We start from the raw sequence: 72,089 nt of genomic DNA on the forward strand, positions 1-72,089 counted from the left end.
CTGTTGGAATTGCTGGGTTAGAGGGTGTGCACTTGGACCTTTCAGTGGGTACTGCTGCATTGGGACAGTCTCTTATTCTCAAGTGCTTGTGTTCTCCACTACCCTTGGTTGTTTCTTTATAATAAACTTGCTGAATTCAAAAGTAATTGTTGGGGTGGGGGAGGGGATGGACCCAGAATTGGCTTCAAGCACTGCCATGTGCTCAGCGTTCTGCACTAACTGCTCTAATGGCCTTTCCATATAAAGGTTCTGCCAGGCCCTTGATGGAGCAAATAAATTAGTGTATAACTGGTAGCATGCGTTTGCCAAAGTCATGACAGGTGTGATCTGGTGCTCTAGCACAGCATGGCCTTCCTTACATGGAGAACACGTGCCTGCAGCCTTAACATACTGGCCGCTGGTTAGAGAGGGCATGGCTAGTGTAAAGGTCCTACCAATTCTAGTAGGTGCATTTCCTCACAAATTCTGGAGGAAAAGTTGCCTGGTTCTTCTGTACCACAGACACCCTTCTCGTTACGGAAACCATCAGCCTAGCTGCTTTATCTGATGCAAGTGAGCAGGTGCCAGTGGTAGCACAGGCTCATTGACATACCATGTCTTTGATCTCTGTCCTAGGGGTTGGCCCTCGAGGCAGCACCTGCAGTAACGCTGCAGGCCGTAAACCCCATGTGTGCTAGTGTCATGATGTTTGTTCCCAGGTTATGTTGGCGCTGCTACCGTGGGTGCTGCTGCGTGGTGGTTCATTGCTGCCGAGGGTGGTCCGAGAGTGTCCTTCTACCAGCTGGTACGTAGCCACCTTTCTTTGTGTACCTTAGATGCAAGGTGGTGTAAGTCTTCACGAACAGTTGTCCTTGAGCTTTCTATGGTTTGGATGTCAGTCAAATAATCTTAATACTCTTTAACAATAAGCAGTGGCATCTAAGGTTATTCTGAAGGACCAGGGCTTCTCTGGGAAATGCGGTGAGATTTTGTGTGGGTCTGTGTTCTGGGTTTGGTGTGGAATTGGTGTGTGGACTTTGTAAATGTCCTTGGCTGATCAGGAACTTGATTGGGCTTTTGTTGCAGAGCCATTTCCTACAGTGTAAAGAGGACAACCCGGACTTTGAAGGAGTAGATTGTACCGTCTTTGAATCCCCATACCCAATGACAATGGCGCTCTCTGTTCTAGTAACCATAGAGATGTGCAACGCCCTCAACAGGTCAGTGAGTCTTCTCAGCATGCTGGGGCAAGAGCCTGACAGCCAGGGTGCTGGGGGATTGTGTGTGTTTCATGGTTGATTGAGAATCACAGGAAAGCTCCGCCCTCCCCAAAAGGAAGAACAAGCAGCACCGGTTTTAAGAGCTTAAGTCATCATCACCTCCAGGAAGTAGTGGGAGTGCTTAGCCACATGTTCTTCAAGAGACAGCAGAGGCCAAAAATAGGGACTTCTGCACCCCTGTGTGCCAGTGCCCACAGGGAAGGAGCTCTTGCCCTTTAGCATTGAGACAAACAGTATCACCTAATTAAGCCAGTGACAAAAATGGAAATTTCAAAATAGCCTAAGTGTCAAGGGCAATTGAGAGCAGGTTTGAACACACTAAAATGGGATTGCTGTGCTGAAGCCTAGATTTAAATTGGAAGTCTGTCCTACATCTGAACATTCTTCCTTAACTTTGCCACTGTAGAAACTTAATAGAATTAGGTCAGTAGGTAATAGGCAGTGCCAAGTTAGCCGTCACCTTATTGAAGTGTGGTTCTGAACAGTCTCTGTCGGTGATGTCATATGCCTTTGCCCTTTCAGCAGGCACATTTCACCCACCTACCTCTTCCTTGTTCTGCAGCTTGTCTGAAAACCAGTCCCTGCTGAGGATGCCCCCTTGGGAGAACATTTGGCTCGTGGGCTCCATCTGCCTGTCCATGTCACTCCATTTCTTAATCCTCTACGTGGAACCCTTGCCAGTAAGCAGTCGGGGGAGCCTGGGCTGGGGCCTGGCTGCCTGTCCAGCAAGTCAGGGAGCTTGATGAGGTTTCTTTGTGTTTCAGCTTATCTTCCAGATCACACCACTGAATTTGACCCAGTGGCTGATGGTGCTGAAAATCTCCTTGCCTGTGATTCTAATGGATGAGACCCTCAAGTTTGTGGCCCGCAACTACCTAGAACCTGGTAAAGAGTGTGTGCAGCCTGCCACCAAATCCTGCTCGTTCTCAGCATGCACCGATGGGATCTCCTGGCCCTTTGTGCTGCTCATAATGCCCCTGGTGATCTGGGTCTATAGCACAGACACTAACTTTAGTGATATGTTCTGGTCTTGACTGACAGTTTTGCATAAAGGTGATGTTTAACTTAATCAATTAATTTTTTTATTGTTTAAAGCAACTGTCTATTTCTGCTGAATTTTCACATGAACATACTGGCTGGTGAAGGAGGTTTCATACTCTAGATTTTGTTTTGCTTTTTCTGACTCCAGTGGGGCAAGATTTTCCTTTTTTATACACATAATTAAAGTGTCCATTGACATGTACAGAGAACTAACACTATTTTATGCAAATATTTTTTTGTAGATGAAAAAGCATGTACAGTGTTCTGTTTAATACTCATCCTTGTATAAAAAAATAGTTGAGCCAGCAGACATTGTCAGCAAATTAATTGGCAGCAGATTTTAGGAAATGAATGTGTGTGGTTTTTTTCTAAAACTAAATAGCATGTATTGTGTCTTTTGCATGAGCATCTGGATTTAATCTGAGATCACAGTCTGATTTTTATTCATAAGCCAATTTTTCTGCACTGAGCAGAGTACTGCTACCTCAGTCAGTATTTTTTTTTGGTTTGCCCCCCCCCCCCCCCCCACCCCGCTCGGCTGCTTCTCCTGTAGGGTTTTGATGGTTCTGTTTACATCAGTCTTAACAAGAGGTATGCTTGTTCTCGCTTGTGCAGAAAACATTGTTCCAGATTCAATCGACCAGGTTCATGTCCCCTCACATAGTTTTTAAGGTTATTTATTTAAATGTCTAATGTATTTTATTGTAACAGACATTGTTTTGCCAACATTGCCTATTTCAGTGGCACTTCACAATCTAGTTTAAAAAGAAAAATAAAACATTTTAAATGGACAGAGAAAAATAACTGTCTTGTTTTTAACTCTTAAGTGGCTTAGTTTGAACTAACAGATGTCCAACTTTCTCTTAAGTTCTTAGTTTTACTTTTAGTTTTACTGTGCTTGAGGGGAAGAAGGATCCTGTTCTGCTGCATAGGTGGTTGTAGGAATTTTATTTTTAGTGTATAGGCACTTTAATTGTTATCTGTGATACATTTTTATGCAAGTTTCTGCTGGCCTGTTTTAGCCTGGTGTAGAGGACATAAGGGCAAGTGTGTATGTGTGTGTATGTGTTTTGTAAAATCTGTAAATAGCACATGACCAAATGAACATATTGTATAGAACTATTTTTATTTGAATGTGGCACTAACCACCACCATCGTTACTATGATAAATGTTTGCGCATGTTCGAGATCAGTCTTAACCAACAGTGTGTAAGTCATTAACAGTCCTAACTGTGGTGTTTTCCTCCAATGCCTTCCAACATCCATCAACTAACGTGAGTATTCCCTGAAATTTGGATGCTTTAGCCTAAAGGTTACTGCCACTAAATGAGCTGGCTATATGACACTAATGAGTAAGCCCCTTATGTCAGGCACCCTGAGAGCAGCAGGCATACGACTTTATGTGGCGCCTGTGGGCTGGGGTAGCTGTTCTCGACGCCACCCACTGCCTAGGATAACAGCACAGCCACATGTCAGTTGGGGAGGGCCTGGGGGAAGAGAAGGTAGTTCTGCTTTGGTCAGACTGACAGGTGCCTTCACAAATGCCAAGATGAGGATTCACAAAAAACTTGTCATGGTTCCTTTGATCTTTGTTAGCTGCAAGGACTTGTCCCAGAATCTTGCTACCTGGTTCAATAAAAAGCAAAAAGTGAGTGAAGCAAGTAACCAATAAACTCATGCATCATTTGTTGCATTACTTTTTTCTTTTTATGGCTGCGCTGCGCGGCTCGTGGGATCTTAGTTCCCTGACCAGGGACTGAACTCGGGCCCCGGCAGTGAGAGCACTGAGTCCTAGCCACTGGGCTGCCAGGGAATTCCCTGGTTCATTTTAAATAGGCCACCTTTTTCCACTTTCTGGGTCATACTCTTTGTGGCTGAGATTTAACTGTGCTTTAATGTACCCTGGAGAGAAAAGATACTGGCCATAGTTCTGCTCAGCTAGCAAACAACCAGCCCCATCATTAGCCAGGGTGAAGCAGGGCCTAGGCAGCAGCTCGTATTCAGGGTGGTAGCTCCCTGCACGTGAAGCCCCGAGAGTTCTTGTAGGTACTTGGGCCCTAGCTGGATACAGCGCCAGCTGGAAGACATGATGTAAATGCTGAGCGTCTGGGGAAAGGTTAACAGGTATCAAGCAGGACAAGGTGCTGCGAAGTTAAGAGGTCTCCATGTAAGGGGGTAGAAAGGGCACATGGAGGCGGATTCTTAATTAAGAGTCCTGGCCTGGCTCATGGAGGCCTCTCAGAGGAGGAGGAGCTGGTTTGGTTGGCAGAGAACGTAGGGGATACATTTTGCCAATTTTAGTGTTATGGGATGTGTAGAAACAGGTTGAGCAGATCAAATGCAAGGAGTGTGTCTCGGCTGCAAACCAAACCAGGGTGTCTGAGCTTGTTGGGTGGGGTGCCATTCAGTGGTCAACTTTTCCTGACTCAGTTCCTTGATTATTATTGGCCCTTGCAAAGTAAGTTGAATGGTATGGAAGGCTATTACCTTGTGCTTTCTCAGCTTCAGGCCTGTCCAGCCCACAGAGGTGGTTTAGGCACCCATTTCCCTCAACTCAGACAGCTGGGAGTGGGAAAGACCCAGTGGTGCAGAGTCCTTTTGTCTGCTCTGTTTCAGGCTTCGCCGCCAAAAAACATCTGATTGGCACCTCCTCAGTAGTTAGTGCTGCTGTGGGCACATCCCTGGCCTCTGTCCTATAGGGAGCAGCAGGTACCCAGCCCCATCCTCACCAAGTACCCGCAGGAAGGCACCGTTGGCCTCTCTGCTTCTGCTGCTATCAGTAGCTGGATAGGAGGCAGCATCCTCAGACCCATCATGTTAGTAAGCTCTCAGGCAGCTCTTGCCTGAAACTTGCTCCAGGTTCTTTCTCAACGGGCAAGTGGGCTGAAGGCCCATCCCATCAGTGTTCTGTTTTTTTGCCACCCCGTGCCCAGACTGACCTCTTTAGTAGAGCTTTACCCTTTGCCCAGGAGATGGCAGTCTTACACGTTTCCTAAGTGGGGTACTGTGCCCGCAGCTCATTCTGCATCTGTACAGTGCAGGTGACACGTTGGGGAGGGAGAGCTGCAGGAGCTCAGAGACAAGCAGGGCAACTGCCACCTTCCCTCACAAGCAGCGGCTGCCACATTACCTTCAAACTGGGGCCTCAGGCCCCTGGATGTCTGTGTGGTGGTCAGACCTCAGGAATATCCAAGACCACAAGCATTATTAGCTCAGTGTCTACCAAGCCTGTTGTGTCTGCAGGGCGGAGGCACCAAATTGTGTCAAAACCACCACCCTGCACGTGAGGGTAATCTGCAGCCTTTTTTCTTGAAAGGGAACAGTGATAAGCAGTTCCCCTTCTACGACTGGATGCAGCCCAGAGGCTGGCCCCCGGGAAAGGAAGGAGAGAGGCTTGGCGCTGATTACCACGCTGCTCACTCTGCTTCGCCTTCCTTACCCTCTGCACTGCTAACTGAGGACTTCTTAACTTTTGTTATACCTGAAGCGATTAAGTGCCTGGTGGGATCCTCTGTAGCCAGGTGACGTGAGGGGCCTGTGTTGCTGAGCCAGTGCTTCTGGATGCTACCCTGTGTAGGCAACCCCTCAGGGACAGTTGATCAGAAATGCTAGTCTTAAAATCTTAAAAGATCAAACCGAATATTCCTTTTCATCTGTCACTATTAATCTTAAATTAGTTATTCTAACATTTCCTCCCCATATTTCATAAAGCTGATTTCCTCTCTCTTTCCTTTTCAGCAATACTGGAGTAACCGCTTCCTAAACCATTTTGCAGAAATTTAAGGGTGTTCAGTTGCGTGCATGTGCGTTTTTTAGCAACACATCTACCAGCCCTCTGCATGATTGATGTTGGGGGGGAAAAGAAAATTAGAAAGAACTCCCCAACTCATTGTGTGTTATGTGGACGAAACGTGTATTACCAGTGGGGTTTTTAGCTTTTAAATCAAAATAATTACAAATGTACAGTTTAGCTTAATGAATCAGAAAGCCTCTCCAGAGAAATTTGGTTTCTTTGCTGCAAGAAGAATGAGGTTCTGAAACCTTATCCAAGAGCTTAGAAGCCATCAGCCAAGTCGCCATATTTCTCTGTGCAAAATGTCATAGCTTAAATAAATGTACAATATTCAGTTGTAATGCATGCCTTCAGTTGTAAGTAGCCAGATTTCTCTATGGTGTCATTGAAACATGCTACTTTTTAATTGGCCCTGTACAGTTTGCTTATTTATAAATTTATTGAAAACACTACAGGTGTTGAATGGTTAAAAATGTAGGCTTCCAGTTCGTAACTTCGGTTATATTTTGAGTGTGCAGCTATTTTGCACTGTATTAGATGTAACTTATTTAATGAAATCAGAAGCAGTAGACAGATGTTGGTGCAATACGAATATTGTGATGCATTTATATCAATAAAATGCTAAACGTCAATTTATCAACGCATGTTTGACTTAGACTGTAAATAGAAAGCAGTTTGTTTCTGTGCTGGCAACAGGCATTGCACAGACATGGTTTCAGGTAAATAAATCTATTCTACGATAAGTTCACAGTGTGGTGTTGACTGTTCTCCTGCAGGAGGGGTGGGTGATGTGCACTGAGGACCTCCAGCCCTGCACCCTGAGCAGTTGTGCCCTTAGGTAGATAAAAGGGACAGAAAGTTCCTGTTGACATTCTGCATAGGAGAGCAGAGTGGTAGGTGGTCTGGTTGTGTGACATGAGATCTATAAAATATTCCTGCCCTGGTTCCACTGTCTCCCCTCAAGTATGAGAAAAAGAGTGTGTCATGAGTGGGGTTTTCAGAGATAACATGATTTAAAAGTTGTCAGCAGCTTGGAGACTATAGTGATGGAGAGATACTTGTAATACTACTCAGATGCAAAACGTAAATCCCACTGTTAACAGACACAGAAAAGAGCTGAGTAAACCAACTATACTCCAATTTAAAAAAAAAGAGAAAGGAGGTCCCCTCCAAAAAGGAACTGAAATCTATATACGTGGGGAAAATATCTGATAAATTTTAACATCCATTCTGTAAAGGATAAAAAAAAACTTTTGAGTACCCATAATTCCCATTTTTTGACATAATGAAAAATAAGCCAGAAGTATTGAATTCCAGAATTAGACTCACCATCCACTATTGCCCACTTTAGCACTGTTCTGGAGAGTCACTGTAGTCAGACAAGAGAAGGGAAAATGCCTAGGAGTGAACAGAAAGGAGCAATGGTCATACTGGATCAATAAGAACACCTTATTTTTATGAACGTTTAATAATTCAGGGGAGATTAACATCTTAGTATGAATGATACACGTCATACATTATTAATAATATATGAAGGGGCTTCCCTGGTGGCGCAGTGGTTGGGAGTCCACCTGCCGATGCAGGGGACGCGGGTTCGTGCCCCAGTCCGGGAAGATCCCACGTGCCGCGGAGCGGCTGGGCCCGTGAGCCATGGCCGCTGAGCCTGCGTGTCCGGAGCCTGTGCTCTGCAACGGGAGAGGCCACAGCAGTGAGAGGCCCACGTACTGCAAAAAAACAATAATAATAATAATATACGAAAATACCAAGTGTTTTAATCAGACTGATTCTAATAAAAATGAAAATGCAAGAGTAGCAAGGAAGGGTATAAACCTCAGGTATAAAACCTATAGTCATTAAATGTATTATCTAAGAAAGGTGGCATTTTAGCTTAGTAGGTAAAAGTTGGGTTATCCATTATGTCACTGGTTATTCTGAAAAAAAATATGGCTGTATCCCTCACACCCAATCAACTGCAAATGGATCAGAAGGTTTGAAAAATGAAGTTATACCCCAAAAGAAAAATGGCTAAATGATATAAACAAAATTTGTAAATATAAGATGTTCAATCTCACTAGCAAATTAAATTCACAATGAGATACCATTTCATGCCCATCAATTAACAAAAAAACGGGTCTTCTAATACCAAGGATGTGGACAATGGGCCATCCTTACATTGTAGAGCAATTGAGTATCATCATCTGGTACATTTACAGATGCTCTTAACATACAACCTGGTAGATCCTTACCTTCTTAGGGAATTCCTCACAAGTGCTGGAAGAGCAATACCAGGATGTTTACAAAAGAAAAGCACCAACCTAAATGACCAACAACAGGAAAATGGGTAAGTATATTTAAGGCATGTTGAAGTCACTCTGCATCAGTGAAAATGAATAAACAAACCAGGCATCAGCAGATAAACCTCCCTGCACTGTGCCACCAAGTGTGATGTATATCAAGTTTAAAATACACAAAATAAGACCATATCATAGCCTTTTTTTTTTTCTTGGCTGCACTGCACAGCATGCAGGATCTAGTTCCCCGACCAGGGGTCCAACCTGTGGTGTGCCCCCTGCAGTGGAAGTGCAGAGTCTTAACCACTGGACGGCCAGGAAACTCCATGACCATATCATACTCTTTAACCTGGCCCTAGGGCCAGTGCCTGTCTGTGCTAAGGCATGTGCACTGGCTTCCTTGATGAGAAAGTCCAGCTCACAGAAAGTCAGCTAAACAGCCATGTGGTGGATTCACAGTACAAGCTCCTCACCTCTGTGGACTAGGAGCAGACATAAATAACGAGTTCACAGACACCAGCCACAGGGATAGTAAGTGAGTAGGTGGATAGTGGTTAGTTCCAAGAGGGAGGGAGAGCAGAGTTTCGCTTCTGTAAGTAATGCTTGGGTGCCATGTATGTACGGGTTCATTATGCCCTTTGCAAATCTGAGATTTTTTTTTTTAAACCATAAGCTGAGAAGACTTTCTAAGCATGACACAAAATCCCAGGAGAGTGATAAGCTGATTACATAAAAATGTAAAATTTTTGGAATACCATATACCTCTCTGGAGTTAGTAAATTAGATGTGCTACGCATATAACAAAGAGCATATTCTTTAAACATACTAGCAAAGATAAAAGTTTAATGATCTCTCGTTTGCAGCTGGCATGAGGAAACAGCTCATGCTGATGGTGAAAATATAAATTGGCCCAATCTCTAGAGGGCAATCTGACAATATCTATGACATTTTTAAATATCCATCCCCTTTGATCAAGCACTTAACTTTGGTGAAATCCCCCCACATGTTTACAAAGCCAAACATAATGCTGCTGCACTGCTGTTAGCAAAAGATTGGAAATAACCTGTATGCCCATCAATAAACAAGCTAGCTGCTAAATAAGCTAAGAACATTCTTACCATGGAGTATTAATGCAGCCTTCAGAAAACCCAAGGTTAGATCTATGAGCCAGCAAGCAATGACGTCCAATACACATTTACTGCCCAGTGAAATATTCAAGTGCAGGTCCATCCATGTTGTCATAAAGGGCAAAATTTCATCATGGCTGAGTAATATTCCATTGCTATGTTCCACATCTTTATCCATTCATCTACTGATGGGCACTTGGGTTGCTTCCATGTCTTGGCTATTGTAAATAATGCTGCAATGAACATAGGGGTGCATGTATCTTTTCTAAAATACGCAGGAGTGGAATTACTAGATCACATGGTAGCTCTTTTTTTTTTGAAGAACCTCCATACTGTTTAGTGGCCATGCCAATTTACTTTCCCACCAGCAGTGCAGGAGGGCTCCCTTTTCTCCACACCCTCCCCAACACTTGTGATTTGTTGTCATTTTGATAAGTCATTCTGACAGGTGGGAGGTAATACAGCTAACTGTGGTTCTGGTTTGCATTTCCCCGACTATGATGTTGAGCATCCTTTTACGTACCTGTTGGCCATCTGTATGTCTTTGGAAAACTGTATTCAGATCGTATGCCCATTTTTTCATCAGGTTTTTTGATGCTGAGTTGTATATTTTGGATATTAACCCCTTGTCATATGTATCATTTGCAAATATCTTCTCCCATTTAGTAGGTGGCCTTTTCATTTTGTTGATAGTTTGCTGTGCAAAAGCTTTTTAGTTTGATGTAGTCACATTTGTTTGTTTTTGCTTTGTTTCCCTTGCTTGAGGAGACAGATCCAAAAAAATATTACTAAGACCGATGTCAGAGAGCATACTGCCTATGTTTTCTCCTAGAAGTTTTATGGTTTCAGGTCTTACATTTAAGTCTTTAATCCATTTTGACTTTATTTTTGTGCATGGTGTGAGAGTAGTCCAGTTTGATTCTTTTGCATGTAGCTGTCCAGTTTTCCCAAAACTATTTACTGAAGAGACTGTCTTTTCCCCATTGTGTATTCTTGCCTCCTTTGTCATAATTAATTGCACATATAATCGTGGGCTCATTTGGGCTATTTTTTTCCATTGATCTATACGTCTGGTTTTTTTGTGCTAGTACCATGCTATTTTGATGACTAGCTTTGTAGTATAGTTTGAAGTCAGGGAACATACTTCAGCTTTTTTGTTCTTTCTCAAAATTGTTTTGGCTATTTAGGGTCTTTTGTGTTTCCATACAAATTTTAGTTATTTGCTCTAGATGTGTGAAAAATGCCACTGGTATTTTGATAGGGATTGCACTGAATCTGCCTGGGATAGTATGGTCATTTTAACAATATTCTTACAATACATTAGTATGATATATCTTTCTTCTGTTTCTGTCTTCTTCAGCTTCTTTCGTGAATGTCTTATAGTTTTCAGAGTACAGGCCTTTTACCTCCTTAGATTCATTCCTAGGTTTTTTTTTTTTTTTTTTTTACACAGGATCCTCGCAGACCAGGGCACGAACCTGTGTCCCCTAGCATTGGCAGGCGGACTCTCAACCACTGCGCCACCAGGGAAGCCCTACTCTTTTTGACCTGATTATAAATGGGGTTGTTTTCTTAATTTCTTTTTCTGATACTTCATTGTTAGTGTATAGAAATTCAACAGGTTTCTGTATATTAATTTTGTATCCTGCAACATTACCAAATTCATTGATGAGCTCTAATAATTTTTTGGTGGCATTCTGTGGATTTTCTATGTATAGTATGTCACCTGCAAACAATAAATTTATTATTTTTTTATTTTGGCTGCGTTGGGTTTTTGTTGCTGTGCGCGGGCTTTCTCTGGTTGCAGCAAGCATATGGCCTGTACTATGTTGAAGTATGTTCCTCTGTATGTACTTTGTTGAGTTTTTGTCATAAATGGATGTTGAATCTTGTCAAAAGCTTTTTCTCCATCTATTTATATGATCATCTGGCTTTTATTCTTCAGTTTGTTAATGTGGTATATAACACTCATTTGCAGATATTGAACTACCCTTGCATCCGAGATAAATCCCACTTGATCATGGCATATGATCCTTTTTATGTCTTGTTGAATTTGGTTTGCTAATATTTTCTTGAGGATTTGCATCTGTGTTCAGCAGTGATACTAGCCTCTAATTTTCTTCTTCTGTGATATCTCTGTCTGGTTTTGGTATCAGAGTGATTCTGGCATTGTAGAATGAGTTTGAAAACATTCCTTCCTCTGCAATTTCTTGAAATAGTTGAGAAAGGTGTTAATTCTTTTCTGAATGTACAGAATTCATCTGTGAAGCCATCTGGTCCTACACTTTTGTTTGGGGGAAGTTGTTTTATTGCTGATTGAACTTCATTAATGGTAACTGGTCTGTTTATATATTTTCTATTTCCTCCTGGTTCAGTCTTGGGAAAGTGTACATTTCTAGGACTTTGTTCATTTCTTCTAGGTTGTCCATTTTATTGGCATGTAGTGATTTGTAGTAGTCTCTTATGATCTTTTGTATTTCTGGGGTGTGGGTTGTGACTTCTCCTTTTTCTTTTTTTTTTTTTTAATTTATTTATTTTGGGCTGCATTGGGTCTTCGTTGCTGCAGGCAGGCTTTCTCTAGTTGTGGCGAGCAGGGGCTACTCTTTGTTGCGGTGCGTGTGCTTCTCATTGTGGTGGCTTCTCTTGTTGCGGAGCACGGGCTCTAGGCGCACAGGCTTCAGTAGTTGTGGCACGAAGGCTCAGTAGTTGTGGTTTGTGGGATTTAGATCACAGGCTCAGCAGTTGTGGCGCACAGGCTTAGTTGCTCCACAGCATGTGGGATCTTCCCAGACCAGGGCTCGAACCCAAGTCCTCTGCATTAGTAGGTGGATTCTTAACCCTTGCGCCGCCAGGGAAGCCCTTCATTTCTGATTTTATTGATTTGGGCCCTCTCTCTTTTTCTTGATGAGTCTGGCTAAAGGTTTATCAATTTTGTTTATTTTTTCAAAGAATCAGCTCTTAGTTTTTTTGATCCTTCCTATTGTTTTCTTAGTCTTTATTTCTGCTCTAATCTTTATGATTTCTTTCTTTCTACTAACTTTGGGTTTTGTTTGTTCTTCTTTTTCTAGTTCTTTTAGATGTAAAGTTAAGTTGTTTGAGATTTTGCATGTTTCCTGAGCTAGGCTTGGATCACTATAAATTTCCCTCTTAGGACTGCTTTTGCTGCATCCCACAGATTTTGAATCGTTCTGTTTTTGCTTTTATTTGTCTTCAAGTATTTTTAAAATTTCTTCTTTGATTTCTTCAGTGATCCACTGCTTGTTTAGTAGCATATTCCCCACAAGGAAAGAGAACAAAAGAAGAAAGGGAGAAAAAGTAACTACAAAAACAACCCCCAAAACAATTAACAAAATGGCAATAAGTGGGTGGCACAGTGATTAAGAATCCGCCTGCCAATGCAGGGGACCCAGGTTCGAGCCCTGATTCGGGAAGATCCCACATGCCGCAGAGCAACTAAGCTAGTGCGCCACAACTACTGAGCCTGTGCTCTAGAGCCCGCGAGCCACAACTACTGAAGCCCGCGCACCTAGAGCCTGTGTTCCGCAACAAGAGAAGCCACCGCAATGAGAAGCCCGCGCGCCACAATGAAGAGTAGCCCCCACTCACCACAACTAGAGAAAGCCCGCACACAGCAACAAAGACCTGATGGCTGCATCAGGCTGCATAAATAAATAAATTTATTTTTTTAATGGCAATAAGTACATACGTATCAATAATTACTTTAAATGTAAATGGACTAAATGCTCCAAGACATAGAGTGACTGAATGGATACAAAAAGAAGACCCATATATATGCTGCCTTCAAAAGACTCATTTCAGATCAAAAGGCATACTGAAAGTGAGAGGATGGAAAAAGGCATTCTATGCAAAGGGAAATGAAAAGAAAGCTAGAGTAGCAATACTTGTGTCAGACAAAGTAGATTTTGAAACAAAGACTTTAACAGGAGGCAAAGGACATTACATAGTGATCAAGGGATCAATCCAAAGACGTAACAACTGTATATATATATTCACCCAACATAGGAGCACCTAAATACATAAAGCAAATATTAACAGACATAAAGGGAGAAACTGACAGTAACACAATATTAGTACGGGACTTTAACACACCACTTGGATCGATGGACATACCATCCAGACAGAAAACACTGGCCTTGAATGACACATTAGAACAAATGGAATATATATATAAAACATCCCATCCAAAAGCAGCAGAATACACATTCTTTTCAAGTACCTATGGAACATTCTCCAGGATAGAGTCATAAACCGGGGTTGGTAAATTTAAGAAAATTGAAATCATAGCAAGCATCTTTTCTGACCACAATGCTATGATACTAGAAATCAAGTATAAGAAAAAAAACAGAAAACAAAAAAACCCTGCAAACACGCAAACATGTAGAGGCCAAATAATATTCTACCATTTCTTTTAAAAAACAAGAGGAAGTTTTCAGTAATGATGGTTGCTGAGAATAAGTGAAAATGCTGTGATATAGATGGCAGATGGTGGTAGCCAGTTTTCTCACTGTTGGAGTAGGAGGTTACAGAAAAGCAAGGGAAGACAGCTAGAATGATCCATGTGGTAGTGAATTACAGTTGGAAACACCAGGATAAATTATGTTTAGCTTAATACCGATACAGAAAATTCCATATAGAAATATTTCTAGTTATGTGTATAATACATGTATTACACTGTCAACTGAGTGGGCCAAGAAGCAAGGACAGACACTCCAGTGGCGATGAGCACACTTAGCTCCCAGTTTAGGTTTCTGATGCCATTCTCCAATTAAAGGAATCAAGTCTCCTTAGAGAAATGGCTGATTCTAGGACTGAGGCAGAAAATGTACAAATGCCTGGAGAACACTAGTGCCAGAAAGTAAGGAAGTGCTCAAACACAAAAACAATGATCAAGGAGACGAAGTTATGTCAAAGGGACACAGGAGCCAAGTGAAGAAGCTTTGAATGGCCAAAGCTGGAACAATTAGAGCAATGAAATAAAGTAGTATTGAATTATAATCCAAAGTATAAAATAAATACCCATGAGTTCATATTGATATAAATAAATGGGAGAAAACAGAAATCTCCCTTGTAGAAGAAATCCAAGTAATTTCTATAGGCACTCTGCCATTACGGAGGTGAAGTTCTTTAAGCCTAAGCTTAAATCACATAGTGACTTCCAAAGAGTACATATGGGGACGTCCCTGGTGGTGCAGTGGTTAAAAATCCGCCTGCCAAATGCAGGGGATGCACGTTCGATCCCTGGTCCAGGAAGATGCCACATGCCGTGGTGCAACTAAGCCCGTGCGCCACAACTACTGAGCCCACATGTTGCAGCTACTGAAGCCCAAGCATCTAGAACCCATGCTCCGCAACAAGAGAAGCCACCACAATGAGAAGCCCGCACATCGCAATGGAGAGCAGCCCCCCACTCACCACAACTAGAGAAAGCCTGTGTGCAGCAACAAAGGCCCAATGCAGCCCCCCACCCCCCCCAAAAAAGAGTACATATAATGTAGACAGGGGGAAAAGTGACTCAGAGTAGAGAAACCTGACAGACCCTACCCTCAGCTAAGTGATGTCATCCTGAGAGCATGTACCTTTGATATGAAGTGAAGATGACATTTTACCTGTGGTCTTCCTCTCAAAACATATAACCTCAGTCTAATCAAAGGAAAAACATCTGACAAATCCCAAAAGACATTCTGCAAAATCCCTGACCAATGGTCCTTAAAACTGTTGAGGTCATCAAAAAGAAGGAAAGTCTGAGAAACTTTCACAGCCAAGAGAAGCCTAAGAACACATAATGACTAAATGCAATATGGTATCCTGAATGGGATCCTGGAATAGAAATAGGAAAAAACTAACAAAATCTGAATAAATTATGGACTTTAGTTAATAATAATGTATAAGTATCATTAAAAATGTACCATATTGTTAAAAAATGTTAATAACAGGGGAATCTGGGTCTGGGGTATATGAGAACCCTCTGTACTATCTGCTTAATTTTTCCATAAGTCTAAAAGCACTCACTCTCTCTCTCTCTCTCTCTCTCTCTCTCTCTCTCTCTCTCTCTATATATATATATATATATATGACTCAGAGCCATAAAAAAGAATGAAATCTTGTCATTTGCAATAACATGGATGGATACATACCACATCTCCTTTATCCATTCTTCCACTGTAAAGCTGGTTTCATGATTTTGTGTGTGCCCTTTAAAAGCACCCACTGACCTTTGAAGCCAAATGTTTTGGGGACTCATTTTCCTAGTGTGATGTCCCTGGGCTAGGGAGCCCAATGTGGGGCTCAGACCCCTTTACTCCTTGGGGAGAACCTCTCTAATTGTAATTATCCTCCCATTTGTGGTTCGCCTACCTGGGGGTATAGGTCTTGACTATACTGCGTCTCCACCCTTCCTACTTGTCTCATGGTTCCTTCATTTTATCTTTAGTTGCAGAAGATCTTTTCTGCTAGTCTTCATGTCATTCTCATCAATAGTTGCTGTGTATAAACAGTTGTAGTTTTGGTGTGCCCATGGAAGGAGATGAGCTCAGGGTCTTCTTATTCCACCATCTCGGCCACTCACCAAAATTTTTTAAAAATCCTCATAGAAGCATCAAAGAACTATAAGGTGGTCCAGAATTTCCAGGCAAAAATCTAAGAGAAAGCAAGAGAGATCATCAGAATACCCACTAGGAGAGGTCAACTTCTCTCCTAGTGGCATCTACCTATCCAAATAAACTAAGCTGTGAAAGCAAGCAGGGGTTTTGAGGGCTCACAGAGTAAAAAAGGCAAAGTCAAATCCAGGGCCCACCAAAAGTGGGAAGTCTCAAAGGACATTAAGCTGTGACCCCTGAAGGGCTAACACCTCAAGGTACAAGCAAACCTTCCCCAAAACTCAAAGAACTCTAGGCAGCATTGCCTTGGTGGTGAGCAGAACCAGGAAATCTGCAGCCCAAACTCTATCCTAGTGGTGAGCTATGAAACCTCAAGGCATGAATTTAAAGTCACTGATAGTACTCCTAAGCGCCAAGCAGAAATAAATGTAAATCCTGTCTGGGGGGAAGGCACCTTCATTTTACGTCATAGGAGAACCACACAATTATTTTTCAAAGCAGCACACAGTAGAAGACAACCAAGTACATAAGAAAACAAGGTGCCATTGAGTGAGAGCCTACAGAAACACACATTACAGATTCATACAGACTTCACATATGGGAAGTATTAGATATAAAACATTCATACTGGGACTTCCTTGGTGGTCCAGTGGTAAAGAATCCACCTTCCAATGCAGTGGACGCGGGTTGGATCCCTGGTCAGGGAACTAAGGTCCCACATGCCGCGGGGCAACTAAGCCTGCACGCCACAACTACTAAGCTTCCGCACCTCAACTAGAGAGCCTGCATACTGCAAACTACAGAGCCCATGGGCTCTGGAACCCGAGCACCACAACTACAGAGCCCACATGCCCTTGAGCCTGTGCGCCACAACTAGAGAAGAGAAAACCTGCACATCACAATTAGAGAGAAGCTCGTGCACTGCAACGAAAGATCCCGTGTGCCACAGCTAAGACCCGATGCAGCCAAAAATAAATAAATAAATAAAATCTTTTTAAAAAATAAATAAAAGAACACATTCATGCTTACTTTGCTTAAAGAAAAATAGATGAAAATCTGCAGGACACAGGAATTATTAAAAGTGAACATAGGGGGACTTCCCTGGCAGTCCAGTGGTTGAGATTTCACCTTCCAATGCAGGGGGTGCAGGTTTGATCCCTGGTTGGGGAGCTAAGATCCCACATGCCTCATGGCCAAAAAACAAAACATAACACAGAAGCAACATTGTTAACAAATTCAATAAAGACTTTAAAAAATGGTCCATATCAAAAAAAATCTTTAAAGAAAAAAGAAGTTAACATAGGGACTTTCCTGGCGGTCCAGTGGTTAAGACTCCATGCTTCCACTGCAGGGGGCACAGGTTCGATCCCTGGTCTGGGAACTAAGATCCCACATGCTGCAGTGCAGCCAAAAAAAAAAAGGGAACATATCAGAGAGGGAAGTTAAATGGAACCCTAGAAATGAAAAGTACAAGAACCAAAACTAAAAACTTAATGGATGGATGGACGTGGTATCAAAGTAGACACTGCAAAATAACCAATGAAGTGGAAGACAGATGAAAAGAAAATACAGCAGAATGCAGCAGAGAAAGGAAAAAAAAGCTCAAAAATACAGAAGAAAGGTAAAAATACCTGGAAGATAGACTGAGAAAGGTGACAAAGTCAAATATACATTTTATCATAGTTTCAGAAGACAAGAGTATGAGAGAAGTATTATTTGAAGAGGAAATGGCTGAGAATTTTCTAGAAGTGATAATCCAGATGCAAGAATCCCAACAAATCACAGAAAGTGTAAATAACAAGAAATCCGGCCCTAGAAATAGTATAGTGACCTGCAGAGAAGCCAAGACAGAGAAAATCTTAAAAGCAACAGAGGGCAAAAAAAAAAAAAAAGGCACTACCTTTAAAGAGTGACAGCCTACTGCTGACTTCACAACAGTTAGTGGAGGCCAGAAAACAGTGAGATGACAGCTTCATGTGCTGAAATTACTGGCAACCTAGAATTCTAAACCTGGAGAAAATATACAGTAATTAAAGAATCAAAGTCAAATATTTTCAGACAAACAAAAACAGAATTCTTCACCAGCAGACTCACACTAAGGGAAACTCTAGATGGGGGGTAGGGGTAAGCAATCTAAGTGATATGCAGGCCTCTGTCACCCAGGAGCATGGTAAAGTCACTGGCTAGCTCCAGACATAGATACACTGGTAAGTATGTTGCTACTTCCTAGGGTAAACACTAAATGACAGAAATAGAGGCAAGACTAACAAATCAACAGAAGGACAAAAATGAAAGAAATCTAAAAAGATTAAAAAAATAAAAAGGATAGAAAGGATAACAGAAGACGATAGAACCAACCCCAAATATAATCAATAGTAACATTATAAGAACATACTAAATATGTTATTCCTGTTGCTGTTTTTGAGAGAGTGATTTCTGCATGACCCAGATATTTCTATTTTGAAAAGCAATCCGTGCTTCTAACTTGATTCCAGCAGCAGGAAGAGATACAAACATGTCCAGCAGTCAGCTAGGAAGTGCTGGAGGAGCTGAAATTGGCTGCTTTTTCGTCAAAATTTGTAGAAATTATAAAATACATTTTGTAAGTTAAACTTACTTAGAATCAAAATGGTTTTAATTCAGGACTAGAAGTGTACAAAGTTTAACATTTTTATGTCTTTGATATTTATACATCATGACCTATTAAGAAAGATTTCTCTGAATACAAAAAGTTTACTTTTTAAATAAACTCTGCCGACGAACAGTGCAGGTACAAAACGGGGGGTGGTATAGTATATATACAAACATGCAATTTCAAATTATTTCTGAAAAACTACACACAAAACTAGTAATTATGATTGCTTCTGAGGAGGAAATTAGGAGAAGAAAGAAGACGAGGAAGTTTCACCTTATGCCCTTTTGAAAATTGTGAATCTAACTTTAGAAAATATATTAGACCATCTGATACTAACAATTTAATGGAAGTGCAAAGAGCTAAGAATAGCCAGAACACGTCTAAGAATAAGATCAAGGGGTCTTGCCCTTCCAAATATCAATAAATTTTATAAAGCTACAGTAAAATTAAGACAATGAGGTATAGGTGCTGGGATAGAAAAACTGACCAACGGTATGGAAAAGAGAGCTTAGAAACAGAGTTGCTCATTTCGAACACCTGATTTGTAACCCAGCTGGCATTAATCAGTGGAAAAAGCAGGTAATTTTTTAATACCTGGTGGTTATGCATGTTTAAACCTAAATTTTTAAGAATCAATAAAATTGGATCCCTACCTCGCACCGTACATATAAGAGAATAAATTTTTGACTCTGAGATAAGGAAAGATTTCATAAGAATTAAAAAATACAACCATAGGGAATTCCCTGGTGGCCCAGTGGTTAGGATTCTGGGCTTTCACTGCCGTGGCCCAGGTTCAATCCCTGGTTGGGGAACTGAGATCCCACAAGCTACACGGTGTGGCCAAAAAACAACAGGAAAGAAGGAGGGAGGGAGGAGGGAAAGAATGAAGGAAATACAACCATAAAGAAAAAGACTGGTAAATTCAAGTACATTAAAATTAAGACCCTCTGTTAATCAAAAGATACTATTGGGGCTTCCCTGGTGGCGCAGTGGTTAAGAATCTGCCTGCCAATGCAGGGGACACAGGTTTGAGCCCTGGTCTGGGAAGATCCAACATGCCGCGGAGCAACTAAGCCCGTGTGCCACAACTACTGAGCCTGTGCTCTAGAGCCTGCAAGCCACAACTACTGAAGCCTATGTGCCACAACTACTGAAGCCTGCGCGCCTACAGCCTGTGATCCGCAACGAGAAGCCACTGCAATGAGAAAGCCTCACACTGCAACGAAGAGTAGCCCCCACTCGCCACAACTAGAGAAAGTCCGTGCACAGCAATGAAGACCCAACGCAGCCAAAAAATAAGTCTTAAAAAAAAAAAGATACTATTAAAGAGAGTAAAGGGGACTTCCCTGGTGGTCCAGTGGTTAAGAATCCGCCTTCCAATGCAGGGGACGCAGGTTTGATCCCTGGTCAGGGAACTAAGATCCCCCATGCTGCAGGGCAACTAAGCCCACATACCACAACTACAGAGCCCACGCACCACGCACCACAAGAGAGCATGCACGCTGCAACTAGACAGAAGCCCGCACGCCACAACAAAAGATCCCGTGTGCCTCAACTAAGACCCAACACAGCCAAAAATAAATAAATATTTCCAAAAAATAAAGAAGGCTGGAGATAGCATAGCTCTGACTTCCAAAGATGAAAAAACAAAAAGGTGAATGTTAAAAAAGAGAATGAAAAGGCAAGTCACAAACTGGAAGAAGGTATCTGCAACTCGTATTCTGAATTACATCCAGAATATATAAAGAACTTCTGTGAATTAACAAGAAAAATAAAGAACACAATAGAAAAATGGGCAAAAAATTTTTTCACAGAAGAGGAAGCACAATTCCTAGATATATGAAATGATGTTCAATCTTGTTACAAAAACAGAAACTTGTAAATTAAAATCACTATGTCATCCCACATCCAGGAGAAAATTAAGGTTTGACAATACCAAATGGCAGTGAGGAAATGGGACAAAGGACTGCAGGTGTGCATGTATATTTGTACAACTTCTTTGGAAAACAGTTTGACAATATCTGGTAAAACTGAACACGTGCATACCTTACACCCATCAGTTCCACCTCTGAGTGTAACCCTACACAAGCCTGTGCTTACACACAGAAGTCACATATGAAAACATACATAGCAGCACTGTTTGAAAAAACTAGAAACAACTAAAATGTCTGTCACTGGCAGAATTAATAAGATGGGGGTGTTGGATACACCCAGTGGAATATTATATAGCAATGAAAAATGAATGTAGTATCCTACGAATGCCTGACCACTCCTCACCAAATTTTCAAGGAAAGTTATCAAAAAAAAAAAAGGATAGTCTGAAAAACTTTCACAGCCAAGAGGAACCTAAGGAGACATGATGATGTCTAAATGTAATGTGCTACCCTGGATGGAACCCTGGAACCAAAAAAGGACATAAGGTAAAAACTAAAGGAAACTTGAATAAACTATGGACTTTTGTTAATAATAATGTGTCAGTCTTCATTCACTGTAATAAACATGCCATACTAATGTAAGATGTTAGCAGGGAAAACTGTGTGCAAGGTATATGGGTATTCTCTGTACTATCTACTCAATTTTTCTATAAATCTAAAACTGTTCTAAAAATAATGTCTATCAATTAAAAATGAAGCTATATGAGTATTAATATGAATCAATATTTAAAATAATGTTAAGTAAGGGTATCATGGAAAAATATAGACATGATTCTATTTACATTAAGTTCAAGAACAGCAAATAAATGTGTTATTTAGGATAAAAACATGGCAAAACTGAAAATAAAATGGAAAAACAATATTACAGGTGAGAAAAATGAGCTATCTGTTGAAGGTTCACTTGAACTTCCAGGGTCAGAAAGTAAAGGAAGTATATAAAAACAAGATTCAAAATAGTGGTTACCTCTGGCTGGGGTAGTGGGGAAAGGCAGGCAGAAGGAGGGAGGGAATGGGATGTTATCAGTTTTGAGCACAACGGGTCTTCTGGGATTGTGAAAATGTTCTATTTCTTGTCCTGGATAAAGTGTACATGTGTGTTTCTACATATTTTCATATACTTCTATATATATGCTATATTTTACAAATTTTACATTTTTATTTAAAAAGGAAAAACTTATCTGTCCCCTAGGCAGGCTCTGGCCCTAGTGCCCTGGCACAATTATTCTTCAGGGGAGGCGGTTCTCCTATATTTGGTTAGGGGTCTTCACATGGCCTTGTCCTCTGAGGTGGCTCCCTCTGGCCTCCCCTAAGCTGACAGAAGCTGTCTTTCTGGTCAACACGGCTGGTTAGAGTAGCTCCAGATGGGGACTGTGCATAGGGGTCATCTCTGTCCCTTCCCGTCAAACACCATCAAGCTCAGCAAAGCAGCAGCATGGGACTGGGGAGCCTTAGGGGCCTGTGGGGCTTTGGAGATCAGCTTGTTTCAGCCCATCAAGGATGGGGCTTCAGTCTGGGCACCACCCAGGCGGGAGGGCAGAGGCCTCTCTCAAAAAAGATTCCTGCTTGCTACCATTCCCTCTCAATTCCTGGACAAAATCCCCACTGCCCCAGGGGCCTGACAAGGGAGATGGGCCGGTGGGTAGAGTGGACTGAAGTCATAAGTGGAAAATGATCCAAAAATTAAAAATAATTTCTCTGGGCCACAGACCCATGTAGGACTAAACCTGGCACTGAGAGGGGCTCAGGGCAAATCTGTTCATCCAGCACCAAAGGGGGCCAGAGGGCAAGGCTCATGTCCACAAGGATGCTGACCCCAAAAGGACCAAGGTTTAGCCTTGGGAGGCCATTGCCCTCCCACACGACCCACCCAAAGGCTCCAATGCTGACAGCCCTGCCACAAAGCCCCACACATTGGACGACCCAGAGAGGGGTCCCGACTCCCCAAGTTCTCTTCCAAAAGAAGATGGAGGCACAGAGAGGTTAAGGGCCACGTAGCCAGTGACAGGCCATTGACCTGAGCCTTCTACCTGGTGGTAGGGACAGGCCCTCCCTTTGAGAGGCTCAGCCCTCGTAGCGGGGAGGGTGGAATTCCTCCAAGGAGGGACTGAAAGGAGGATGGAGGCTCAGAGAGGACACAAGTAGCCCGCAATCACCACTGACACACACACACACACACACACACACAGAGCCAGCAAGGGCTGTCCCATGGGGGAAGAGGTCCCCAAATCCCAAAGGCCTGAGAAAGCAAAGGTAGAGGCCTCAGCAGACCTCACCAAAGTCCACCATAAGCTCCCACTCCAGCAAGAGGAAGTGAGATGGGAGTTCCAGAGACTGGGAATCTCCTGGTTCACCCCTAACCTGAAGCCAATGGATGGACTCCCTAGGTAGACTGGGGCAGCTGGGGCACACCAACCAGAAACAGGGAGGCCACAGGGCTGGCCTGAGCTTACAGATTCGCTTCACAGAAACAGGACCAGCTAGTCAGCCCCCTTGAAAGTTCCAAAACAGATCACTATATCCTTTCACTCTGAAATTCCCCTCCTGGGAATTTACCCAAAGACGGAAAAAGCTGTGAGCACAACGGAGGTCACCACAGGGTTGTTTATAAAGAGACAGACACTGGAAGATTTAAGTGGCCAGCTCTGGTGCTGCCCTTGCCAGACGGTTTGGCAGCCCTTAAATCCAGCAAGACTGAGGATTAAGATGGACAGCAAGGGGTGCTTAGAGCCCATTTTTTCCTTAACAGACTATAAAATTGTGCAGAGATCACAGTTAAGAACACACACAAACTCTAGGATGAGAAATCTTGGACAGATGAAGACTGACTATTAGCTCATCTATGAAATGCGGCTAATTTCAGTGATGCCTCAGGAGTGTGAGGCTAAAATGTGATAACACAGGCACAGGGCTTACCTTATAGCTCAGGCCAGACGAGTGCTCAAGAAATAGCAAATCAAAATGATAGAGCTTTTATCACACTGAAGACTGGTAAAAAACAAAAACGCTTGATGACACCAGTGTTTCCTGGAGGTTCAGGAAACAAGCACTCCCATCTATTGTTGGAGAGCAATCTGACAGCATCCATCAAAGCCTTTAAATGCACATACTCTGAGATCAGAAGTTTCACTACAAGGAGCTTGACCTATCTTTGGTGTGCTATGCCAAAACATATTCATGGTAGTTCACACTGTAGTAATTATATACAAAGCTGGAAACGGGGGTCTACCAAGAGCAGAAGGGTTATAGAAATGGTTCCATCCACAGAATGGGCTTCTGTGGGACTGTTGAGGCAAGAGCAGTGACACCGCTGGCAGGAATCTCTGTGTGTACAGCATGACCAACTTAGTGTAACTTTCACATACATTACCGTTAGGTACAAGCTCAAGACTAGTTTTATAAATGTAGTCCAGAAAATTTATTTTGTGGAGACACTAGGATTCAGTAGAGATTGGGAAGTAGATATATTTTTAATTTTACACCTTTCTCTCTTAATTTTAACCATGTGTACGTTTATATAACACCTATATATTACAAACACATGGGCTGACAGGGTTATCTGAATGGCAGAATTACAGGCCATTTAATTTTTTTTGATATATTTTTTTTACCAGCTTAACCATTTTTAACCATCTTAACCATTTTTAAGTAGTCTGTTATGCAACCATCACCACCATCCATCTCCAGTTTTTTCAACATTCCAAACTTGTACTCATTAAACTCCCCATTCCCCCTCCTTCCAGGCCCTGGTAACCACCATTCTACTTTGTCTCTCTGAATCGGACTCCTCTAGGGGTCTCATATAAGCAGAATCATTCTACTGTCCTTTAGTGACTGGCTTATTTCACTTCACGTAATGTCCTTAAGGTTTATCCATATTGTTAACATGTGGCAGGACTTCCTTCCTTTTTAAGGTTGAATAATATTCCTTTGTATGGAATTTTGTTTGTCCATTCATCCAACAATGGACATTTGGGTTATTTCCATTGTGAATAGTGTTGCTATGAACACAGGTGTGCAAGCATCTGAGACCCTGCTTCAATTCTTTTGGGTATATACCCAGAAGTGGAATTGCTGGTCCATATGGTAAATGTTTAAATTTTTGAAGAACTGCCAGACTGTTTTCCACAGCAGCTATATTATCTTCCCACCAGCAATGCATGAGGGTACTTGGTTATTTTTAAACTGTTTTCTAACGGCTGCTAAGGAGACTTACGTGATCTTCCGGCTTTTCCTGGTGTTGCTGGTACCATGTAGTTTGTGAAATAAGTAACATGTTCTGTGATGGCAACAACTGACATCTTGCACACACCCTGGCCCCAAATGGTGGAGGCCCAGGTGTAGCCAGGGCAGGTCAGAGCATCTAGACAATAAAAGCCTGCCCTCTGTGGCCCATGACTGGTACCCCCTTCCACTGCCCCAGGGAAGGGAAGCTCCTGGGGGAAGTGGAAAACCTTAGTAAGGTACTTACCTCAACAGGCCCTCCCAGTGCCAGGGATTCCTGGCAGGCCTGGTCATGGCTGCTGTCCCTGGACGCTGAAGTGAGGTTCTTGAGTCAGGCCTCACTGCCTGTTGTCAGCAGAGAGAATGCAGCAGTCAGTGCCCATGGCTTCGGGGTCAGCAAACAGGCCTGGGCATTGGCTCAAGAGGCCTGGTCATGGGAGTTGCCCCACCCACAGGCAACTACAGAGTGAGGCCCCCAGGGGCCCTCTAAGGTCAGGCCTGCAGCTTCTGGGGCCCTCAAACCCTTCTCCCAGGTTTCTCAATATTTGGACCAGGGAACACCTGCATCAGAATAGTAAATTGGGATGGGATTAAAGATGCAGGCTCTTGGGCCCAGGGCCCAGACTTGGATTAAAGTTTGGTGTCCAGCCTAGAGATCTGTAACACTGAGAAGCATAATCAAGTTTCAGAATTACAGATTCAGGCAAAAGCTGGCCTCATTCTCTGGGAAAGAATTCAGAGGCAGGAGTGTGGCCTCCAAACTAAGGCTGGCAAGGAGCACTCCTGACATAAGCTCTGTAGGGGTCACATCTGCCAGGTCCCTGGCACACAGCATGGGTTCAGCAGTGAAGGGTGAAGGGCCAAGGTGGAGGGCCTGGAACACCTTCCTTAGGACCCTGCCTCCCTGCTCAGCAGAAGGACCTCCAGGAGAGAAGAGCAAGAAGTCTTCAGAGTGATACCACCAGTCCCCAGTTCCCCAGGAAAGAACTGGGATCTCCATTACCCTTGTGATGGCGATAATGTTCCCAATGGGGACCATGCTGAACTCCTCACAGGATCATTCAGTCTTCAGTCCAGAGGAGGATGAGGGAGCCCAGAACGTGGAGGCTAACCACCTGGCCCCTGACCCACAACACTTAACAGGTGAGCTGAGACTTTTAGAACCCAACCCAGTCTGATTCCAAACCTATGCTTCAAACAATCTGGAAGGAGCCAGGAGGAATGACAAGCATCAATTAAAACATCTCCACATTGGCTGTGCGAAAATCCAGACAGCAAAAGGTACCTGTGGTGACTGCAGGCATGTGGAAGGGCATCCCTTATAAGTTTGCTTGGTCTCCTGCAAGTGGATCAGTGGGACAGCGACAGAGCTGGTCAGCCTGATTGTGCCCGTGCTTCCTGGGGCTCCTCACCCTCATGAGGTTTTCTGTTTATGAGAGCAACTGACTGGCAGGGAAGCGCTTCAGCACCCTCCAACTCAAACTCCTCTGATTCTTTGACGTAAACTGAGAGTGTTTTCAATCCTATGTCAGGTGCTCTAAAAATACAGTTTCAGTTGTCACTTCAACCCAGTTGTCACCCCAGCACTGCCGAGATGGAAATACTGGAGCTGCAGGAGTGAGGGGCCTGAGGAATCCAGTGCAGGGTGTTGCTGGGATGGACAGGCCAGACTGATCCAGGGGCTCCCAGCAGAGATGAAAGGGGAGGAACGTGAGGCTGCTGATGGAAGGCGGTGCACAGGTGTGGGTTCCAAGGCACAGACCGATCCTGAGAGAATCTCAGGGCTCATGGTGATGAGCCTGACATGCAGAAACAAGGTCAGGAGGGTGTGGCTGGGCTTCCTCCCCAGAGGAGAGATTTCACCTTTTCTCCCAAAGCACTAACTGATCATGGATGCTCAGAGGCGAGCTGAGGAAGGACACGAGCCTGCATCCCGCAGCGAGCACAAATGAGCAGTGTCTTCTCTGGGCCACACATTCACCTGGCGTGACTCCAATTGCCTGCTGCGCTCTTTAAAAACTGCTCCATCAAATTATGCTGCTCAAGCTTTGGTTCTCATACTGAAAGATACTTTAACAGTAACCTTTTGCCCACTTTAAATTGCAGTTACCAGATGTTCTAAGCTCCTAAACTATTGTACACTCTATGTTTTTACACATTAAGACAGAACTTTCCATTTATGTCAAATTCCCATTTTGTACCACCTTTGGCTAATTTTATTTTGATGAGAATTTGGGGTTAGCTGCGACACCCCCCACTACCTTCACCTCCAAAAGCATCACATATTAAACAAGGGGGAGAGGGTGGGTAGTCTCCCAGCACCCGAGCCCAGGGAATGAGCCCCCTGCTGACCCCACAGTAGAATGCTGAAACCAGACACCGACCTCAGCGCCCCTGACAGAGACAGGCAGACTTAGTCTAAAATCTGGCCAAAGACTCTCCCCAGGAATTTACCAATCAAAAATGCGAATGAAAAAAAAAAAAAGAAAAAAAAAAAAAATGCGAATGGATGAACCAGCTCAGTATTACCTGAGGTTCCCAATCCTCCCAGCTCCCAGCACTCTGGGAAAAAGGGAGTCTATTTATGGCAAATAATTCTAGAGCTGAATCAATGCACTGTAAATAAGAGACCAAAAAAAAAGAATCTATAAAGGGCTTCCATTCTGACCAACCCAACATCATTACTGTACAAAAAACAGTTTTATTAATTACCCCAACTGTGCCTCTGTTCATGCTCTAGGTCACACTTGTTTCTCAGATTCGGCCCAGGCTCATAGGCAAGTTACCAGATTAGCAAATAGGAAAACTGTTCTGCAAAACAGCAATTGTCAGCTTAAGGCATTACTACCATTGCAGAAAGAAGCAAGGTTACTAAGGAATTTTGGACAACCCAGGATAATGATTTCTGGGACAGGAAACCCTCTCTGAAAGGGCCAGTCCATGCTGCTGCTAGGAGATGACACTCTTGCTCTGGGGAACAGGTCACTCCTTTAAACCCATCCACAACATCACAGACAAAACACTTTCTATTCCTCGAGCTTTCAGATTTAGAAGTTAGTTCTATAAAAAGCACTCTGTCCCAGAAGCCCCGACACGTCCACGGGCCTCTGAGTGCTCACTTGGTCCTCCCTGACTGGAGCAGAGGAGGATGGAGATATATGGAAGGTTGGTCAGGCTCAGTTTTTAAAAATGAAGTCACTACTAGAAATACGGAGCAAGGGGCAGAGACCCCTGCTGCAATCACATGCTGAATCATTGTCCTCCCAGAGAGCGGGCTCCTACAGGTTCCTTCAGTCCATGGAAGTGCTCAGAGCGGGGCAGGCCAGTGTGGCCACGGAGCTGTGCCTGCCTCACTGCATGCCGAACCACTGCTCCTGGTCAGCCCACTGGGCCGCCTCACTGTCGCTGCCCTCCAGGTCCCCTTCTTCCCCACTCCCTTCCATGTCGTCCACATCCTCCTCCTGAGTGGCATCCGTGGGACTCTCCTCCTTCTCCATCTTCTGCATCCCCTCTAGAGACTTCTGGTCATTGGGGTCCAAACTAGGGGACAACAAAACAAAGGAGAGGCCTGAATCTCTGCCTTGCTTCTTGCTGGCTGATGCGTCATCTCTCCCTGGCACAGCAGTGAAATGACCACCCAGTCACAGAGAAACTGCTAATGCCTGGCCTCTCCAAACAACTCCAGTTCCATAGGGAAGATCGAGTGAGTCCACCACTAGAAGTGAAAAAAGGCATCTTGTCCTAAGTTTTAGAATTCTCAATTTGAGTTTTCTCCATTTATTTCTTAAACCTTTTCACACTTAATACCCCTAGCATTCTGCTAGAGGAAGATACTAGATAACACAAATGAAAAAGTAGCAAAAAACCATTAACAGAAAAATTCAAATATAATTTAACAGTATTAGGTTTTTAAGTTACAAGTTTACAAAAAATACTTATTTTTCTGTGAGTAAAACTGTTCCATGTTCTTATGATATAATTAAACATATAGCATTTCAGTAGTCAACCAAAATCATCATGCTTACCATGGAACAGATTTGTCAACTCCTAGGTTAGACCCCAGGACCCAAAGCTACCCAACCTGGGCATTTGACTGTAGCAGCTAAGAGTATTGTGCATGCCAAAACCCTCAAAGTTCAGAGGGTCCAGAACATTTATTTACTTGGTTCCTAAGCAATCTCTCCTCTTGCTTTTGTGACCATCACTGAGGCCAGCCCGTGTCCAATTTCTAGCAAATCCCGCCTCTATATTTTATTTTCACATTTGCTTCTGGGTTTCCAAAAAGCAAATGAAACCCATGTTGGAATCCTGTTCCTACTTATGTAACTGTAGATTGACTGTAACATCTCCTATTCTCTGAAACCTTCCATACAGCTCTCACCCACACACAGCGCTCCCCACCCTCTGCACTCCCACCCTGCCTTCTAGAGACTGCTTTGAAAGCACTTAGCACATGGTATCTATCAGTCTGCACGTCTGAGACTGAGAGATCCCGGAATCACAGCATCCCCAGTGTTTACTGAGATGCCAGGCACATGAGTGGTGCTTAACTGCTGAACAAGTAAATGGATGTGATCAGACTCAATTAAAGACAGGCCTCCACCATAACTTTATAGACACACAGACAACCCTCAAAGAAATCACTTCTGTATTAAGCAGTAAGAATACCACTATTTATTTAGTATTTACTATATACCAGGCACAGTGCTAAGAGCTTTACACGGAATAATCATTTAATCCTCGTTTAATCATTTAATACCTAATAAGGTAGATATAGACAAGGAAATCTGTTAGTAACTTGCCCAAGATAACAGGTGGTAAAGGTAGTATTCTTCAGAGCTTAAGTTCTTAACTACTACAGTAGGTAGAAACATGGGAAAGTACTTACAATACGTTGATTGAAAAAGCAGAATATAAAATATATACTACGTATAACCCTATAAAAATACGTATATGTGTTGGCAAAGCCAGGAAGATGATCTACACAAATGAAAACAGATGTTATAGTGGTGTGGCTGGTTATGAGTGAAACAGATCTTTAATGTTAATATCACTTAAGGAAAAGACTTTAGAAGTCATAAATTTACAAACAACTCTACCATTACTATTATTACTGTTTTCAACCATGGGCACAAAGTGTGTGTGTTTCCAGAACTCCTGTTACATTGTTCCCTGCTTCCTCTACCCCTCAATGACCTTCCCCCCATGGGAGGCTAAGTGCCTACCTTAGTGCTATACTATACTGGTCCATTGCTTCCTGATACTCATTGACAGCTACAAGGAAATCTCCTAGGATCCGATGCAGGACACAGTCACTTTGATTAGCTAGTGCGTTCCGCAGCAAAGCAATTCCATCTTCATATTTCTGTTCTCTGCCTGAAAAGAAAAAGACTCTCATTTTCCTACTTACACAACATTTCGAAATATATTCCCATCGCAAGTCATATACACAAAACCACAACAATGATCACAATCCAACATCTATTTATAGATGTCAAGAGAACAGTGGTGTGGCAGGAAGTGAGAACAAGGTCGTTTGAATTCTTATTCCATTAGGAACTCTGCAGTTTGAGTTCTGATTTTTAAAAACTTACTCACGACCAAAGTTCATATAAAAAGCCAAAATGGATTTTATTTGCTAAAATACCCTAAACTCAGTTCATCATAAATCAGGACTTAAAAAACCAAGTCTAAAAGGGAAGTCATAAGATGGGTCAAAACAGTTCAAACTGGTTAAAACCAGTTATATTCGGCCCAAATTAGTTCAGGACAAAGTGAGCTGAATAGGTACTAACCAAGTACACCTGGTTTGAGCCACTCCACAAGAGTCATTCTAAGCCAATTACATTTGGTTGTGCTAAATATAAACCAATTCACATGGGCTCAGACCTAGTGCAAAAGCACACACCTGTTTGGTCATCTGTAACCAACTGGGACTAGGGAATCCAACTGAGATCAGGTTTTACACAATTAACTACTAACAGGGAAGTAAACAAGATATACTTACTAAGCAGTTCCGCTTTTTTCACCACAGCCTTAATGTAGTCCGGCCTTTGAGTCAAGGCTTTATCTAATAAAGTTTTGGCTTTCTCCTGTGTCACTGGGTCTTCAAGACAAACGGTGGCTAAAAGGGTAAGGGTCTGTGCATTTGCTCCTAGAGTTTTGTAAACATTGTTAGCCATTACCATTGCTTCACGAATACTGTTGGAGGCTAAGTAACATTCGATGAGACCTGAAAAAATATAACACAAAGTTCAACCACATTACCATTCCAAGCCATGCTTCCATTCTGACAGCCTTCCAAATTACAAACCTTCAAAGTTTAAAACAAAGGGCAGGCCAAGGGAAAAGTCTGATGGTGAGATCAGACTGAAGGGTATGTTGATGGAACAGCTAAGAGATGCTCTTTCTTCCCCAGAGCACTTGACGGACGTGGAAAAAGCCTGTAGCGCAAAGGCACCTTCAGTTAGTGAAGGAAACAAACATGCACAAGTAAACCAAAGCATGTAGGCAGCCCAGCTGCAAGTCAGAGGAACGAATGTGACACTAACTAATGTGACATTAACATACTGTGAAAGACGGGGTTTCCAACAAAACCCAAGGTTTTGCTGCCTCTTAACAAACTGTTAATTTCCAGCTGTGCTCAGTCACCTTTAGTCCTACATTTAAGGGGGAGGGCTCCTACAGTCCACAGCGAATGTCCAGCTCTAAAAACTAAAGGACCTAGGGAGTAACCTCAGGAGAAAGGAAGACCTTTTCATTTGAAACATAAACATTATCTCAAGAAGCATTTGCTGAGGGTTTCCCTAAACTGGATGGAAAGGGCTTAATCAGATGGATCAAATATACTGAGATCGGCAGCTCCTGCCTCTTTCCATACCCACAGCAAGATGCTCCACAGGGTCATTTCAAGCACAGTCAACTCTCAACTGTTCATGCCAAGAAATCAAAGAGAACAGAGGAGGTACTTTTTAGCCCAAAGCACTCATCAAAACAGAAAAACAGCTTAAACCCCAAACCCACACACTCTCTGGCAGATTTTCTCTGTATACTCCTCCACCCTAGTGGCATTTATAATATATGTGCACATTCTACCACACACTATGGTTACTTAACCAGCAATTACCTAACTCTTAAGGGCAACGTGGTGGATTCAGAATATGGTGGTTGGTTGTAACTACCTACTGAATAGTTTTACTTTCCTGCTAAAGCCCCACTGGAAATTCAGAGGGAAATGTGAAGAATGCACTTCACTGATCCAGGGCCCCCACCAGTAAAGAAAGCTTGGTTGGCGGCTGCAAGAACCACCAGAAGGCATAACCAAGTCACCCCGATCCAAATTTCCAAATTGTGGCTTGAGTGAAGGCATCCCATAAAGCCTCACTGGCCAACTGGGGAACAACTCTAACTATCCTGTGTCCAATCACTCACTGTGGTAATGCAGTTAGCTGCATTCCTAGGCTCTTGTGAAATAGGCACACAGCAGACGGGAGTTAGCGTGATAAAAGCAGCTGGGAGGCTAGGGAAGCTACAGTTTCAGGATCAAGAATTTAATCTGAAACCAAAAGCTTGGTTTGTTGCAGTTTCTTAAGAACAAATCCACAACAGGCATAGTTCTCTGGCTATCTAAGCAGATTTGTTCTTTACACCAACTTCCAAATTTTATTTCTCAAATTTGAACTCATCTTCCTGTTAAGAGCAAATCACTCCTAGACTCCTGGGTTTATTTTTAAATTCTTATAAAAATATGCTTTGGAGGAACTGCATCTTGTAAGATCTATTTTAACGTCTCTGACTGAGTCACCAAATGCTGCTGAAGCTGGCATAGCTTTGAACTCCTAGGGGCAGTTCACACGAACTTAAAATAGTACATAACAAAGTTTGACCCTGATCATGCCTACTCTAGAGGTCACAATGAACTGACCAGTTCCCACAACCAACACTGTCATATGGATACTGAGTTACCCTATGAGTAATATTTCTGGCCCAAGGTAAGACAACTGTAAAAAAGAATAAAGACAGGGACTTCCCTGGTGATCTAGTGGTTAAGACTCTGCGCTCCCAATGCAGGCCCGGGTTCGATCCCTGGTCAGGGAACCAGATCCCACATATGCTGCAACTAAATAAAGATCCCACACCCGGCAACTAAGACCTGGCACAGCCAAATACATAAATAAATATTAAAAAAAAGAAAAAAAACAATAAAGACGTACCAAGCAATCCAGCACAGTGCCAGCACAGAGAAACTCACATTAATGAGTGGGCCACGTTTGAGAAACAAAACATGACCAAAAAAACCAACCCAACTATACCCTAGCCAAAAATCAGAAACAAAAAATGAAAAAAAATGGATTTAAAGTATGGAGTGAAAAGTCCGGCCATAAATGAATTTATAATGCCTAATGCAGTGGTTCCCAAATATGTCTGCACAATGGCATTACCTGTGATCTTAAAAAAGTACTGATGCCTATATCCCAACAGCAAATATTCTGACTTAAACAGTACTGGAGTGACCTAGCATCAGGATTTTTCTAAGTTCCCCCAGAGGACTCCAATGTACAAAAAACTTTGGAAACTGCTGGCCCAACAAAACCTTCCATCTGAGTGCTGTCGCCACATCTACAGATCCACACCATTCATCTATATTTTTTATCTTACCTTCATAACAATCTAAGCGACAAGGTGCAAGACGTATAGCCTCCCGAAAGTGGATTATTGCTTCTTGGACTCTGCCCATGTTTCTAAGTGCTGCTCCCTTAAGTAGCAAAGCTTGAACACTATTACTGTTCAGCTGAATGGCCTTGGCTCCTAAATAGAGGGCTCGGGAGTAGCGTTTGCTATAGAAGCTATGACACCTGGAGGAAAAAACAACCAAAAGTTATCTGAGATAAGACCATAAAGAAACTTCTTCAAAAAGGAAAATCAGAGAAAAGGCCCTCTACGTGATCCTTACTACAAACCCCTTACAACTTTAGCCTAAGATATTAGTGAAAAAACAGAACAACAAGAATCTACTGAATATTTATTTTTAAGGGAGAAATCTTGATACGGAAGGGAAAAATTACAAAAAAGAACCTGATGGGGACTTCCCTGGGGGCCCAGTGGTTAAGAATCAGCCTTCCAACACAGGGGACGTGGGTTCAATACCTGGTTGGGGAACTAAGATCCCACATGCCACGGGACAACTAAGCCCGCACGCTCTAGAGCCCGTGCACCTCAACTACTGAGCCCACAGGCCGCAACTAGAGAAGCTCACACACTGCAACGAAGAGCCCATGAGCTGCAACTAAGACCCGACACAGCCAAATAATAATAAAATTAAAAAAAAAAAAAGAACCTGACAATCTGGGTATGTTATCAGGTCAGAGACATTCAGAGAATTTGTAAAGCCAGGTTAGTAACAGCAGCACAGTTCCTGGCCTGCTCACTGATGGCTGCCTGTGTGCAGGTGCAGTGCTGAGCATGATACATTCACTATCTCAGTAAACACCTACCCCATAAAGCAGGGGTATTATCCTCATTTTCCAAATGCGAAAACAGACTCAGAGAAGTAAATGATGTATCCAAAGTCACAGGCAGACCATGATTTGAATCCAAGTCTTGATTATCCCTTAAACCAAAGCTCTCAAATCTATATTCTATTGAGGAGGAACCACAATTTCCTAAAGAATCTACTAAAACTGGGGAGAAAAGGGAATGCATAAACATACCCAGAGACCACCCAGGGTTCCGCATGTTGATCAGAAATATTGAAAAGGCGGCAGCCAAGGTTCTCCACATCCTCCAGCCGCCCTTCTCGTGCCAGGAGGTAGCCATATACATCCATTCCTACAGAGGAAGAGGCTCATTAAAGCAGCAGGCGTCTTTTCTGAAGGAGCTGTAACCTTCATCGGAGTCCACACTGAGGCCCCAGCTCCAGCAGGGTCTGAGCCCTCTCCACCATCATGAGCTCCTCCCACCAGCATTCCCAGTTTCCTACAGAATGACTATTAAAAAGACAATACAGGGCTTCCCTGGTGGCACAGTGGTTGAGAGTCCGCCTGCCGATGCAGGGGACACGGGTTCGTGCCCTGGTCCAAGAAGATCCCACATGCCGAGGAGCGGCTGAGCCCGTGCGTCCAGAGCCTGTGCTCCGCAACGGGAGAGGCCACAACAGTGAGAGGCCCACGTACCTCAAAAAAAAAAAGAAAGACAGAACACATCCAAAAGTAAAAACAAAAACAAAACAAAGAGTAGAAGGACCTACCTCACAATTTGAAAGCCTGTTATTTTCAGGAACTATTTGTCCCTATATCCTGTGGTGTGATAATACAGCTATCCTAACACATAACCAGAAAAGGCCCAAAAAAGGCATCAAATTAAGTTCTCTCTTCCAACAGGTCTAGACACAGTCAGGAGTACACACTTAATATGATGGTCTCAGAAAAAGTTAGCCTATTCTAGAAAAAGCATCTAGTTCCTTCTGGAGTCTAGTTCATTTAAGATCATCCCCCAGCCCTACCCCCCCCCCCTTATTTTCACTCATGTTCTATTAAAAAAAAGCCCCAAGCTCGCTGTCACCCATCTCTTACCACCATTCCCCTCCATTCCTTAATATTCCTTCAGATTCCAAAGAAAATGCCTCTCAAACCAAGATTACTGCAGCTCTCCCTGCTGGCCCCTGGACTCGGGTCTGAGCTTCTAACTCCAAGATGCTGACTCTACTGCCAGGCTACTACTTCTAAAACATCATTTTCATCATGGGCACAGGCAATTTGAAGAAGAGGAATAACAATGGGCAGGAGGGGACCTTGGGCAAACAAATTCATCTTTCTGGATCTGTTTCCCCATCTACATGCTTGTGAAGTTCCCCTCCCTGCTCTGTCAACTCTACAAAACTGGGATTTCCCTGGTGGCACAGTGGTTAAGAATCCGCCTGCCAATGCAGGGGACACAGGTTCGAGCCCTGGTCCGGGAAGATCCCACATGCCATGGAGCAACTAAGCCCATGTGCCACAATTACTGAGCCTGTGTGCCACAACTACTGAGCCTGTGTGCCACAACTACTGAAGCCTGCGTGCCTAGAGCCCGTGCTCCACAAAGAGAAGCCACCACAATGAGAAGCCCATGCACCACAACGAAGAGTAGCCCCTGCTCGCCACAACTAGAGAAAGCCTGTGAACAGCAACGAAGACCCAATGCGACCAAAAATAAATCAATAAATAAATTTATTAAAAGAAAAAAAAAAGAGTCTACAAAACTGTTTATTGTCACAAGGTCATGTTTTTCTGATGACCTTTTTGGGGCCTTTACAAGCAGACTTCAGCCTATCTATCCAACCTTATTTCCTACTATTCCTGCGCACATTACCCTTCACTCACTGCCACTCACCCAACAGCCATCCTTTGGAAGTCCCTGTGGCTTACCTCCTTCAGCAGCAATGTTCTTTTAAATCAATGATTTTTTTGTTGTTCACTTCTAATGACTTCCTTTAACCACCTGATCACTTTCTTAGTATCTGTTCACTTACTCCTTTTTAACTATATTTAAGGACACAGTAAAGCTAAATTCCCTAAAAGGATATAAGGTCCTGGGGATGCCATCCAAATTCTCAGTCAGGCACATCATAAATCTGTAAATCATAAGGAAGGGCTATGATCCCTCCCCAAACAAAGAAAGCTAAATAATGATCTGTGGGGAGATGACACTTAAATTCAAGCAAAAACAACTGCCCAAAATGGAATTACCCAAGTGTCAGAGACACTGTCAAGGCCTTAAAAAAAAAAAAAAGGTAAAAGGCTACTTTAATCAATTTTATAAAATATTTTTTTACAAAAAACTGTATCAGAAGATCATGTTACATCTTCTCCCTATCTTCTGATTTGCCCCTCTACAGCCACCTCCATACTGCCCCAAGAATTACTTACCTTTTATCAGATAAGGATCCAACATCTGTGCCTGTTCAAACTTGAGGACAGAGTTTTTATTGTCTCCAGCTCTGAAGTACAGATCTGCTAAGCTTCCCAGTAGGTCCACGTTATCTCTCAATAAGGACTTTTTCTCTAGTGAACTTTAAGATATTAAACATTGAACCTTAAAATCTATTGTAAATCCTCTTAGTTGTTGAATCTGGGTGATGGGTATATGGGCACTATTTTCTTTTATGTATGTACAAGATTTTTCACAAGGAAAGACTAAAAAAAAAGTGTAACTAGATTTTCTTATTCTGAGCTTTTAACTTAAAGTTATACAAGACTGGATAGTAAATACACAGAATAAAGCAGAAATCTCTCTCATTACCTAGAAACTTTCTGGTTGCAGTTTTTCAGAGGATAACATATACTATACGGTGTTAAATGTAATGTCATTCAAAGTGACAGCTACTTATTATTCAACCATATGACTTTGCCTAACACAAACCCCACTCTTGTCCTTGGACTTTACCTGACTAGAAAGAAAAATCCCAGTCCTGAGGCAACCCAGGTCAGATGCTGCAATAATCTATGCTTCTGGGGCATCCAAAAAGATGTTCTTCCAGGTTCAAGTATGACACACTAAGGCCGACTGTTTTGCAAGGGTTACTACTTTTGCAAGTACAGAGCTAAATTTGGTCCAAGTTTACATTAACAGAGACTATTACATCTGGGACTATTCAGTACATTAACAGACTAACAAAGCCTAGGGACAACTGGCTGTAATACCAACAGATAAGCATCCATTTTTCTGTTTTGTTAATTTATATACATAAAACCCCCATATAAGGGCCCCAAGAATACTGAATCAACTTTGTGGCTCTCACCAGATGGTATTGATTGCTCTCGAGTTGTCACCAACGTGCACAAAAGCATACGCTTTGATCCACACAGAAAGCCAGTCTAAGTTAGGCAAGGTCTGGATCACGTTCATCGTCATTGATGCCACCTCTGCACCTTTTACAGAAAGGGACAGCAAACCTAATCCAACAGAAAGTAGGAGAAAGAAGGTGAGGCATAGCATCCTTCTTCTACAATGGAAAAAGCAATAGGCTACCCTTTCTCTAGGTTATAAGGCAACCCTTTCCCTATTCTAAGCAAGATGGACATGACAGAACAACTACAGTATTTCTTGATCAGTGAAAGAATACACGGCAATAGTAACCTATTGACTCACTCTCTGGAGGTGAAGCATGGGCAACTTTAAAAAAAATAAACTTATTCTAATGTACAGCCAAGATTATCTTAGAGAGTAAACACTCCATGAAAATAGGGAGAATGACCTGTACCTAGAATGGCATCAAGGGCTAATGGGCACTGCCTCAGCACTTCCTTATAGCTGGTGACTGAAGGTCGCTCCTGACCAGCCTTCTTGTACAGGTTTGCCAGCATCATGTTTATCTGTAATGAAAAGAAAGGACAATAAGGTAAGTATATATTTAAAAACAAAATCTCACCATCAATAAGTCCTGATTTTTATTATCAGTTATTCTACTTTTTACTGGAAAATCTACCCAAAGCTGTGTGGAAATAAAGCCCAACCCCATTCTTCAAACCAAAGAGGAAATTACTACTTTGCTTTTCCTATGTCCTCCCATTTCCCCCCAAATTCTTCTCACTTACCCAGCCAAAAGGTCCAAAAATATCTGGACCAAAGATGCTGCCTCTGGAAATGGAAGTAACCTTCATTTGAGAAATGTTACAGAATTCTAATTACCTTGATTTTTAAGACAGAAGATGAACTACCCTAAAAATGCTTGCTTACATATTTTATTTTTTAAGTTTATATATTCTAAATGCAATTAATATCACAGCATGAAAAAGTGAGGAATTCTTAACACAGCTAATTAAAAAAGATCAGATGAATTTTCCCCAAAAAGGAAATGACAGATACAGAATAAAACACTTCGCTTCTCTCTGACAATTGGTCTAGCAGCTAGACTCTAGCCTTTCTAATGCTTGAAGCTTTGACCCACAGGTACTGTCTGATTGATCAAAGTAATGCTACAAAAATCAAACTCTAACTGACCTCTAGAGGTGATGATGATCCTGAGATCAGCTACACTATTTAAATCTAGTGAATATATTTTTAGCACAATTCAAATATGTAACTCAGAAAAGCTCTAGTTAAAAAAAAAAAAAGAAAAACCCTTCCTAAAAATGCAACAGGGAAAATCTGAGAATACCTAAAAGTTCCAAAGAATATAGAAGTTACAGAGAAGGGATAAATATTCTTAATAGCACAAAGACAAAAACACAATTTTCCAATTTAAAATTAATAGGTACTAAATAGAACACATTGTTTGCCAGATCATTACCCTAAGGAAGCAGTCAACATGAGGGAACAAAAGAAAAAAAAAAGCCAATCCCCAATCTCCTCAATTATCTGTAGCTTGGTATGCCAGACACTTACTAAAAATTACTATGAAGATAAAGAACATCAACATCTGTTCCAATTATGAACTCATAGTATATAAAAATCTAGTATGCCATTAATCCATACTGAATCAAACAATGAATACTAGAAATAAAACTTTTTTTTTCATTCAGATGGTCTTTTAATCGGCTTCATGAAGCCAAAGAAAACTGCTTGTAAGAATTCCTTCACCCCTTCAGATACAACATTGACGGGACATGTGTACGTCTTCTGGCAAAAAAGGACAATATAAATACACATTTTCAAGAACCTCTCGGGGATGTCTGCAAATCTACTGTGGGTCCCACAGGACAGGTGGACGCCCAGGCCAGGGCAGCCCGGGTGCTCTGCTGCCACCTGCACGGTTCTACCACGCTACACTCAGAAACATGACACTGAGTTGGAAAAAAGCTACAACTTGCTCAGCTTCGGACAAAGAGCAGATTCAGAGTCTGTTCAATCTCAAAGAGAAGTGACTCAGGGCACCCAACTTCACGGGGCCAACCCCAATGAAAAGAAAAAGAAAAAAAGCAACACAACCAAAAACAAAAAACAAAACTCTCACAACCCCTGGTGATTTTCTGAAAAAAGCCTCTTGGCTCACGGTTAAATGGTAAAAGTAAAACTGGAAGTGCTCTTCAAAACGTTTTTAAGACTCTTAAAAATGGAAAGTGCTTCCTTAAAAAGCAAAGTGTAGTAACAAGGCCATCTGGGGGCCAGAAGCAGTCAGGCTGTGTTTGACAAGATCAGAACCAGTAAGACTACAAAAGTGGGTACAAGGACGTGTGATCACTACACATTAACGATTCAGCGGAGCTCCCAAAATCTTTAAACATACGGCCACTGGAAGGACGATCTCAAGCAGGAAGGATTTTTACTCGTGTGTAGCATAACTGTTGCAGCTGTCTCTGTAGGATCCGCCCGAGCTCCGGTCACCGCAGCTGCCACCCTGACTCCGGCTGCTGTAGTAGTCTCTGGAGCCTCCATAGCCCCCACTCCTGGACTCGAACTAGCTCCCCCTGTAGCCGCGGTCCCCTCCTCCTCTGGAGAACCCATGGCCCCGGCCTCGGCCCCCGCGGAAGAAGCCCTGGCCCCCAGCAGAGCCAACTCGGTACCTGCGGGATTGGTTACCAGACGACTTGCCAGCCTGGTCGACCCAGATCTGCCGCCCATCCACAGACTTCCCGTTCATAGCCATCATGGCGTCCTTGGCATCGCTGATGTTCTCAAAGGTGACAAACCCAAAGCCCCTCAATCGCTGGGTCTCCCTGTCTTTCACGACCACCACTTCTGAGATCTGTCCATATTTTGAGAAGACCTGCTCCAGTGACTGCTCGTTGGTGTCAAAACTCAGCCCTCCGACGAAAAGCTTGCCTTCATGTGATGCCATGGCGGCCAATGAGTTGGGCAGGTCCCTGGCACAGGTGGGAAGATGGCACGGCACAACGGCCCGAGCTCCTAACGTGCAAAGTGACTCAAAACTATTTTTTATTTGGCCTCAGATTTTCCATTTTAGGCTATGTTGAAATGCAAAAAAAGGTACTTAAAGGAAAACTCCAGTACTGGTGTCAATACTTGAAAAAAATAAAAGAATTAAATTTAATATCCTTTCTTGACTGCTTATTATTAGCAAACTACAACGGACGGACCATCTGTCTCAACAAATATTAAAATTCCCTTTAAACTACCTGACACTTTGAAAGAGTGAGTTTTGAGTACTACCTAGTAGGAAAGTCAATTCTTTTTAAAACAGATCCTTACTTGGGGGCATCATTAAAGCCACATTCTACCAGTTACAAACACAAGCAACTAGAACCCAACTTCAAGGGGCCGACCCCAATGAAAAGAAAAAGAACTGTTCTAAAAACTGAGTGAGAAATTGTTTGTTGGTATGTTTCTCTTAAAAGTTGAAGATTTTCCAAGATATAATAATTTCACACTGGAATTTCCTTTAAAATTGTGAAACAATGTGTGGCGGTGTTTACCATACATTAACAAACATTTATTTTGACTCACTTCCTTGTTCTTTACACAGACTGAGAAGCCAGTTAACTCCCTAACGGACAAGAAAGAAAAACTGTAAATATTCTAGGTTTATGTGTGAGGCACACATCTTTGCTTGCTCCTGGCTACAACAGCTCTACAGAATGAAGAATGAAAGATATGTACTCCTAACATATGTGGACTCCTCTGGTCTCTCCTGAAATGATGGCTGTAAACACCAAAGTGCTGGATACAAAGCTCAGCTTCTTTGCCATTACTCATTTTAAAATATGTCCCTGAACTCCCTCAAGTCATCAAGGAAGAAATTACAGTACATTTCCAATAAGATAAGGAATAGGTACCATGCAAAGTTTATAATCAAAACAGCATTTTCCAAAATAAGACACTCTTTACATATACAAAAAAATTATTCTTGGAGTAACACTTTCATAGCGTACCAGAACATAATTTAGTATACAGCGCCCAGCTTATTATGAGACAAGTTAATCTATAATATACTTACAAATGTTTTTAATAACAGCTATCACCATAAAATATACTGAGGAAATAGCTTACTTTTGAAAATTCAGAAAATATTAAATAAATCCTCAACATGAGGAGATGCTTCAACATGTTCTCATAAAGTTTGATTATTTACTTTTAAAACTCAGTAACACCTGGGTGAAAAAACACTACCTAAATACACCAGGTCCCTACTGGTTATGATTCCTTTTCTTTTAAGGGCAGGAAGACATCATACCTATAAAATTCCTTATTGTTAAGCACACACTGCACAGAACAGTTTTTCAATGAAATGAGGATGGTAGGTGACATGAGAGTATGAAGAATATTAAATACTGATGTGAATTTACTCCTAAGAGCTAAGATTTTCATTGTTTTTCTAAACTGGACTTCAAAAAAACCTGTAATCAGAGATGCCCAATATAATACTCCTTATAGAATAGTACTTTTAAAAAGTATTCTCACATACATGAACTCAACTCATACCAGAGAAAGTACCATTATCCTCAGTAAGGAAAAAAAAAGTAAAGCCAGATTTTTAACTTGTGCCAAGTTCATACTGCACACAGCTTGAATGCCCTAAACTCAGACAAGATACCAGAACTTTTGATTTCAGTTGAAGGTGTTCTATACATTATAATATGTTGACAAATCAAACGTACAAAAGGATCTTGTAGTCTTAATTCTGAAAATGAAAGGAATACACACTATCAAATGCGTATACCTATAGAATGCAAAAAATGAGGTTCTAAAAAGTATTATTGCTACCTGGAAGTATACTGCAAATCATATTTCCTACAATAAGAAACACCAAAAAATAAACATATGTAATATTATTCTCCAGCTACCACTTTCATTAGCTGAATTTTCAAGGTCTCATAAGAAAGTCACTCCTCCATCTCTCTAAACAGGGAGAACAGGTGAACAAAGTGGGAATTAGAGACAAGGATAAAATGTTCAGATGGAATCCCTGAAAACACGGCAGAAGAGGGTTGGAAGGACTGGGGAAGAGAAAAATATGTAACAAGTTGTTAATTCAACTTACTTTGGGAGTTCTTTGTCTTGAAGGGATCCCATCAAGAATAGCAATGGCATCTTTATCTTGTTTTAGCATTGTATAACATTCAGCCATTTTGTACTTTACTTCAATTTCAGATGGAAGACACTTAAGAGGAAATGAAAACATCTCTTCAAAATATTACTTCAACAGTATAGCAGTTCTTCAAATTGTTAAACATAAGTACCATATGACCTAGCAATTCTGCTTTTATGTATACAGCCAAGAGAACTGAAAACATGTCCACACAAAACCTGTATACAAATGTTCATAGCAGCATTAATAATAGATAAAAAGTGGAAACAAGGCTTCCCTGGTGGCGCAGTGGTTAAGAATCCACCTGTCAATGCTGGGGACACGGGTTCGAGCCCTGGACCAGGAAGATTCCACATGCTGCAGAGCAACTAAGCCTGTACGCCACAACTACTGAGCCTGCACTCTAGAGTCCACGAGCCACAAGTACTGAGCCCATGCGCCTAGAGCCCAGGCTCTGCAAGAGAAGCCACCACAACAAGAAGCCCACACACCACAACGAAGAGTAGCCCCTGCTCACTGCAACTAGAGAAAGCCCACGTGCGGCAACGAAGACCCAAGGCAGCCAAATAAAAATTAATTATTTAAAAAAGTGGAAGCAACCCAAATGCCCATCAACTAATGAATAGTTAAAATATGGCATATCCATACAATGGAATATTATTCTGCAATAAAAAGGAATAAAGAACTGATTCTTTATTCCATGCTGTAACATGGATCACCCTTGAAACCATTATGCTAAGTAAAGGAAGCCAGCCACAAAAGGCCACATATTGCACAATTCCATTCATATAAAATGTCCAGAATAGGTAAACCCACAGAGGCAGAAAGGTTAGTGATTCCCAGGGGCTGGGGAGATAAAGGGCAGGTTTCTCTAGGGTGATGAAAATATTCTGGAATTAAGACAGTACTGATGGTTGTACAATTCTGTGAATACACTAAAACCCACTGAATTATGAATTTTATGTTGTGAATTGTATGTCAATTTTTTAAAAGACTCTTTAAAGATTAAATGTATTTGATTCACATGGAAGGTTCAGCATGGTGCTAAGCATAAAGAGCGCTCAAAAACAGTTAACTACTGGCCTTCCCTGGTGGCGCGGTGGTTAAAAATCTGCCTGCCAATGCAGGGGACACGGGTTCGAGCCCTGGACCAGGAAAATTGCACATGCTGCAGAGCAACTAAGCCCGCGAGCCACAACTACTGAAGCCCGCGTGCCTAGAGCCCGTGCTCTGCAACAAGAGAAGCCACCACAATGAGAAGCCTGCTCACCGTAACAAAGAGTAGCCCCCACTCACCGCAACTAGAGAAAGCCTGCGCACAGCAACTAAGACCCAACAAAGCCATAAATAAATAAATTTTTAAAAAGGAGTTAACTACTTCTATGAATGATTCTGTGTGGATAATACACATGACTTCCATTCAGTGTCAGAAAACAGAATTCCTGGCAATCAGCTCTTTAATAACAAAAACAAAGGATCTGGGCTTCCCTGGTGCCCCAGTGGTTAAGAATCCGCCTGCCAATGCAGGGGACACGGATTCGAACCTTGATCCGGGAAGATCCCACATGCCGTGGAGCAACTAAGCCCATGTGCCACAACTACTGAGCCTTTGCTCTGGAGCCCGCGAGCCACAACTTCTGAAGCCTGTGCACCTGGAGCCCGAGGAGAAGCCCGCGCACCACAACGAAGAGTAGCCCCTGCTCACTGCAACTAGAGAAAGCCCGCGCGCAGCAACGGAGACCCAACGCTGCCAAAAATAAATAAAAATTAAATAAATTTTTTAAAAAAAGCTTCGTTTTAAAACAAAAACAAAGGTTCTACATAAAAAGAAAGGAAACAAGAGTAAGATGTACAGGCTTTAAAAAAAAAAGCAATGATGTTACTTTGTATCTTTTTTTAATGTGGAAAAATACAGAACACAACTCATAATTTCACTTCCAGTTCATTCTACTGACATTCCTCTTAAATAAGTTGCGTGTATAATTTAAATTTAAAGACAGATTCAAACTGAAAAGTCAAAGTTCCCCTCTCCCTAAAGCTTCCCATTAAATGTATTTCCTTCACGCACACAGAAAATTTTTCATGTATATTAACCATATATATTTTAGGCATACACCAAGATATACTTATATAACTATAAACTATCCCCTTTAGGGAATTCCCTGGAGGTTCAGTGGTTAGAACAACGTGTTTTCACTGCCCAGGGCCAGGGAGGGCCCAGGTTCAATCCCTGGTCCCGCAAGCCGTGCGGTGTGGCCAAAAAATTAAAATAAATAAACTATCCCCTTTAAACAAAAAGAGTAGTGAACACACTGCTTCAAACCTTATTCTCTTTACTAATATACACAGTGTTTTCCACATCAGCACATACACCCCTATATTTCATTTTTCAATATTTCCATCATATTCCATCCTAGGGCTATATTATAATTTAACTAGATCCTACTGATAAACACTTTTGCTTCCAGTTTCTTACCATTATAAACAATACTACAATAAGCAGCCCTTAGTTATATACCCTTGTAAACCTTTTGTGAATCTACTATTAGGATTAATTTCTAGCAATGGGATGACTGTCCAATGGTGAAATTATAATTTTTTACCCTTCATTTATTTAATTATCAAGCAACCAAAACTAGTAGGAATTCATAAGATTATTTTATATAAATTTCCCCAGGTGCTCACTATCCTAAAAACTGAGTTACAGTTTAAGAGTGTACTTTCATTAAAATTATTAAAAACACTTTAGATTTTGAGTTCTGTTTGTATAAAAGGGAGGAACAGGGACTTCCCTGGCAGTCCAGTGGTTAAGACTTCACGCTTCTAACACAGGGGGCGCAGGTTCAATCCCTGGTTGGGAAACTAAGCCAATAAATAAATAAATAATAAAATAAAAGGAAGGAACAATGAAAGGCTTTGGTTAGAGCCTAGATAATTCCATTTAATTTTTAAACTAATTAATTTAAAATTTAATTCTATTTTTAGATTCATCCATAGAGTGAACTTTGCTTCTAGCCCTTAGTGCTTGGTTGGATGCATTCTTGCATCTAAGTGGTTTTTCATCTTTGTTTCTCCAGTCAGGTCCCCTTTAAAATTACTTTTTATTTTACTTCTTCTACATCTAATCAGCAGTCTTTCAAATTCCTTCAGCGTCTCTTGCTCTCAAAACAACCCAACCAACCAAAACCACATCACACATCTATTTCCAATTACCTGACTTTGTGGAGTGGATGCAGAATTTCCAGTTGAAGGTCTCACTTTTGAAGTTTTACTTAAGGCTTTCTTCTGCTGTAAAGCCATAGTATACTTACTCACAGCATTCCGATATTCCTTATCGTGAAAGAGAGAATCTGCATGATACACCAAAAGCTGGTACTTCTGAGATGGGGAGAATAACTCACTAGAAAACAAAGAAAGTATACCCCCTACATGGGTTGTTTTGAAATGTAAGAAAGAACGCTCTCCTTAGTGTCTACATAAGCCTAATACACCTTGTGTTGACAGTTTACAAAAAAGTAAATTTACCTTAAGTGCTACTCCCCCAAAAAAGAGGCAAGAGTCATACTTCATGCCAATATGGTCAACACATGTAGAAAATTGCCTTAAATTGTTCTCTTTACTATAAAAACAATTGCTACATCTAAATCAAATTCAGTAATACAGAGATATACAAAGAGAAATGTAATACAGTTGACCCTTGAACAAACCAGGTTTGAATTACAAGGGTCCACCTATATGTATAGATTTTTTTCAATAGCACACACTACAGTACTACACCACTCTTGGTTGAATCCATGTGTGCAGAACTGCAGATATGGAGGAAATGCATATATAAAGGGCCAACTATAACTTATACGTGGATTTTTGACTGTGGGGAGGGTTGGCACCCCCTCCCCTCCCCTGAAAGTTGTTCAAGGGTCAACTGTGTATCTTTTCCTCCCCTTCTTTAACCCAAGCCCTCTTAATTGAAGAGTCTGATATATATCCATAACTCTCATATTAACATCAATTTTTAGGGTAATACAGACAAAAGAGAGCAATCATGACTTAACTAATATTACTAAAGTAATATTAGTTTAACCCTACCAAATAAGGGTTAATATTACTTTATAGGGTTAATATTACTTTAACCCTACCAAAGAAGGGTTAAAGAACCTGGAAAAGAGAAACTCACCACTCTGAATCATTTTTAGCTAAGTGCTGAACAAAAAGAGGTTCGGAGGGTACTTAAAACTCTTCAAATACTGAAGAAAATGGGAATACTAAAATACCGAAGTATGGGAATAGACTAGGATAAGCCAATGGGACAGAGTGGAACAGAATGAGAGAGGATTAGCCTTATTTGACAAAGGTTTTTTTTTTTTTTTACATACAGAAGTAAACTTCACTAACAAGAATTTTTACTTCCTTGAGTCTCAGGGGTTTAAGGACAGCGTAACGGAACCAATACATTTCAGAACCTTTTCTTTAACCTTGAATATTGCTCACAAGTGTTATAAGTGCCTAGGACTGGCCACCAATCTTAATGGGAAACTCGTATTTTTAATCTCCAATCCCATCCTTCCCCCAGTTAGAGTTTACATTTTTTCATTGACAGGGAAAACCTACAGCCACTTAAAATGAAAGAACAGTCAGAGTCAAAGAACTCTGGAGACGGTTAACTGCTCAGCAAATGAAGGATACTCAAGAATAGGTACCATAGATTAGTAGGTGCCAGGGGCTGGGGCAAGTGGAATTGGTGAGTGACTACTAATACATTTGGGGTTTCTTTTGGGGGTAACGCAAATGCTTTAGAACAGACAGTGGTGACAGTTGTACAACTCTGTGAATGTACTTAAAACCACAGAAATGGGGGCTTCCCTGGTGGTGCAGTGGTTGAGAGTCTGCCTGCCGATGCAGGAGACACGGGTTCATGCCCCGGTCTGGGAAGATCCCACATGCCGCGGAGTGGCTAGGCCCGTGAGCCATGGCCGCTGAGCCTGAACGGGAGAGGCCACAACAGTGAGAGGCCCACGTACCGCAAAAACAAAACAAAACAAAACAAAAAACACAGAAATGTATTCTTTAAAAGGGTGAATCTGATGGTATGTAAATTTTATCTTAGTAAAAAAATAATTTTAAAATAAGGATAGGTAGGCTAAACACTGGATATAAAGTTACAAAGGAAAGTCAAAGACTGAAAGGTACAGTCCAGATAGTTGAGATCTCTTCCAACTCTGAGATTCTATATATTTAGTGAGAAATAAGATGTGAAAGAAAATAGTTGATTTGATAGAAATACTACACTCAGAGAAAGGATTCAGATGTTTATATATTGTAACATACATGCCTACTTATGCATGCGTAAGTTATCTCTGAAATGATACATGAAAAACTGTTAAGTTGTTGCCTCTGGAGAAGGGAAATAGTGGAGTGAGGTTCAAGACTCAGGATCAGACACTTATCTGCATACCCCTTCAGTACTGTTTGATTTTTTTTTTATGGTGTGTATTGGCAATTAAGAAATATTAAAATATAAATGATAAAGGTCAGAATTTAAACACCTCCTGAAGCTAGGAAGGAAACTGCCAGTTTAGCCTAAAATAAAGAACGGGCCAAGTCTAATCAAAGGACCAAACTCCTTCAAGCTATCCTGTAACATCTTCAAGAACCAAGAATAATGACTAACTGGTGCATAAATTCCCAATGGTAGACACTGTATGCTTTGACAAATCACTCAGAACCAGGTGAAAGGCTCCAGAATAAACAAAGAAGGTCGACAGAGACCAGGGATCCTCACTGTCAACACTAAGTGGATGGTGGTAAAATGATGGGTCTCCCGTAGTGAGGTCCAAAAGCACTAATGGAAATGAAATAGGTAGCAACAGCTGCAACGCCCTTAAGTGGCCCAGACAGCTTCCAGAGCAGGCCAAATGCAAATGGGTCCACCCTCAGTAGAAGATCACAATGCCATTTAGACGCAGTAGACTGTGGTGGGTCAGAATGGAGACTTTAGAGTCAGAAGGACCAAAATCCAGACATTGCGGCTCTTCCACTTACTAGATGTGTGAACTTGACACGGTATTTCACCTTCCTGAGGTTGCACGTATTTCCTTAGTACCTTCAATAAACGTTTGAGTGCGTACTGCACACAGGCACTGTGCTGATTTCATTAGGTGTTAAGTGATGAAGAACATAGATCTTAAAAGTTCCCATCACAGGAAAAACATTTTTCTGTAACTATGTGAGGTGACAGATGTTAGCCAAACTTACTATGATGATCATTTCACAATACAGACAAATATCGAATCATTATGTTGTACACCTGAGACTAGTATGTCAATTATATCTTGGTTTAAAAAAAAAAAGTGATGTAGAATATAAAACAGGGCAAAGGGATAGAATGGTGAGGGTAAGGGACAATTCTGGTGGCCAGACAAGAGTTCTCTACGAGAGAGACTGTCATACAGAGTGAAGTAAGTCAGAAAGAGATAAATATCGTATATTAACGCATATATGTGGAACCTAGAAAAATGGTACAGATGAACCGGTTTGCAGGGCAGAAAGTGAGACACAGAAGTAGAGAACAAACGTATGGACGCCAAGGGGGGAAAGTGACGGGGTGTAGGATGAATTGGGAGATTGGGATTGACATATATACACCAATATGTATAATATAGATAACTAATAAGAATCTGCTGTATAAAAAAAAAATTAAATTTTTTTAAAAAAAGAGTTCTTTAGGAGGGATATCTGAGCTGAAACCTAAATGAGGAGGCAGCTCTGAGGCGAGGACTCTAAGCAGACCCGCAAATGCAAAACCCCTGAGTTGAGAACGCGCTTGGTGTGTTCAAGTAACAGAAAGAATAGCCAGGGAAGCTGGAGCACAGACAGAGTGAGAGAGAGATGTTTGGCCTTGTAGGCCATGGGAAGGAATTTTAATTTAACCAAAAGGGAGAAATTTAAGCACAGGGGCGACATGCACTCAAGGCTGGAAATAGCCCTGTGCTTCATCCGCAATAAGACTCCATAAGCGGCAGCTTTGGAAACGTGAAAAGGGCAATGCGAGTCCTTCAAAAGGTGCCACTCTCATCCATCAAGGAAGTCTCCCGTTTTCAGGTGTTTGCAGGGACGAGAAAGTAAATAAACCCTACTGACACACCCAGGGAAAAAATCAATCTCAAATGCAGGACAAGGGTCTAAAACCAGGCGATTGGGCTTCTTTGAGCCTCGGCGAGCGAGAAAACGTTCTTCGGGAAGGAGCTGGGAAAGGATGAGTCAGCCCAGCGATGTGACAGTCGCTATGCCGGGCGACAAGTTCCTTAGGAAAACCTCTGCTCCCAACTTTCGGGAAACCCTAGCCAGGGTGGTCCTCAGAGCCCCCGCCTTCCGTTTCTCGAAGCAGCCGCTCGCCGCATCCCCCGCAGGGAGCGCATCCCAGCGCCCGGCACAACGCGGGGACCCAGAAAACTCAACTTCGTTCCTAAGTCGGCTCCGCCCGACGAGGCCCTCGCTGACCTCAGAACCTCAGCTGGGGCCCGCAGCCGCTCCTTCCCGCCAATCCCCAGGTCCCCTCAGCCCCCGTTCCCAAACCGGCGCCGCTTTCTCCTCAGCCCCAGGCCGCTCCCCGCCTCAACTCACGGGTTGTTATTACTCATTGTAAGTAACAAGCTGCTGAGGAGCCGCACGTTGGAGTGCAGCCCCGCTGCCGCCATGTCTCGCAAGTGGTCTATCACATTCATTCTGCCCAGCAAGGCCGCCGCGTCACCACGGCGAAGAGAAGGTTGAAGCTCCTTCGGGAAGACTCCAAGATGGCCGCCTCGCCAGGGTCCATCGGGTCTACACGCGGCACCGCCCCCAGGATAATAGGCAGCTACCGAAATGCCTGAGAAAAACGAAAACAAAAACAAAACCTTCCCCGCCAAGCCCCCTGTGAGGTGGTACGATTTGGTTTGGGGTGGGGGTGGGGGTTGTTTTTAGCAAAAGTTACATCATCATTCTAAGCTGCAAACTTTATGGAGGGCTTACAATGCGCTGGGGACAAAAGGCAACTCAGGACGAATGCATGCCCAATTGAAATGAGTCTGAGAGGACTCTCAGAAATTAATAAAAATGTATTGATATTTATCATAAATAAAAGTTAATATACTAGTAGGATGCAGGGGAAAAAAAAATCCCCAACAGCTGGAATTAGATATTTTAATCAGGAGCCAGGGGTAGTCCTAACTGCTTTTAGTCTCGCACGAGCGCGAAGGCTGAAAGCGCCACGCCCCCTCCCCTCAGGTGTTGCGTGTACCTTTGGGAGTACGGCTTCCCTCTTTGGGTGCAAAAGGACGTATTTTTACCATGGGAAATTACTCACTAGCTCAGAGTTAATAAAGACTAGGTTGAGTTTTAGCCGTCCTAATATGAGTGTAGTGTTATCTTGTGATTTTTATTTGCCATTCCCTAATGACGTATGAAATTGAGCATCTTCTCATACGCCTATTTGCCATCTGGGTATCTTCTTTGGTGAGTTATCTGTGCAGTTCTTTTGTCCATTTTTTAGTCCGGGTGTTCGTGTTCTTTTTTTTTTCTTTCTTTCTTTCTTTTTGGCCGCAGGGCACGACTTGTGGGATTTTAGTTCCCCGACCAGTGATCGAACCTGGGCACTCCGCAATGAGAGCGCGGAGTCCTAACCATTGGATGGCCAGGAAATTCCCAGGGTGTTCGTGTTCTTATTGTTCAATTTTAAGGGTTCTTTGTGTATTTCGGATAGCAGTCCTTTATCAAATTTTATCAGAGAATATTTTGAAAATATTTGCTCCAAGTCTGTGGCTTGTCTCATTCTCTTGACCACTCCCTCGCTTTAACTTTCAGTAAGAGTCCTGAAATGAATGACTAATAATAATGGCCCGAAAAGAAACAGTGAAAATATTATTTTATTAAACTTCATCTAAATAATGATGTCAGTAAAATTTTTAATGAAAAAATAAAACCAATATTACAGGACAAAAAGTTAACGGATTAATACTTTTTAATTATATTAATGTATTTTTAAAAACTGTTACCCTACATGTTGGATTAGCAAAGAAATGAATAATATACAGTTTCTGGTCTTGACCTTTAAATTCTGAAAACTTGTCAGTGACTGCCAAGCTGATCATCTTTGCGTATTCATGTTCCATACACAGTGTAAACAGATTTGTCAATTATTGGAGCACAGCCATGAAAAGACAGGGAGGAAACTTAAATGCATATTACTAAGTGAAAGTAGCCAATCTGAAAAGGTTACATTCTGTATGATTCCAACTATATGACATTCTGGAAAAGATAAAACTGGGGACAGTAGAAACATCAGTGGTTGCCAGGGATAGAGGGGAGGAAAGAAGAGGTGGAGCAAAGGGCATTTTTAGGACAGTGAAACTATTCTATACGACACTATGATGGTAGATACATGTCATACACTTGTCAAAACTCATAAAATGTACATCACCGAGAGAAATCTAAGGTAAACTATGGACTTTGGGTGACAATGGTAGGTTCATCAGTTGTAACAAATGCACCCTGAATGTGAGATGCTGATAGTGGGGCAGGCTGTGCACGTGTGAGGGCAGGGGTATGTAGGAACTCTCTGTTAGTTGCCCTCAGTTTTGCTCTGAACCTAAAACTGCTTGAAAAAATTAAACTTAATAAAAAAGAAGAAAGAAGGGGGGGTGTCAAAATTGACCTTCTCTGGGTGTCAAACACACTAGATACACCATTGTATCTAACACACTTGCAACAATGGCTGACACACAGTAAACATTATATAAATGCTTGCTATTATACTTTTTTCTACATTTGAAATATTTCATAATTAAAACCACATCTAATAATAGCAAAAAGTGGATACAAGTGAAATGTTCACCAGCTGATGACTATATCACCAAATATGGTATATTCATACAATGTAATCCTATTCAGCAAAAAATTAAAAACGAAAAGAACAAACTACTGAGAACAACATGAATCTCAAAAATATTATGCTAAATATAAAGTCATCGTAGGTGAAAGAAATCAGACCAGAAGAAAAAAAAAATCACATAATCCCTGACTCCATGTATATGAAATATCCAGAAAAAATAAACTGAAAGCAACAGAAAGATTTGTGATTGCTTGGTGGTGAGGGTGGGAACAAAAACAAAAGCCCATGTTCTGGGACTTCCCTGGTGTCGCAGTGGTTGGGAGTCCGCTGGGACACGGGTTCGAGCCCTGGTCTGGGAAGATCCCACGTGCTGCGGAGCAACTAAGTCCGTGTGCCACAGCTGCTGGGCCTGCGCTCTAGAGCCCGTGCGCCACAACTACTGAAGCCCATGCGCCTGGAGCCTGTGCTCCGCAGCAAGAGGAGCCACCCCAAGGAGAGGCCCGCGCACCGCAACGAGGAGTGGCCCCCGCTCGCCGCAACTGGAGGGGGTCCTCGCGCAGCAACGAAGACCCAAGGCAGCCAAATAATAAGTAAATAAATGTATTTTTTTTTAAAAAGCCCATGTTCTTATGGAGCTGACATTATAATGAGGAAAGATAAACAGTAACTAAGTAATACAAATAGTATTATGAGAAGGTAATAAAACATACTAAAGTATTTATAGAAGAAAAAATGTATAGGGTTTACTTTAAAATATTCCTGGGAGTGGAGGGAGATAGATGAAACAAAATTAGCAAAATGTTGATATCAACTGAAATTAAGTGGCAGGTACATGGGAGTTCATTATGCTATTCTTTCAACTTGTATGTACATTTAAATTTTCCATAAGTGTTTTTTAAAGGTGCTTAAAAGGTAAAGAAGAAAGAAAGGGAGTGTTGGTGCAGGGGCTGCCATTTTTAATCAAAATCAGAGAAGGCTGCACTGATTAGGTGACATATGAGTAAAGACCTGAGGGAAGGAAAGTGGGAGCCATGTAGAAATCTACAGGGAGAGGATCCCAAGCAAAGGAAAGAGCAAGCTTAGAGGTCTGAAGCAGGAGTGAGCTTGGCATGTTACAGGAAGAGTAAGGAGGTAAGTGGGCTGGAGCTGAGCAAGCGGGGAGAGGAGTAGGAAACAAGTTCATGGATGCCAATGGAGAGTCTTGAGCAGAAAAGTAACATGATCTGACTTGCTTTTTAAGAGGATTGTTCTGTCTGATGCGTTAAGAGCAGATTGGAGGAGGCAATCAAGTCCAAAATGTCCAAGTGCCAAGGTTGAGAAGGCCTGTTATAAAGGGAAGGAGGAAATGAGTGACAGCAGGTGGGGGAAACAGAATAAAGATTTTTTTTTTAAGATGGAAGAAATAACATGTTTATATCCTGATGGGAATGAAGGAGAATATATCACTAGCTAAATGGCAGGAGAAACATTGATAATTTCTATAAAGAAATAGTGCTAAAAGACATCTGTGGAGTTGATAAACCATACAAAGAATGCATGAAGCAAAATATTTATAGAGAAAAAGAAGCAAAGGAGAGACCACCTCCTCTGGAAATTTTTTAAAAATCCTCTTTAAAACAAATTACTCCAAAATAGGATGGATTCCATGGTTAAGTTCCATTAACCTCATGTAAGTCAGATCATACTGATTTTCATATTATACAAAGGACACATGTAATATTAAACTAACATGGGACACACAAGAGATAAATCCAAGGGGACAAAGCCTCCTCTTTCTCATGGAATCATCATCTTCTAAAATGATAATTTTGTAACTGGAGGGGTCTTTTCAGACACACAGCTGGCCATGAACATTTAGACAAGCCACTTAGATGCAGAATGATGTGAATTCCATGGAGTGTTGAATCAGATACATTTAGAGGAACAATTTATAAATGTAAATGTTTTGCTCCACTTAAGTTCATTTCTAAATCTCCAACAGCCTCCTAAGAATGAAAATCTCTCCCAGCTCCATTAGACATTTTTCTTAGATCTGTCTTTTGTACAAGGGGAAAAACATAACACTTGTAAATTGCTCTAAGGGAAACATTACTTAATATCCCTTAAGTGTCTCCTGGCAGTGATAGCCTTCCTTTCAGTGGAAAAGTAACTTTAGGACAAAGAATTTGCCTGGACAACTGGAGGGAATAAATATAGCCATCTTTCCAAATGATTTTCCCTCTTTTCAGTAAAAGTGGCTGGCAAAGCAATATATTCTAGGGTTCTAAGGTGTCCAGATTGGCACTTTGTTTATGAGATGGTCAGACAAGTAAGGACAGAGCAACTAATTCACACACAAATGCAAAACCAACAAGGCTTGCTGAGTTAGAGTTCAACTGCCATAAAATAAAGTTTTCTGGAGATTTTAATACTATTAACAACTCCCTCCAAGAAATTCCTCTCTAGGACTCGCATGTTTTATTGATCCACCCTTTATTCCGATTAACCTCTTAGACTGATTCTTTGCTGAGTCCTTCCTTCTTCCTGATTCCTAACTGCTGACTTGTCTCAGGGATCAAATTCTAGCTCCTAATTCCGCTAAAGACCTCCTGTCTCTCAAGTCTTTATTTCTATTGCTTTCACGTATACTTTTGTTTGCTGCTGGATATCACCCCGGCCATCAGCTGCCCCCTCACACTCAAAGTGCTCAGAATTAAACTCATCTCCCACACCCCTTCCAAAGGACTTCCAATTATTGATTTCTAGAAGTTTGCTCGGGACAATTCCAGTTTATGTCTGCTGTTCCAGAATTAATTATAGCACGCTCTTTTATGCTCAAGAGTTTGGATGACAAATTATGTCATCACCCAACCTATTTTCATCAAAGGAACTGCTATTGTCCAAGTCAACTAGACTCAAAACTAAAACAAACAACAAAAAAATCCAAAAAACAAACAAACAACAACAACAACAAAACAAACAAAAAAAAAAAAAAAAAAAAAACCTCAACCTTGGGGAATTCCCTGGCAGTAGAAGAAACAGGTGAATTTAATAAAAACAAAACAAAACAACAAAAAACCTCAACCTAACCTTCAGCTGCTAATTCGAATGCAGTAGAATCTCCCGCAAATCTCCCCTTATTTTTACATTCCCAGTAACACCCACTAAGCCCTTACGTGGGAACCACTAATAAAGCTTCTTGCTTCCTGGTGTCTCTCCCTCCCATCTCTCTACCCTCCAATCCATCTGGTGCACTGTAATTAACTAAATTTCATAAAAGTCCTGACTTTATCCTTTCACCATCCGCTTGAAAATGTACATGTAATCTTCATATTTGAATGCCTCCTCACCGCGTTTCAGGCATTGGGGCTACAATAATGATAGGCATGGCCCATGACCATGTTAAGAAAAAGTTAAATAGTAATATAAGAACACACAAGATAATGACTGGTTCGGGGGAAGTCTTCAGAGAACTTGTGATGAAGTGGCAGATGACTGATTTTTTTTTAAAGCACTGTAAGAAACAAGAACTCAAACAGATACTTGTACACTGATGTTCATTAAAGCATTATTCACAAGGGCCAAAACGTAGAAACAACCCATCAGCAGATGAACGGATAAACAAAATAGAGTATATCTATACAATGGAATATTATTCAGCCACAAAAAGGAATGTTACAACATGGATGAACCCCCAAAACATGATGCTAAGTAAAAGATGCCAGTCATAAAAGGACAAATATTGTATGATTTCCCCTTATATGAGACACATAAATAAGCAAATCCAGAGACAGAGAGTAGATTAGAGGTTACAAGGGGCTGGGGGAAGAGGAATGAGGAGTTACTGTTTAATGGGTACAGAGTTTCTATTTGGGATTATAAAAAAGGTTTGGAAATAGTGGTGGTGGTTGCATAACATTATGAATTTAATGCCACTGAATTGTACACTTAAAATGGTTAAAATGGAAAAATGACAATGTAATATGCTACAAACCATTGAATTGTATACTATAAATGGGTGAATTATATGATACATGAATTACATCTCAAGAAGACTGTTTAAAAAAAAAGTTCTTGAGAGTTAAGCACAGAAACTCTGGAATGGCTTGGGGAAAACTGGGGCAGGAAAAGTGATGTTCAGGCAAATCATTCTCATAATGGTAGGTAAAAGCAGAATGGTGCCCTTGTGTGGAGAATCTGTCATGTCCTTTGTCCCACTAATAGAATACAGTTTAAAGTTCTAACCCTGGGGGCTTCCCTGATGGCACAGTGGTTAAGAATCTGCCTGCCAATGCAGGGGACACGGGTTCGAGCCCTGGTCCGGGAAGATCCCACATGCCACGGAACAACTAAGCTCATGCGCCACAACTACTGAGCCTGCGCTCTAGAGCCCGTGAGCCACAACTACTGAGCCCACGTGCCACAACTATTGAAGCCCGCGTGCCTAGAGCCTGTGCTCTGCAATAAGAGAAGCCACCATGATGAGATGCCTGCGTGCCACAATGAAGAGTAGCCCCCACTCTCTGCAATTAGAGAAAGCCTGTGCACAGCAACCAAGACCCAACACAGCCAAAAAAAAAGGTCTAACCCTGACCCTGGCTCTCAAAAACGTGGGTCCTTCATTATTACCTGCTAGGGCAGCTTTGTCCCCATCACGTTCTTTGCCCTAACGTTTCCTTCATGCCAGGCCTGATCATGTCACAAAGCTGCCCAATATACTTCTTTCTCATTTAGCCTACCCAATTTGGTTCACCTGTTCTGAGCTCAGTTAATTTGAGTGCCATCTTCATTAAGTCTTCCCCAAGCGACCTCAGCAATAACAGCCTGCTCTTTCTCTGGGCAGAACTGAGCAGTCATGTCAATCTTTCAGTGTTTCGTCTCTCCTATCTTGATATACACATTTCTCATCAGATGGCTAAGGTCCTGGAGAGCATAGTTGCCCTTTACATTTCTTGTATATCCTCAATCTCCTGCTTTTGTTGCCTGAATGTTCTACTAAAAGTTGCAATGTAGCCAAGTGACCATCTTATAATGGCTGAGAGGGCCAGCCCTGGGTTTGGAAAGACTTAGGTTTCCATTTCTGCCAACTTCCAGGTGCTTGAGTTTGGGCAAGTTATTTAATTCCTGTAGGCGTCAGTGTCTTCATCTAAAAAGGGGGATAGTACCTGTATCTGCCACAAAGATTCTTGAAAGGGTTAAACAGGATTTAAAAAGGCAAAGCATTTAGCAAGCTGTCAGATCACCTGTAAACTGGAGCTGCAGTGTTGAAGTGGAAAATTGTGATTGGTGATTTATCTCAAAATCAACACAGAACAGATGTGGCCCTAAAATTACACTCTCCTAATGGAATGGTCTTCCAAACTTCTATAAACAAAATGAAGGGAAAAACAAACCAAATGGCTTTTAGTATAATAGTATTACATCCCTTTCTGGACACAACTCCAAACTTTTTATTAAGTTCTTCAGTACTAATAATTTTGGAGGAAAGGAAAATGTAGAATAAAACAATTCTCATATATCTTGTTCAAGCATTTCCATGTACTGTAATTTTTCTATGCATATGACAATAACTGGTGGCATATTTTAAAAATTAATAAATGTAAACAGGATGCTTAAGAAAAGAACCAGGTGACTGTTGTCCTCAGCATGGTTTTTGGCTAATATATTTTTTCTAATATTTGACTTCCTATCAATGTTTTTTTTTGTTGTTTTTTTTTTTGGTACGCGGGCCTCTCACTGTTGTGGCCTCTCCCGTTGCGGAGCACAGGCTCCGGACACGCAGGCTCAGCAGCCATGGCTCATGTGCCCAGCCGCTCAACGGCATGTAGGATCTTCCAGGACCGGGGCACGAACCCGTGTCCCCTGCATCGGCAGGCGGACTCTCAACCACTGCGCCACCAGAAAAGCCCTCAATGTTCTTTTTAAAAACTAGATTTTCCCTCCTGGTTATTAAGGTAACACATTTCTTACTGAATTGTAGTATATATGACTTAGGATGTACAAGTCTTTGTAATTGCCCCTGGTGCAAAATAATCACTCTTAACAGTTCGGTGTATGTATTCCCCTACTTTTTTTGGAGTACATACAATTAAATAAACAAGGATGGAATCATACTATAATACTACCCTCAACCTTTTTTTTTTAAACTCGATGTATACCCTAAGGCATCTTTCCATGAGGGAACAGATAGAGCCCCTTATTATTTTTAAGGGCTGCATATTTCATTTTATGGATGCACCATGATTATTCACTTACCCAATTCTCTATTAAAAGATGTCTGAATTATTTCCAGGTGTGCGTGTGTGTGTGTGTGTGTGTGTGTGTGTGTGTGTGTGTGTGTGTGTGTGTCAGAATTTAAAAAGAAAGCCCACGCACAGAAACGAAGACCTAACACAAACAAATAAAAAAACAAAAAAAAATTGGATAAGATGAGTTGCTGAACCAAAAAGAATGAACATTCAAAAATCTGATACAGGGCTTCCCTGGTGGCGCAGTGGTTGAGAGTCCGCCTGCCAATGCAGGGGACACGGGTTCGTGCCCCGGTCCGGGAAGATCCCATATGCCGTGGAGCGGCTAGGCCCGTGAGCCATGGCCGCTAAGCCTGCGCGTCCCAAGCCTGTGCTCCGCAACGGGAGAGGCCACAACAGTGAGAGGCCCGTGTACAGCAAAAAAAACAAAAAAACAAAAATCTGATACAATTTTAAAAAGACAAACAAACAAAATCTGATAATTATTACTAAACTGCCTTCCCTAAAAAGTTGTATCTTGTGGGCCTCCCTGGTGGCGCAGTGATTGAGAGTCCGCCTGCCGATGCAGGGGACACGGGTTTGTGCCCCAGTCTGGGAAGATCCCACATGCCGCGGAGCGGCTGGGCCCGTGAGCCATGGCTGCTGAGCCTGCGTGTCCGGAGCCTGTGCTCCGCAACGGGAGAGGCCACAACAGTGAGAGGCCCGCATCCCGGAAAAAAAAAAAAAAAAAAAAAAAAGGTTGTACCTTGTAATAATATTCTTTTAATGTCGACATTACATTGCTTAAAGATGTATTTTTGAACCCATTATGCTATACTTCATGTATAATTTATTCTAAATCCTTTGGAAACCGTTCTCTCTGGTACATTAAAAAACAAAACACTTATCATCATATAGCACTAATGGGAAATGATTTAGAAGCCAGGTTTTTAGCGTTTATTGTCTGTGCTCTCCCTGCTGGTACTAATGGAACAGGCACCACAGGAGTTGGTTTTTATCACAAAGATTCCACAATTAAAAAAAACACAACACATCTGTTAGAAACAAATCTTTAATCTTGATATGAATCACTGTAGCTTTCTTTCTTTTTGACATGTCTCTGAGTCTATAACAGAAGTTCCAACCCAAACACCCAGAATCTGATTTTAGATAAGAATTTTATTTATAAAACAAAAACACAAACAACCCAACAATAGCACTCTTTTGGCTTCAAGACTATCCTTTTACCTATCTATGGAGTATGTTTTAACATACCCACATTCTTGGGTATGTGAAATGTGGTACTTACTTAGTCCATAATTCAGATCTTCAGTGAACAGATGCCCAACAGTATTTAACTCATACATTTAAATTACATATTAACCCATAAAGCCAAAATGGAAATTCTCTAGTCAATCAAGTATCACTGCAAAGCTCCAGTTTTAATACAATTTGAAACTTAGATCTGTTCCTATATAGCGTTCCCTTTGTCCTTAGTAGCACATTACAAACAATCTGACTAACAACACACTCAAAACTTTCCTCTTTCCAGGCTCCCTTGTAGCTAGAGGCCAAGAAGACAAAAGTGTAGGTCTGGGCAGGATTTCTGGGAAGGGTAGGTAAGGTGGCACTCAGTTAGTATACTCCTTTGGCCATCATGCTCTCCCCTCTTCCTTCCGCCAAGCCCAGAGATGCAGGAGCATCTAGAGACTATGAGGATGAGAGCCACACGCAAAGGAGAGTAGATCAGGAAGACAGGAGGAGACTGGGCACCCCCATGACATCCTTAAATGGCTGCCCCATGTGGGACTGCTTCCAGATTAAAAACAAACAAACAAGGACTTCCCTGGTGGCACAGTGGTTAAGAATCCTCCTGCCAAGGCAGGGGAGACGGGTTCGAGCCCTGGTCTGATAAGATTCCACATGCTGTAGAGCAACTAAGCCCGTGCGCCACAACTACTGAGCCTGTGCTCTAGAGCCTGTGAACCACAACTCCTGAGCCCACGTGGCACAACTACTGAAGCCCGTGCACCTAGAGCCTGTGCTCCGCAACAAGAGAAGCCACTGCAATGAGAAGCCCGCACACGGCAACGAAGAGTAGCCCCCACTCAACTGCAACTAGAGAAAGCCGGCACGCAGCAACGAAGACCCAACACAGGCATAAAGACATTAATTAATTAATTAAAAACAAGCAAAAAAACCCCCAAGACACTGTAAATTGGGTTTTCTGTACTTGTGGCCAAATACTATCCCAGCATACATACCAAAACAACTGCATCTTTCTTTCTTTCTTTTTGGCTGTGTTGGGTCTTCGTTGCTGTGCGTGGGCTTTCTCTAGTTGCAGTGAGTGGGGGCTACTCTTCGTTGCGGTGCGCGGGCTTCTCATTGCGATGGCTTCTCTTGTTGTGGAGCACGGGCTCTAGGCTCGAGGGCTCTAGAGCACAGGCTCAGTAGTTGTGGCGCACAGGTTTAGTTGCTCCGCGGCACGTGGGATCTTCCCCGACCAGGGCTTGAATCCGTGTCCCCTGCATTGGCAGATGGATTCTTAACCAGTGTGCCACCAGGGAAGCCCCAAAACAACTGCTTCATAAAGTAAAAGTCAACCACGTAAAGAGTAGTTGTGGCGCACAGGTTTAGTTGCTCCGCGGCACGTGGGATCTTCCCCGACCAGGGCTTGAATCCGTGTCCCCTGCATTGGCAGATGGATTCTTAACCAGTGTGCCACCAGGGAAGCCCCAAAACAACTGCTTCATAAAGTAAAAGTCAACCACGTAAAGGTATGATAACGGTGGCAGTGCAGTAACTATGTCCAAAGGACTCGAGGCACCTCCTGAAATATCTAATCTATAACCTTAACATACCTAGAAATACATGGTCCCATAAGTTTTTGGAAGAACTCACACTTTCTGTCAGCCTAACAATAAAAACCTCTTAAATGCTAAAAACTGGCCAAATATAAAAATGAATGCCACATAAGGATAGAAAGTAGCATCTAAAAATAAACCCAGGGCTTCCCTGGTGGCGCAGTGGTTAAGAATCTGCCTGCCAATGCAGGGGACACGGGTTTGAGCGCTGGTCCGGGAAGATCCCACATGCCTCGGAGCAACTAAGCCCATGAGCCACAACTACTGAGCCTGCGCTCTAGAGCTCGTGAGCCACAACTACTGAGCCCGCGTGCTACAACTACTGAGCCCATGCACCTAGAGCCCGTGCTCCACAACGAGAAGCCACCACAATGAGAAGCCCGTGCACCGCAACGAAGAGTAGCCCCCACTCAACTGCAACTAGAGAAAGCCCATGCACAGCAACGAAGACCAATGCAGCCAAAAATAAATAAATTAAAAAAAATAAATTTAAAAAAGTTTAGTTTAAAAAATAAATAAGTAAATAAATAAAAATAAACCCATACATTTATGGTCAGCTGAGTTTTGACAATGGAGCCAATACAATTCAAAGAGTAAAGAATAGTCTTTTCAACAGAAGGTATTGGTACCAATGGATAGTCACATGCAAAAGAAATAAAGCTAGACCCCTATCTCACTTCACATACAAAAGTTAATTCAAAATGGATCAAAGAAGACTATACTTTCAGGGATCATATAGAATGGACCTGAGGACACGGGGAGGGAGAAGGGTAAGCTGGGACGAAGTGAGAGAGTGGCATGGACATATATACACTACCAAATGTAAAATAGATAGCTAGTGGGAAGCAGCTACATAGCACAGGGAGATCAGCTCCGTGCTTTGTGTCCACCTAGAGGGGTGGGATAGGGAGGGTGGGAGGCAGACACAAGGGGGAGGGGATATGGGTATACATGTATATGTATAGCTCATTCATTTTGTTATACGGCAGGAACTAACACACCATTGTAAAGCAATTATACTCCAATAAAGATGTTAAAAAAAATGGATCAAAGACCTAAAATTTCTTGTTACATTAAATTTCTTGTTACATGAAAAAAAAAAACCTAAATGCAAGAGCTAAAAGTATAAAATGCTTAGGAAACTTAGCTGTAAATTGACACTTTGGTATAGGTAATGGTCTTTTAGATATGACACCAAAAGCATAAGCAACCAAAGAAAAAATAGACAAATGACATTTAACTAAAATTAAATATATCTCTGTGCTTCAAAAGACACAATCAAGAAAGTTAAAAAAAACAACAACAGGGACCTACTGTATAGCACAGGGAACTATACTCAATGTCTTGTAATAACCTATAGTGGAAAAGAATCTGAAAAAGTGTACTTTCCTGTACACGTGAAACTAACAAAACATTGTAAATTAACTACACTTCAATTAAAAAAAGAAGATCTTCATGGGAAATAAACACTTCATTCATGGCCAAAAAAAAAAAACCTATGGAATGGGAGAAAATTTCTGCAACTCACATATCTGCTATGGGTCTAGTATTCAGAATATATATAAAAAACCTACAACAACAAAAAGACAAATCAAATAAAAAATGAGCATAGGATTTGAATAAACATTTCTTTTAAAAAGTTATACAAAAAAAAAGTTATACAGTCAGTATCCACATGGAAAGATGTTGAACACCACTAGCATTGGAGAAATACAAATGAAAACCACAATGAGATACTTGACACCCACTAGGATGGCTACACACCAATAACAAGTGCTGGTGAGGATGTGGGGAAATCAGAAGCTTCATACACTGCTGGTGGGAACGTTAAATGGAGCAGCTGGTGCAGCCTCTGTGGAAAAGAGTCTGGCAGTTCTTTAGAAAGTTAAATATAGCTATCATGTGACTCAGCAATTCCATTTCTAGGTTTATAACCAAAAGAAATGGAAACGTTATGTCCACACAAAAACTTGTACATGAATGTTCTTGGCAGCACTGTTCATAACAGCCAAAAAAATGGAAGCCACTCTGATATTCATACACTGATGAATGGATAAACAAAATGGGGTCTATTCACACAATAGAATATTACTGAGCCATAAAAGGGAATGAAGTACTGATACAGGCTACAATATAGATGAACCTTGAAGATTATGCTGAGTAAAAGAAGCCAGACACAATAAGACAAATATTGTTTGATTGCAGTTATATGAGGTACTGGGAAAAGGTAAATTCAGACACTGAAAGCAGATTAGAGGTCACCAGGAATTGGCGGTTACAGGTACCAGGGGTTTAATGGTTAGTGTTTCTGCTTGGGGTAACAAAGAAGTTTTGGAAGTAGATAGTGGTGATGGTGGTGCAACATTGGGTATGTAATTAATACCAGTGAATTATATACTTAAAAGTGGTTAAAACATAGTAAATGTTATATTTTACCACAATAAAAAAAAAAGAAAAAGGAATAAGGTACTGATATAACATTGATGAACCTTTTTTTTTTTTTTTTTTTTTTTGGTACGTGGGCCTCTCACTGTTGTGGCCTCTCGCGTTGCGGAACACAGGCTCTGGACACACAGGCTCAGCGGCCATGGCTCACAGGCCCAGCCACTCCACGGCATGTGGGATCTTCCCAGACTGGGGCACGAACCCGTGTCCCCTGCATCGGCAAGCGGACTCTCAACCACTGCGTCACCAGGGAAGCCCAGATGATCCTTTTTTTTTAAAAAAAAATTATTTATTTATTTGGCTGCACCAGTTCCTAGTTGCAGCAGGCAGGTTCCTTAGTTGCAGCATGCAAACTCTTAGTCGCAGCATGTGGGATGTTCCCTGACCAGCGATGGAACCCAGGCCCCCCTGTATTGGGAGCGTGGAGTCTTAGCTACTGGACCACCAGGGAAGTCCCTAACATGGATGAACCTTGAAAACATTATGCTGAGTGAAAGAAACAAGACAGGAAAGACCCCTTGTTTTATGATCCCATTTATGTGAAATGTCCAGAATAGGCAAATCCATAGAGACAGAAAGTAGATCAGTGGGAGGAAAGGGTTGGATAGGAATTGCGGGGGAATGACTGCTGAAGACTACAGGTACATCTTTTTTGGGTGGCAAAAATATTCTGGAATTAGTGGTGACGACTGCAAAACTTTGTGTCTATATTAACCACCACTGAATTGTACACTTTATTTTTTAAAACATTTTTTTTTATTTTTTTATTTTTGGCTGCATTGGGTCTTCGTTGCTGCACGCAGGTGATTCTCTAGTTGCGGCAAGCAGGGGCTACTCTTCATTGCAGTGCGCGGGCTTCTCATTGCAGTGGCTTCTCTTGTTGCAGAGTGTGGGTTCTAGGCACACGGGCTCAGTAGTTGTGGTTCACGAACTCTAGAGCACAGGCTCAGTAGTTGTGGCACATGGGCTTAGTTGCTCTGCGGCATGTGGGCTCTTCCCGGACCAGGGCTCAAACCTGTGTCCCCTGCACTGGCAGGCGGATTCTTAACCACTGCACCACCAGGGAAGTCCCCTGAATTATACACTTTAAAAGGGTGAATATTATCTCAAAAAATTTTTAAGTGAATGTCAAAGATAAGCAATGAAGTTTTTCTGACATGAAATGTAAGAAAATTTCTTTATTATTACTCATTAAGCACCAGCTTAATAGTGCAGAAATTTCAAATCACCCATCAACAACTCATTCTTCCCCACCCCTTAGCCCCAAATTCTTGATAAAGAGATCTTCAAGTAAAGACACACTCTCTTCTCTCCTCTGTATAAAACTTTATGAAATAAAGGCAAAGAACTGTGTACATCTTGCTGTAAATGCTGCCCACAGCTGTGGAGACAGTGTCTGCCCAAGGCTCCCTTTACTGTCCAGGTCCTGAAAGACTCTTGTTCATGAATTGTCTCTTCACAAAGCAAGTCCACCACTAACAAGAGGGGACAAAACAGAATGAACAGTGGTGGTCAAATCACAATGCAAGTTCAAGGTAAGGTCAGAATATGAATTTACTTAATAACAAAACTTAATATTGGTCTGGCAGCCCTTATATTATATAAACTCTTTGAAGATACATAAAAAATTTTCCTCCCTCCCTCCCTTCCTCCCTTTCTTTTGGAGTGACTCACAGGTTACTCAAAATAACAACAACAAAATAAATGTAATATATTAAAGCTATCTCACACAAAAAAGCTGTTCTATGGGTTTACAATGCCCCAACATAAGAATATACAACCAAAATTTTTTATTACATGCAATTCATTATTCAGTGTGATTCAGTGAACCCCTACTATGTATAAGGCACCAAAGTTAAGCAACATTGCAATGCAAAAACTAAAGACCTCAATGTGTTTAACAGTGGCTACAGGGTAAAAGGTGATTTATCAACTAAATAAGAAAAAGAGTTTTACCTTGCTGGGTTTATCATTCTGAGGGTCAAAAACTTTCTCACAAAGTCTCAGTCCAGTCTCTTGCCTCAGCTGTTGTAAGTAGGCCCTCATCACTTCTAAAATCAAGAGCAGGTAGAACAATAAAAAAATGTATTTGAGAAAGCATCCCAAATGGGCTGGCTACTGATCTCGACATTGACCTTGGCGATACATTTCAATACCTTCGAACAAGATAAGAAATAGAAACGACAGTTCAAGTGGTTTTATAACTATACTCATTTTGGTCCAAAAGATTCTCCACATGTCATGCTTGTTGCCAAGGATCTTTTGTGAGAGTGAGTAGTAAGATAATGTACGGGCTAAAGATTCCACTCTCAATCTGTACACCAGTCAAGGCAAGAAAAGGAGGGGTGTTAAGAAGTCCAGTGGAGAAAATCTTGTGCCATATAGGAAGGTAGAGATGTTGTTCTTACCATCTTCCTGTTTGTTTGCAGGTTTGGCGTAAATTGCATTAAGTGGAAAACCAGGCTCTCCAGGAATGGGAAAATTAGTGATTCCCAGTGTATACATTTCTTTCTCGCCTTGGCTTTTAGAATTGCACTTAAAAAAAAAAAAAACATTATATACACAAACATAGGGAAAAAGGATAGTAATATCCAATTTTCAGTTTTTTATCTAAGTAGCCATGTCTGGGGTTATGTTTTTGGTGCCCTTTTGCAATCTGGTGAAGCCTGTAGGCCCCTTCTCAGACTAATGTTTTAAATGAATAAGATAAAACAGAACTACAAAAGAAACCAATTATAGTGATATACAATAATTACCATATTAAAACATCAAATTTATCACACAGTCATATATGTGCTTCTTTATTAATGCGCTAAATAACAAGACCCAGCAGTGGGCCTAACAACTAAATTTTGAAGTAATAATGAATGTAAACAAAACTTCAACTCTAAATGTAATATGAAAACGCTGGGGACTTCCCTGGTGGCGCAGTGGTTAAGAATCTGCCTGCCAATGCAGGGGACACGGGTTTGATCCCTGGTCCAGGAAGATCCCACATGCTGCAGAGCAACTAAGCCCATGTGCCACAACTACTGAGCCTGCGCTCCAGAGTCTGCGAGCCACAACTACTGAGCCCGCGCACCTAGAGCCCGTGCTCTGCAACAAGAGAAGCCACCGCAGTGAGAAGCCCGTGCACTACAACGAAGAGTAGCCCTCGCTCGCTGCAACTAGAGAAAGCCCACACACAGCAAGGAAGACCCAATGCAGTCAAAAATAAAAAAATAAATAAATAAATTTATTTAAAAAGAAAATGCTACAGAAAGTCACAGGTATTGCTAATACTACTGTGGATGCTGCCTACATTAATCATTAAAGTAAATGCTAAATTTCAGTTAGAGATTAGTGAAAAGAAAGATGTAATCTTTTCTCCACTCAAGTTCATGGAACCTTGAATTCTATCCTTGGACCCCAGGTTAAGAACCTTTGAGCCAAGGGCTTAAAAGGGAATTTTTTGGTCAAGATTTCTATCTTGGGAAAATATATGCAAAGGCTTAAAACACCACTGCCCTTATCTTCTCATTAGTCAACTACAGTATAAGTTCAGAGATCTACATTCAGATTTTCCAGATTTTCCTCTCAAGTCCCTGCTCTAAGTCAGAGGAAATATTTTCTACTTGTCCTTAAAGTCTCAACAAGTCTAAATACCTATTAACTTGTGTTCCTGACAAATGATCATCCAAGTTTAATTACCTTTTGGAGTTTCTTTAGACACTCAGAAATGTAGAGAGTTATATATATCAAGGTCCTATCGGCTTCATTCTATGGGAAGAAAACAAAACTTAAAAACAATTCTGATCAAAACCTAATAATTATGTGCAATAAATGAATTCAATCTTTGTCTTTTGATTTATCAACTGAAAACTGTGAAAGCAGTTACTACAGCATCAAAAATTCCCATTCTCGGGCTTCTCTGGTGATGCAGTGGTTAAGAATCCGCCTGCCAATGCAGGGGACACGGGTTCAAGCCCTGGTCCGGCAAGATCCCACATCCTGCGGAGCAGCTAAGCCTGTGTGCCACAACTACTGAGCCTGTGTTCTAGAGCCCGCGAGCCACAACTACTGAAGCCCGCGTACCTAGAGCCCATGCTCCACAACAAGAGAAGCCACCGCAGTGAGGCCCACGCACTGCAACGAACAGTAGCCCCCGCTCGCCGCAACTAGAGAAAGCCCGTGCACAGCAATGAAGACCCAACACAGCCAAAAATAATAAAAATAAAATAAATTAATTAAAAATACATAAAATATTTTTTTAAAAATTCCCATTCTCTGCATGCAATCTTCTCAAGCCCCCTTTCTGTCTGCCCCTGGGAAGGGAGCCACCAGCTTCCACCCTGAGCTTGTGTGGCTGCCCCTGTTTTCACCCTGAGCTTGTGTAGCTGCCCCTGTTTTCCTCAGCTCCCTTCGCCCTTGGGTTCCTGAAGAGTTGTGCCAATAGCTCCTCGTTCTGTGTAGGAAGGAGAGTTAACAAAGCCTCCTGGAAAACCTGAGATGAACCATACGGCTGGCTAACCTTTAAAAACTCTTTCACTTCAGGATCTCTGCCAAGAACAGAAACATTTATGACTCTAAAGGAGGAAGCAATTATTTCACAAGTGACTTGTTTTTGAAGAGCTTCATTAGCCCAACTCTTGACCTAACCCAAAGGAAAAATGTGGAGAAGACAAATGGATGCTAATCAAATGTGGCACATACTTCATGTCAAATTTTACACAGATTTATAATTTTAAAGAAACAAACTACACTTTTCCCTATTTTTAAGATTATATGATATTCGAGAGAGAATGAAATGTGGCAGAACTTTAATTACAAACACCACACTTAAGACTATGCATTAGATATAGAAACATCTATAACATGTTTCTATTTAGAATGTTTAGACCACAGTTTATAGACCAAGAGTCTACAAATAAAGATTTCACACCCTGCTTGATTCCGAGAGATTAAAGTTTGGCAGGGAGTTGAAGTTCCATATTCTAGAACATTATCAAGAAGATTTATTGACATTCCTTGTAACTTGCTCATAGCAGCATCTCAGAGAACTTCCTTTTCCATCTCCCCCCCTCCTTTTCTGCCCCCACCCAACTTCTGCGTTCCTCCTGAGCTCACAAGAACTAAGAGCAGAAGGGAAGAAATGGAGGTTGAGGGAAGGGTCCAGGTCATTGAATTTTCTTTCTCTCTCCATCTTAGGTCCAGGACATAGAAGTATATTAAAAAAGTAACATAGCACGCAGAATTTTTTGGTTTTGGACTGTCATACAGTAGGCGCTTAATATTGTTGAATAAATATAAATAAGTGTCTAGACCATGGGCTGGTAAATTTCCTCTGTACAGGACCAGATAGCAAGTATTGTAAGCTTTGTGGGCCAGAGTCTCTGTCACAACTACTCAACTCAACTATTGTGGCATGTAAGCAGTCACAGATGATATATAAACAAATGCATGTGGCTATGTTCCAATAAAAGTTTGTTTACAAAAAGAAGTGGTGGGCCAGATTTGGCCCTCAGGCTGTAGTTTGCCAACCCATGGTGTAGCCCTTGGAGGAAAAATGAGGAACTAACATTGTTACTGAATTAGGCACTGTTCTGGATTTTTAAAATCACACAATCTCATTTCATTTAATTTATTCCTTACATCAACCCTGACTGCCAGGTTGATACTATCCCCATAAGAAAACTAATTTAAAGAGTAAAAGCCCTATACAACATTGTAAATCACCTATACTACAAGAAAAATTAAAAAAAAAAAAAGAGTAAAAGCTCTGTACTTTACCTTAATTTCATAGTTTTTGAAGAAGACATTGGCCTTGAAGTAATAGATAGCTTCATCCACAATATCTGTATCTTTTGCTAAGCAGGACACGAGGGGAGTAAGGCAGAAAACATTAGCCAAATGTAAAACATAACATCTAAAAAAGGTAAAAAGAGGGGCTTCCCCAGTGGTGCAGTGGTTAAGAATCCACCTGCCAACACAGGGGACATGGGTTCGAGCCCTGGTCCAGGAAGACCCCACTTCTTGCGGGGCTACTAAGCACGTGTGCCACAACTACTGAGCCTGCGCTCTAGGGCCTGCGAGCCACAACTACTAAAGCCCGCGTGTCACAGCTACTGAAGCCTGCACGCCGAGAGCCTGTGCTCCGCAACAAGAGAAGCCATCACAATGAGAAGCCCTCGCACCTCAACGAAGAGTAGCCCCTGCTCGCCGCAACTAGAGAAAGCCTGCGCACAGCAACGAAGACCCAACACAGCCAAAAAATAAATAAATAAAATAAATGTATAAATAAATAAATAAAAATTTAAAAGCTATCAAGAAAAAAATATCCAAGCTCAACGGTCAAGGGTTTTGGAGTTTTATAAAATAAGATGAGGGTACTGAAATATAAAGTCTTTAGAAACAATTTCTAGAAAAATAAGCACATGATTTATTCTTATAGCTTTATTGTTTTACAAAAATTATACATGCCCATTAGAGAAACTAATTAATCAACACAGAAAAAAAACTTAACTGTCACCCTAATCTCACTACCCAGAAATAACTGCTCTCAACATTCCAGACATTTCTCAATACATTTATAAAAATAGACTGAGACAGGCGATTGGGATTGACATATATACACTAATATGTATAAAATAGATAAGTAATAAGAACCTGCTGTATAAATAAATGCATTAAAAAAAAAAAAAAATAAGACTGAGACAGGGACTTCCCTGGTGGTCCAGTGGCTAAGACTCCATGCTCCCAATGCAGGGGGCCTGGACTTGATCCCTGGTCAGGGAACTAGATCTCACATGCATGCCACAACTAAAGATCCTGCGTGCCGCAACTAAGACCTGGAGCAGCCAAATAAATAAATTTTTTAAAAAAAGACTGAAACATAGACTAACTTTAATAAAATGCTTTTTAAAAAATACAAAGTACTCAATATAATTTTATTTGACCTTACATACTATAGCTTTAGGTAAAAAACTCTTAACTGTCATTTAGGAACACACTGGGATTCACACGTACATCTTTCTTTTTATGAAAACTGACTTCAAATATATTTGTACAAGCTGTTCAGATGGCTAGAGACTGAGAAAAGCCAGAAGTACTGTTGTAACAAAGATCTCATTACAAAATTTCTTTGCCTTTTTTTTGGGTTTTCCTTTTTTTCTTTTTTAATTTTAAAAAGGTCAAAATCCCAGGATCTTGATATCCAACAGCTGGTTTCAGCAATGCAGAAATGGTTACTTATATTTCTCGTCCCTGACTTCTATCCCTCTCACACAGCAGAAATGCAAAACAATTCTGAAGTTTTGGTACTCTGAAGAATTTCAACAGAATTCTTTTTTTTTTTTTCCTTCCTTTTTTAAAAAAATTTTTTGGCTTCGCTGCACAGCCTACGGGATCTTAGTTCCCCAAACAGGGATCAAACCCATTCCCCCTCTAGTGGAAGCACAGAATCTTAACCACTGGACCACCAGGGAAGTCTGCAACAGAATTCTAACTCTAGACTTGTGTTCCCTGCAATCTATTTTCTTATCTGCAAACAGGAAACTTCCTCAGATGATCCAAACAGCGCTTACAAGAGCCAGCTAGTTCTAAATGTCACATTGCAGGGAGGGGGAGGAGGCTAGACTATAGGATTTAGAACCTAGAAGAGTGTTTGGCATATAAAAGGTGTTCAAAAGATATTTGTTGAGGGCTTCCCTGGTGGTGCAGTGATTCAGAATCCGCCTGCCGACGCAGGGGACACGAGTTCGTGCCCTGGTCCGGGAGGATCCCACGTGCCGCGGAGTGGCTGGGCCTGTGAGCCATGGCCGCTGGGCCTACACGTCCGGAGCCTGTGC

General features: G+C 41.7%; 3 protein-coding genes, 1 long non-coding RNA gene and 1 pseudogene across 5 annotated transcripts in view; 1 reads left to right on the forward strand and 4 right to left on the reverse strand.

Moving 5' to 3' along the window:
• Positions 1 to 2,826, forward strand: part of ATP2A2 (ATPase sarcoplasmic/endoplasmic reticulum Ca2+ transporting 2) — a 56,570-nt gene extending 53,744 nt beyond the window's left edge. Inside the window, exons 17-20 of the mRNA XM_024758493.1 lie at positions 699 to 784; positions 1,066 to 1,199; positions 1,822 to 1,939; positions 2,024 to 2,826. Coding sequence (XP_024614261.1) covers positions 699 to 784; positions 1,066 to 1,199; positions 1,822 to 1,939; positions 2,024 to 2,293 — 608 coding nt within the window. The 3' untranslated portion in view covers positions 2,294 to 2,826. The remainder of the gene's footprint in view (positions 1 to 698; positions 785 to 1,065; positions 1,200 to 1,821; positions 1,940 to 2,023) is intronic.
• A 4,935-nt stretch (positions 2,827 to 7,761) lies between these two features.
• Positions 7,762 to 18,605, reverse strand: LOC112408768 (uncharacterized). 2 transcript variants are annotated; one of them, XR_003005004.1, is made up of 4 exons: positions 18,029 to 18,605; positions 15,887 to 16,168; positions 8,340 to 8,408; positions 7,762 to 7,817 (listed from the first exon to the last, which is right to left on the reverse strand). It is a non-coding gene; the product is annotated as an uncharacterized LOC112408768 (long non-coding RNA). The 2 variants fall into 2 exon arrangements; XR_003005003.1 differs by lacking the exon at positions 18,029 to 18,605 and having other exon boundaries at positions 15,887 to 16,827.
• An 8,998-nt stretch (positions 18,606 to 27,603) lies between these two features.
• Positions 27,604 to 50,696, reverse strand: ANAPC7 (anaphase promoting complex subunit 7). Its single transcript, XM_024758551.1, is given in 12 exon segments — positions 27,604 to 28,458; positions 30,144 to 30,294; positions 30,926 to 31,150; positions 33,577 to 33,773; positions 34,629 to 34,746; positions 36,825 to 36,967; positions 37,697 to 37,850; positions 38,159 to 38,270; positions 42,836 to 42,955; positions 46,097 to 46,283; positions 50,504 to 50,627; positions 50,630 to 50,696. Coding segments are annotated over 12 exon segments (1,788 nt in total). The 3' UTR covers positions 27,604 to 28,268.
• LOC112408767 (cold-inducible RNA-binding protein pseudogene) lies at positions 39,887 to 41,065 on the reverse strand (annotated as a pseudogene).
• A 14,725-nt stretch (positions 50,697 to 65,421) lies between the features above and the next one.
• The window catches only part of ARPC3 (actin related protein 2/3 complex subunit 3), a 10,384-nt gene continuing 3,716 nt past the window's right edge, over positions 65,422 to 72,089 (reverse strand). Inside the window, exons 3-7 of the mRNA XM_024758643.1 lie at positions 70,033 to 70,109; positions 67,954 to 68,022; positions 66,672 to 66,798; positions 66,220 to 66,314; positions 65,422 to 65,738 (exon numbers count right to left, since the gene is read on the reverse strand). Of these exons, the coding sequence (XP_024614411.1) occupies positions 65,676 to 65,738; positions 66,220 to 66,314; positions 66,672 to 66,798; positions 67,954 to 68,022; positions 70,033 to 70,109 (431 nt within the window). The 3' untranslated portion in view covers positions 65,422 to 65,675. The remainder of the gene's footprint in view (positions 65,739 to 66,219; positions 66,315 to 66,671; positions 66,799 to 67,953; positions 68,023 to 70,032; positions 70,110 to 72,089) is intronic.

The sequence above is a fragment of the Neophocaena asiaeorientalis genome, unplaced genomic scaffold, assembly GCF_003031525.2.
Source record: "Neophocaena asiaeorientalis asiaeorientalis breed wild unplaced genomic scaffold, Neophocaena_asiaeorientalis_V1.1 scaffold77, whole genome shotgun sequence".
In the NCBI taxonomy this organism is placed as follows: Eukaryota; Metazoa; Chordata; class Mammalia; order Artiodactyla; family Phocoenidae; genus Neophocaena; species Neophocaena asiaeorientalis.